General features: G+C 31.3%; 5 protein-coding genes across 56 annotated transcripts; 3 read left to right on the top strand and 2 right to left on the bottom strand.

Annotated features, from left to right (window-relative positions):
* Positions 1–376: 376 nt before the first annotated feature.
* On the bottom strand, positions 377–4,460 carry LOC143909935 (tetratricopeptide repeat protein 1-like). Its single transcript, XM_077428253.1, has 3 exons — positions 3,640–4,460; positions 2,606–3,219; positions 377–2,516 (listed from the first exon to the last, which is right to left on the bottom strand). The coding sequence occupies exons 2-3, from the start codon at positions 3,208–3,210 to the stop codon at positions 2,231–2,233; spliced, it is 891 nt and encodes a 296-aa protein (XP_077284379.1). The 5' UTR covers positions 3,211–3,219; positions 3,640–4,460; the 3' UTR covers positions 377–2,230.
* A 1,422-nt stretch (positions 4,461–5,882) lies between these two features.
* Positions 5,883–10,167, top strand: LOC143909926 (uncharacterized). 3 transcript variants are annotated; one of them, XM_077428205.1, is made up of 9 exons: positions 5,883–6,088; positions 6,170–6,512; positions 6,592–6,681; positions 7,236–7,425; positions 7,496–7,677; positions 7,805–7,881; positions 7,954–8,126; positions 8,206–8,314; positions 9,057–10,167. In XM_077428205.1, the coding sequence occupies exons 1-9, from the start codon at positions 5,945–5,947 to the stop codon at positions 9,249–9,251; spliced, it is 1,503 nt and encodes a 500-aa protein (XP_077284331.1). In that variant the 5' UTR covers positions 5,883–5,944; the 3' UTR covers positions 9,252–10,167. The 3 variants fall into 3 exon arrangements, with proteins under 3 accessions (XP_077284331.1, XP_077284333.1, XP_077284330.1); XM_077428207.1 differs by having other exon boundaries at positions 5,896–6,088; positions 7,242–7,425; positions 9,057–10,055; XM_077428204.1 differs by having other exon boundaries at positions 5,896–6,088; positions 7,493–7,677; positions 9,057–10,055.
* Positions 9,306–20,524, bottom strand: LOC143909914 (uncharacterized). Its single transcript, XM_077428181.1, has 4 exons — positions 20,201–20,524; positions 14,075–14,206; positions 13,065–13,998; positions 9,306–12,914 (listed from the first exon to the last, which is right to left on the bottom strand). The coding sequence occupies exons 1-4, from the start codon at positions 20,303–20,305 to the stop codon at positions 10,651–10,653; spliced, it is 3,435 nt and encodes a 1,144-aa protein (XP_077284307.1). The 5' UTR covers positions 20,306–20,524; the 3' UTR covers positions 9,306–10,650.
* Positions 20,525–25,090: 4,566 nt separating this feature from the next.
* Positions 25,091–31,794, top strand: Nct (Nicastrin). Its single transcript, XM_077428194.1, has 15 exons — positions 25,091–25,395; positions 26,017–26,115; positions 26,318–26,516; positions 26,593–26,802; positions 26,874–26,978; positions 27,893–28,007; positions 28,134–28,248; positions 28,412–28,516; positions 28,595–28,824; positions 28,906–29,167; positions 29,458–29,609; positions 29,727–29,969; positions 30,041–30,140; positions 30,215–30,437; positions 30,512–31,794. The coding sequence occupies exons 1-15, from the start codon at positions 25,272–25,274 to the stop codon at positions 30,528–30,530; spliced, it is 2,301 nt and encodes a 766-aa protein (XP_077284320.1). The 5' UTR covers positions 25,091–25,271; the 3' UTR covers positions 30,531–31,794.
* Positions 31,795–34,687: 2,893 nt separating this feature from the next.
* Positions 34,688–63,960, top strand: LOC143909928 (alaserpin-like). 50 transcript variants are annotated; one of them, XR_013260411.1, is made up of 12 exons: positions 34,688–35,894; positions 45,384–45,499; positions 45,641–45,784; positions 45,868–46,077; positions 46,153–46,251; positions 46,324–46,464; positions 46,573–46,782; positions 46,894–47,038; positions 57,812–57,951; positions 61,954–62,102; positions 62,292–62,425; positions 63,537–63,670. XR_013260411.1 is itself a non-coding variant. In XM_077428231.1 (10 exons), the coding sequence occupies exons 1-9, from the start codon at positions 35,870–35,872 to the stop codon at positions 56,472–56,474; spliced, it is 1,227 nt and encodes a 408-aa protein (XP_077284357.1). In that variant the 5' UTR covers positions 34,688–35,869; the 3' UTR covers positions 56,475–56,484; positions 63,537–63,960. The 50 variants fall into 50 exon arrangements, 30 of the variants coding, with proteins under 30 accessions (XP_077284357.1, XP_077284360.1, XP_077284353.1 ...); XR_013260408.1 differs by lacking the exons at positions 57,812–57,951; positions 61,954–62,102; positions 62,292–62,425 and adding exons at positions 51,051–51,174; positions 53,837–54,031; positions 54,974–55,122; XR_013260418.1 differs by lacking the exon at positions 34,688–35,894 and adding an exon at positions 41,712–41,772 and having other exon boundaries at positions 63,537–63,671.
* The last annotated feature ends 1,282 nt before the right edge of the window (positions 63,961–65,242 follow it).

The raw sequence follows: 65,242 nt of genomic DNA, 5'->3' as shown, positions 1-65,242 counted from the left end.
TACAACAAAATGTGTATACCCTTCAGGTATAAACACAATCTGCTTTAGGTCATCGACTTTAGAGAGTCTTTAATTAATATTATGTATTAGATGTATTATGAGCATTTATAAGAATTGTAAATAGGTTTTTGAGCAATTTTTCCTATTATGCTGTACATTAACATTAGAATAAAATAATACTATGAATACTAGCAAAATTAAATTAAAATTGTAAAATAGAAAATGATCAGTAGATCACTAGCTATTAAAATATATATAAGATGTATTGTGAACCTAATTTAGTAATGATAAAAAGCATTTAAAAATCAATAAAATTTTGTAACAATCGCGTTGCTCGTAGAGGCCAGTTGCATCTTTTTAGTAGCTGTGATTTTTTGGTCGCATGTTTTGGGTCACAGTGTCGACTGTTTTCCAATAGATATGAAGTGATATTAGCAAAAATGTATTCATATTTCTACATTTATACAATAAGAGTGGAACAATTGAAAGAATTGTGTTGATGCAAAGGTTCAATATAAACAAATGCTTAGTTACAGCAACACACGATGGCTAACACACGATAGCTTTAGAGAGGATTTTAAAACTATTTAAGTTATAAAAATCGTACATTTGAAACTAGAAAAATGTCCCATAATTCTGATTTTCTTTTTAATGAAATTTTAGCTGACGAATGGTTATTTTTTGTTCAAGACTAGCTTCAAAATTTCACCAATATATATTGAAAATTGAATCACAAGAAATGTCAATGCGTGAAGCATTCTTATATTTAAAATAATTGAAGCTTAAGTTGATTGAAAGAAAAAAATGAAGAGTTGTTTCCTATAAATATTAAAAAAGTAATTTTAGATTTAAAAAAAGCCAAAAATATTAAAAGATGCAATTTATAAATTTTATCAAACCTGAAATGTTTTGTTGAAATGAAAGTATTTGAATGGGTCTTATTACGAGAAACCTCTCTATGGACAAAGATCGAGGACAATTATGTAATTTTATTACTTTTAAAACACGAACCTGCATTATTAAATACATTCATTCTTTGTGAAAAATATCAAAATTAATTTTATTTAAATTTCAATGATGTGTAATTTATAAATGTTATAAAATTATACACCGTTTTTTAAGTTCTTTGATTCAAGTCCTTTATCTTATTCAAAAATATATGGTCACTACTTATAAGTGATATGTAAGTGGTTAATCGAGAATAATTTATTTTTATATAATATATAGTATGTGTTCATGTTTATATTTTCAGGTCACATATACAAAAGATCATAACTAATATGATTATTGGACCCAGAAGACGAGGCCAAGTAACTTTGCTCCTACCCCTTTAACTGATATGTATGTATATACGTAGTAAGGAAGTTTGTAATGTAAAACACAAGGCCAATTTATTTTAATTCTTCAATCAAATTTTTTTCTAAATGATAAGAGATACAAAATAATAAGTGGTGAAGAAAATTATGAAACAAGTTATGAATTTCTATATTTAGCACAAATTAAATATATTATACAACCAGTATAATCAAATTTAAATTAAAAATATGTGCTCAATAAACGAACACTTAATAGAATGACATAGTATAGAATTGAATGATTTCATTAATACAAAAATATTTGTGTCATTGATGTTTTCGGTCAGACATTGAGTAGCAGATTTATTGGGTTTATGAAATGCCAGTACATACATGTATTTTTTAAAGACCGCTGAGGAGGGTGCTGCTTAACGCAATATGAACAGGAATATTTCTTTAGCCAAAATATTAACATACATACATGAAAAAAGCTTCACAATCCATACATACATATACTGATATACATTTATATATATTCGACAATATAATATTTAAAAAATGCAAAAAAAATCGAATAGCTAGTACGACAAGCTGCTAATGTATAATACGTAAAATAATAAATAGAAAATTCAATATAGTAGAATGTGGGGTTGTATTTTGCACTTTAATTAAAATTTATGATTTTTTATTTGATAGATAATAATTTGTGTACTGATTTATAAAATTAAAATTTTTATATGAAAGAATTGAAACGAGAAATTTAGTTTATTTCACTCTATTGTTATGCGATGAGGGTTTTAAAATAAAAATTATACTCAGTTGAAATTGTTCCCTATAAAAACAATTCATTTCTTGCCAAAATTAAAAATACTTCATACAGCCGCAGCATATTTACAAAGTGAATTTAAAAACTAACAAGACTAGTATACAAATGATCATTTATTTTGTTGAAAGTTTATTGAATATCCCTTTGTCTCTGGATCCTGATTTAACTTGAAATTGTCTGTTGACAGACCGAATGGCCTAAGAACTAAATTGCCGAGATCTTTCAGCTTAGAGAGCATTTCTGTTTTCATACGTTCGTTTCTTTCTTCTATTAATGGCGGTAATCGTACAATGGCTTTTCTTGCTTCTAGATGCTGCGAATCAAGTTCTAGAATTTTCTTGTAGTCTGCCAAACATTCATCTAGCAAATCTGTTTGTTCATTACATTGTGCGCGCCTTAAAATATAAAATAATACAAAATTATTCACATATGAAGAATAAAAACAATTGATTATTAGTAATGTAAAGAAAACACTAATTTTAACCTGTAATAAGCTTTGATGTATGACTCATCATTTTCAATTGCTTTCGTGCAGTCCTGAATAGCTGCTTTGTTTTTGTTCAGTTTCATTTTTGAAGCTGCTCTATTTGAATAAAGAATCGCTCTATCTTTGTTATAAGCCAACGGGCAAATCTTCAACCCCATAGTATACAATTCAATGGACTCTTCAAAATTCGCAAGTTTGAATTTTTCATTACCTTCATTTTTAAAACGCTCAGCTTCAGATTTTCTATCCAATTTCTCTGACTCAGTAAGCGAAGTTTCCAAATCTTTTAAAGTAACTTCATAATCCTCTTCATCACTTTCATGACTGGATTTTTCTTCATTTTGATTTTCAAAATCGTCTAAATTTGATGACTTTGTATTTTTCAAATTAAAATCTGGATGTTGCGAATTATCCGGAGTGTTTCCCCTACCATCTGGATCGATGACAAAATTTTCACTCACATCTGATTTTGAAGAGGAAGATGACCTGTCAGCTGTATCCGAAGTCAACAAAGATGACTCGAGATCTTTTGTCAACTCGTTAATTATGTCTTCATTATTTGTAATCCCCTCAGATATTTTATTATTCGGCAAGTCAGCCATACTGGATGCCTGTAAATTAATATTAATGATGTTATAAACACCGAAGCCATGATCATACAAATATTTGTTCACATTTGAATGATATTCAATTTCTTTGTCAACAATAAAGTCCTACACGGCCCCTACACACAGGCGATATATCACTGCGATTTATCTGCCAATCTGGTTGATTTTGTCTGACCTACACAATTACCCTGGTTCACATATGACTAGTAGTCCGTTTACCTTCGATTCTATGTAATCAAATAAAATGGCTTGATCTGTCACTCGCGATTGACGATTTGTCTACACGTGTGTGACATTTCACGGATCGGCCAAATCACAGCGATTTGTCGCCTATGTGCTGGGGGCTTTAGCGATAAACTATATAAAATTTCAAGTTATAATAGTAGTTGAAATTATTAATCATAAACTTTGAAAATAAATTACCTCTCGAGATCGAAGAAGAATTGCTTTCTAAAAGCAGTAAACAGAAAACAGAACGCCCAAGAAATGTTCAGATTTTGACAGCTGTCAGATGTGTAATAACATCAATTTTGATGGCCATGACGTATTGCTAAAATAATTGGTAATTGGACTATTCGTCACATTGAGGTGGTCACAAAGACAATTTTTGCCATGAAAATCGCGAATACACAATATTTGGCACTCAAGTTCTCGTTACTATGATAGTTATCGTTAGTATGATGGACTTTTCGGCTGCCAGATGTTCCGTTATAGAGATTTGAGTGACTTTGTGACGAGTAATTTGTGACCAGTAATCACCGAACCAAATAATTATCAACCTATGTATGGGAACTAGTCTTATTGTGAAGGTCTTCTTCACCACCAGTCCGCCATGTATTGTAGACAGATTCGTCTGTGTTCGGTATTAATACAACTATATGCTTAATATGGTATTTATTTGGTAGTAACACGTATACACAAGTATGGTTAATTGTTGGTAAAAGTATGTCGTTCAGCGGTCTCTGGATATGGTAGAGTGTCGCTGGCTCGGCATTCAGCTATGTTCAGAAGGTCTCTGGATGCGGCAGTGTGTTGCTGGCTCGGTGTTCGGCTATGTTCGGAAGGTCTCTGGATACGGCAGTGTGTTGCTGGCTCGTCCGGCTGGTTGATCTTCCAAGTCCGCGTAGTGTAGTGGTGGCTGGTCAGGAGCTGTATGTCGACGCTTGCTGCCGTGGGTCGACTCTTGCTGCTGTGGGTCGACTGGTCTGTTGCTGTGTGTCGACGCTTGCTGCTGTGGGTCGACTGGCGTTGTTTGGGTTGTACCTCCTTTTATAGTGTTTCTGGAATCGCCTGACCGATGGTGGTGGTTTGTTGATGCGTAAGAAAGGAATGCACTGTTGTCGAGGCGTAGAATTTTCTGGAACGCTTGATGGAAGTGGTTATTGATGCGTGCGAGCATTTAGTTGTTGATGCGTACAAGAGGAATGCACTTTTGTCGAGGCGTAGTATTTTCTGGAATGCTTGATGGAAGTGGTTGTACGAGCATTTAGTTATTGATGCGTACAAGGGGAATTTGCTTTCGTCGAGGCGTAGTATTTTCTGGAATGCTTGATGCTGTTCCGCTCGATGTATTTTGTTGTTGCGGAATATTCTCGAAGGTTTCGATGACGATGACGACGACGAGATTCCTACATATGTATTTAGGGTTCGGTGATTACTAGTCAAATGTGAACCGGTCACAGGACAACCGGTCACAGGACAACCGGTCACACGTGATCACCCGTCACACAAAAACTGGTCACACCCTAAAACTGGTCACACCCGAAAATTGGTCACGAAAAAACTGGTCACACCCAAAAATTAAAAATTGGTCGAATTCATATAATTGGTATTAGTTTGTCACCGGACTGATACCAAAATATTCAATACCCTGTAATTCATTTCATTGCATTCTTTCAATACAAACATTTTCCTTGAACATCTGAATTATTGTTTTATTCTAAATCGGCTATTCAGTACATAAGTAAGTATATGAAATGAAAACATATATACATATGTATGTACTTAAATATTTCTTAAATCTGTCTGTAACGCGATAGATTTAATAATACGACAAGGATTTATTTAATACATACAAATGATCGGTATTAGTTTGTCTGTTTATGACTTTCCATCGCAAAGTCAACATTTAAATGAAACGTTATTCCGAATTAAAGCCAGTGACTCATATGGTTCGGTGATTACTAGTCAAATGTGAACCGGTCACAGGACAACCGGTCGCTCTAGATCGGTCACACGTGATCACCCGACACACTAAAACTGGTCACGAGAAAACTGGTCACACCCTAAAATCGGTCAATCAGTTTTCTCGTGATCGATTTTAGGGTGTGACCAGTTTTAGTGTGACAAGTGATCACGTGTGACCGATCTAGAGCGACCGGTTGTCCTGTGACTGGTTCACATATGACTAGTAGTCCGTTTACCTTCGATTCTATGTAATCAAATAAAATGGTAATTGGACTATTCGTCACATTTTCGTGGTCACAAAGACAATTTTTGCCATGAAAATCGCGAATACACAATATTTGGCACTCAAGTTCTCGTTAGTATGATGGACTTTTCGGCTGCCAGATGTTCCGTTATAGAGATTTTAGTGACTTTATGACGAGTACTTTGTGACCAGTAATCACCGAACCAAATAAAATACAGAAATAATTGATGTGCTTATGGTCGCTTGTTGAGACTTAAACTGTCAAACTGACATTTACCGCTTAACACGCATTGCAGAATGAATATATCAGAAAACGTTCTTGAAAATTGCAACATTTGTAGACTTTGTTTGAAAAATGGTGAACTCCAGTCTATTTTCAATGCCGAAGATAATTTTATTCAATATTCAGATAAATTAATGTCGTTATGCATTACTATTAAAGTTAGTACATAATTTTCGTAGAATATAATATGATATAAATAAATTAATAATCGCAATGGAGATGCACTAAAAATGTTTTAGATATCGCCATGTGATAATTTTCCACGATTTATATGTAATGAGTGTATCCATACTTTGAATTTGTCCTACGTATTTAAAAAACAGTGTGAAGAATCAGATTTTAAATTGAGAAGTTCAAATCTATCCGATTTATCTACCGACGAAAAATTTTCGGCGAAAGTCAATGATACAGAAAATGTGCGAGATATTATAGAAAATCAATTGCAGTCAGTACAGTGTGAAAATTGGACAAAAGTAAAAAATGGCTTTCGGAGCAAATCAGTTAAATGTGATTTAAAATCAGTAATTTCAACTGAAATTGACGATATCGAAGACGAACACAACGAGAGTGGTGATGGTGATGGTAATATGTTATTAATTCGATTTGGAATATTCTTTTTATATGCATCTGATATGTATGTATATATATACATTTTTTTTAGATCATATTACTGATAGTTCACAATTGCCAAATAATAAAAATGAAATTCCACCATCTAATATTGATTCAACAAAAATACCAAAACTTCAAAGTAAGTATTTCAAACATAAGAACTATTTATTTACTTCAAAAAACGTAAAATCACGGATGCGGTGCATCCGCTCTAAAATCGCCAGACAAATTGAACGACAGATTAACGGACGGCTGCTTTAAATGCAATTCTCGTCTTCTCGAATGATATATTGCACATCAAATGACGGGTAACCTTTCGATGTGCACAGATGCAATTATTAAAATTGAGTTGGATCTTTCTGGCGAGTTTAATAAGGCAAGATTCGGAACTTATCGAATCTTGCCTTATTAAACTCGCTTGAAAGATCCAACTCAATTTTAATAATTGCATCTGTGCACATCGAAAGGTTACTCGTCATCTGATGTGCAATCTATCATTCGAGAAAACGAGAATTACGTTTAAAGCTGCCGTTCTGTTAATCTATCGTTCGTTTATCTGACGATTTTAGAGCGGATGCATCAAACCCATTATCACATATTGACAGTTATTTTGTCAAAATACATTCTTCATACTATTTCTTTCAATTATTTTAGTTTTTTTTTCTTTATATGCATACCTGTTATCTTACGAAGTTGTAGATAAAAAAAATTATAATTGCGATATATGTGGAAGGAGATTTACAATCCGACCAAATTTGGAACGTCATATTTCTTTACATTCCGGAGGACGAGGTCTCTGCTGCCATATATGTGGTCAACGATTTTCTTTAGCCGGCGCTCTGAAGACTCATATGCGAGTTCATACTGGTGAAAAACCTTACAAGTGCGTTGGTTTTGTTTACAACTCGTACTTGTTTTGAATTTGAATGTTTATGATTGATTCTTAAAAGTAGATGCTCAGAATGTGATGCGAAATTTTCGCAACCTGGCTCATTGGTGACACATAAACGTCGCCACTCCGGTGAACAACCATTTGTGTGTGATACGTGCGGCAAAGCTTTTACTAGTCATGGTGGACTCGCACGACACAAGCGCACTCATACTGGAGAACGTCGTGCTCAGTGCACTGTATGTGGTAATTTTATTTTATTTTATCCCTCAAAGTTAATGTATGCTCAATTTTTATTAAACGCTTAGTATTTTGAGATTAAATATGTATTATATATTTTATAATGGGTATAAAGTTCTTTTTTAATTTTCAGGAAAAAAATTTGTTTCCGTAAGCTATCTTCCTGAACACATGAGATTACATACCGGAGAGAAGCCATTCAAATGCAAAGTAATTGCAGAGTGTCTTTATATTTCTTTTGATTTCTCCAAAATATGTTTAAGATATTAAATGAATTTGTAGGTGTGCGGTAAAGAGTTTGCATTGGCAGGAAACTTATCTGTGCACTCTCGTTCACATGCAATCAACGGAGTGCATTCTTGCAATCAGTGTGGTCGCTCATACACTGATCTGAGAGCACATCTACGCACACACTCAGATGAACGACCTTACAAATGCTCACATTGTTTGAAAACGTATTGAAATTATGATATGTAATTATAAATATAGTATTTGTCACTAAATAGATGATCTTAATAACTTTTGCACTTTTAGATTTAAACAACATAGTAACTTAAAATATCACCTCACCACTCATACTGGAGAAAGAAAATTTGTTTGTCTTGTTTGTAATAAAAAATTCAAAACTAACGAAATATTAAAGGTTTGTATAAAGTTAATTTTTACTTTAGCTATCAAACTGTATAAACATTTAAGCAAATAGTTCAGTAGAAAAACTGAGTTTAGTTGAATTTTAATGGTACATATACTATACTATAAAAATGTCACCTGTAATATGTTTAGGGAAAAGAAATGTTTACTGGCAGTCCAAATTTACCACCATCTAATTTGTAAATTTTAATTTAAACACCGGTTTCCTGGTAATTTATAATTTTAGAAAAAAGTAAAACAAAAATTGAAATTTTAATTTTTCTCTTGAGCTAGTTTCCAAACAAATAATAAAATAATTAGCCAGTATTAGTCAGTAACTTAAAATGTCTTTGGTCAATTTATATTTAAATTTAAAATAAAAAAAACATCTTAAGTTTTATAAATCGTCGCAGTTCAAATTACTCACTAATTTTCATTCAACCGATATGGCTTGAATCTGAAGTACGATCTCAAGCACTCGTATGTATCAGTTTTACCCAGATCTAAACAATTTTATGAAATTTGTATCTCTAGTTTACAAACTTTTTAGTTAACAGTTTTTTTTTTACAATCTGTTATTTGAAAACATTCAGTAAAATTTTTGATTTTTTCCTTTTTTGGTTTGATTTGGATCAATTACCCAGTGGCAATGTCCAATTTCGGTTTTTTTATTATTATTATTTTTTTTTATTTAGTTTGCAAACTGATGATATACTATTATTTTACATATGTGGTTAAATGTTTTATTTCTTTAGGAGCATACGAATATTCATACTGGAGATCGGCCCTATAAATGTGACAAATGTGAAAAATCTTTTAGAAGCACAAGTTCCCGTAGAAAACATTCGAAAAAATGTGATTCAATAGCTTCATCAAATGAAATGAAATCAGTTTGTGATAGTGGTAAAAAATGTGGCAAAGTGAGAAAAAGTGAAATAACTATAATTTAATGGAATATCAATAAATTGTAAAATCAAATTCAAATGAAATTATTTTATACACATACAAAAATTGTTTATTACTTGTAACTTATACAAACCGTAACACTTTTACTTAAAGAAAATAATAAAAAGGAGTCAGTCGGTTCATTTTTCATGACTCTGACTCCGATTCCACAGCCCTGGGGAAACAGTCACCGATGTCACATTAAGCTTGTTCCTCAGTTCAATAAATTTACTGATGTAATGTGACTTTTTACTCAGTTTATTTACAATTAAACATATTAATTCATATCAGGTTATGGTAGCACTAGGATGTGAATTTAAATACAATGATATTTACAAACATATAATATTTTTGTGTATTAACTCTTTGGCTGCTACAAGGATTTTCAAAATCCAAGCGAAAAATGCTAAATAAATGTAAATTTTTAGAAAAAAAAAATTATATATTATTTATTAACATAATTCATGGGCCGAAAGCACAGGACGATATTATACTTTATTGCCGATATAATTGCTTTCCTAGCACTCTCTCTTTCTTTTTTGCTTACAAGAAAGAAAGAGATCGAGAAGAGAACAAATGTGGAGTTCAAAAAATCTATTTTTAGACACCACACAAAGCAATATATTTGAGGCAGGTTGGTTTCTCCTTCTCTCTCTTTCTTTTATAGGCATAAATGCAAGCGTGAGAGTGAGATGATATATCGTTGTTGTAGCAGTCAAAGGTTACTAACAAAACAATTTTTTTTTTGAATTTTATTTCTTAAAAGTAATTCACATAGATGGTTGAAAAATAGTATATCATGGTTATAGAAATTAAAATGAAAAAAAAAAAACGCAAATAATTTTTTTACACAATTAACAAAATAAAGATTTTTGTTGTAGTACAATATTGTAATTACATACATATAACATACATATATACAAAAAATTACAATGTGTTTTTGTAATAATTCCATATTACTAAAATTATAAACTGTATACAACAAAAGTGATCACATTAGAATGCAACTTAATTAAAATCCAAATCACGTTATTATATATGTACGTATGTACACAGTATCAAAATAACGACTCCTAAATTGGTTTAAACTTAAAAATCAAAATCAAATTGAAATGAATTGTAAATATAATACAATTGGCATATAAATCATTAAAATGGGCGTAATAGTCCATCACATTAACACAATCATTAGTTATTTTATGTAACTTCTGAAGAAATGTTAAATATCATTTCTTCCCTATATTACTTGTGTGGATACTTACTAGTAATTATGTACATTCAGTTTATATTTTTTTCTCACATTTGAGTTAAAATATATTTATCACCAATGTGTGCATACGTACATATGTATATGAACGCGTAATGCTTTTGAAATATGCAGTCTAAGTCAAAATATACAACTTATCATTTACATGATGAAAAATCAAAGTCAGCTAATGTTTGAAGAAACTTTTGTGTTTTTCCTTCCATGTTAAATGGATTTGAAGAAGCCATTATTGATATAGTATTGAGTACAGTTTTTTGTTGAAAAGCTCTAATTAATTGGCTTTGGTATTGAGAAGACCATTCATTAACATTTTCAGGTAATAGTTCTGCATTAGTTACATTCAACAAAAAAGTACCATTTTGAAGTAAAGATAATTTCACGTGGAATGTTTTACTTAGGTTGCTATCTTTGTACATCTCGTTTATTAAAATTTTGAATCTTACTAAACTACGTACGCTTTTATCATCAGTATGGGTACAAAGAACGACACCTTTGTCTTTTATTGCTTTTACAAGTTGAAAAAAGGGTCCATTAATACCATCAGATTGTTCAATTAAGCGAGTTTTTAATTGAGATTCAGTTTCAAGTTGAGGTGTACTAATTTCAAGTTGAGGCGTACGAGTAACAGGCTGGACTAGTTGGGGAATGATTTGCGGTGGTTTAACCATAAATTGTGGTGATTTGCTGATAATTTGAGACGGTTTGATAATAATTGGGGATGCTTTTTGAACAGGTTGGGAAGGCTTCGTTTGTGGGAATGGTTGGGTGACAATATGTGATGATTGGATAACAGATTGAGATGGTTGAGTAACACTTTGGTATGGTTGATTAACAAGTTGGGATGGTTGGGTGACAAATTGGGATGGTTGAGTAACAAATTGGGATGGTTTAGTGACAAATTGGGATGGTTGAGAAATGAAAAAAGAGGATGGGTTAATGAATACAGGTGGTTGAGACATTTGCTGGGGTGATTCAGTAACATTTTGAGATTGCCGATTGTTTGGATTGAAAAGCTGATATTGATAAAGATTATTAAAATCATTAGAAACTGGCATTAAGTTTGGTAAGTGTTCATTTTCATTATTATGAGAAATTGTCATCATACCCGATCCAGATTTCAAACTTGATATGCATGATAAATTCATATTGTTAACTGGCATTGTCGAATTATTAGTAGATGAATTAGAAAACATATTTAGAGAGTTAGTTGATGAATTATCTGCTATGGAAGTTTCTGGCATTGATACAAATATAGCAGGCACTAATGACGAAGATAAATTGTTCTGGACCGGCTGAGAATCAATATTTTTAAATAATACAGGTGAAGAAATAACTTTTTCAAAATCTACTAAATTATCATTTTCAACAAAAGTTCTAGAATTTGGATTATTTGAATTGTTCGATGGTGGTTTTGAAATTTTAGAAAACATATCAATTCCAGAATTACGATTAATATCTAATAAAACAGTGGGCAGTCTATTTACATCTTCATTTACATTGAAAGGTTGATTCATTTCAGCAGAAGGTGTAGATTCAAAAATACTTTTTTCGGATTCTTTGTTGTCATATTTTTTAATTACTTTAAACCGTTTTGCACTACTTTCTGGGGTGTTATTTTGATTGTACTGATAGTTCAAAATAACATTCTTTTCATATTGGTCTTGAAAATTTTTAGTTAATGTAGATTTTTCGTTTGGTGGTTTAACAAAATTTGGGATACCAAGAAAACCATTAGAAGCTGCTGATTGATTAGAATTAGCCATTAGGAGTGCAGTTGGCTTACACTTAATCATTGGTTTATGTTGTATATTTTCATTGGGTATATTCGATCTTTTTTCTTCTCCGTTTGGTGTAAGTGAATATGTTGAAATAATTTTTGGCATCGTAACATTTGATTCAGTAATAGGCGAATTATAGGACTCGGGAGTTTGTTTACTTGTCATTGAAGAAGAGTTCATTGAAAATGGATCAATTGATTTACTTGAAATTATTGTTTGGGACGGTATTTGTGGTTCTTTTGTGTTCGGTTTCATCGTTGCTTTTTCTTCTTCTGACATTTTAAAATACCTCACATTTAACATCGTCTGAGATATTGGTACCTGATTTTGGATTTTATTGGTATATGGTTTAAGTCCAATCATAGTAGCACATAATCCATTATGTTTCAAAGTATGTTTCTGTAAGTCTGTACTCTTACTAAAATAAAGCTTAAATGGAGAACTTTCATTCATTAACCATAACACACCAATAGAACGTAATTTTATTCTATTTAGAAATTTTGTATTAAAATCTCCTTTTTTTACTGAGCATTCAGAAAAGCATTTAGCCACAGTTTTATAAATTTCATTAGGTTCTAATGCATACGTATTATCAGCTATATCATCACAATTGTTAGCTGGATCTGAAAATTAAAAAGAAAATTCTATCAAAATTACCAAAACAAAAAATAAATAAAAATGCAATCAAAACTACCACTCTCAGTTGGCAGATCTTTAATAAATTTACTGTATTACTTAAAAAGCTTAAATAAATAAATATATCTTTTGTTTACCTTTATTCGATGTAGAGATATTTAGCTGTTCATCCAATTTTACAATGTTTGCTTTTTCTATGTCCAATATGTCCTTTTGATTTAATATTGGTGATGATATACGGTCACTTTTAAATCCAGTTATTGTAGTCGACTCATTTTCATTATCAGTTTTCTTAAGAATCCTATTGTGAATTGCTACATTTTCAACAGTCAGGTCTATCACATTCTTAACACTTGATAAAGTATTTAAACTTTTATCTAATTCTTTTTCCACAGCACTATCCAAATTATTTGTAAGACATTTAGCTATCTCTTGACGAATTTTCGAAAGGTAGCAATGGTTTAATTTTAAATCCAACTTTTGTATCTTATTTTTACCCAGGTGAATCCATGAAGGTGATAATGAATAACCAGCTTTGTTAGGTAAATTAATAGGCAGTTTCTTTAGAGCGACAAGGCAAATTTTGGTACATAGCCGATCGCAAATATCGACAATGTTTTTATGCATGTTTTTTTTGTGGTTTCGAGATTGGTTTTTACTGACAAAACTTTCATTACAAATTGTACAATTGTACTTCACCCTCCAGACAGGGACTAATGTTGATTTATCAACATTATCATTTGAATTAAATGTATTTTGATTGCTTCTACTATTTAATATAGTATCCTCAATCTTATCACTGACATGAATGATTTGATTCCTTTCAATGTTTTGGTTTACTTTAGGTGCATCCTTTTCTTCGGGCAAATCTATTGTGTTTAAACCATCAAATGAAAGGCTATTTTCAATTAAATTTTCTGGACTAGAATTCGATACTTTCACGTCGTCAATTTCCATTGGTTCATCTACATTTTTGTCTACTACTTTATTTTCACTTGAAGGTATCAAATTTTCTGATGGCTCAAGCTTGATGTCTAAGTTTTCCGATGATTTAATCGCATCCTTACATGTCTGAAAAATAGTATCTCATATAATTTACATGTAAAGTTTTCATTTCTAAATTAAAAATAAAGTAAATATATCTCACCTCTTTATTTTTGAATTGATTAAAAAGCGATATTTGCTTGTTTTGATACTTGATCATAACAGAGTGAAATTCACTCACTATCACTTGACATTTGAAGCATAATGTTTGCGGCAATTCATCCGTCGTCTCAATCTGTAAATATGAAGCGAAATTGAAAATTTATTCATTTTAAAATTATGCCTTGTTGATGATATTTTTAAAAGCACATGTTTTTAAAAGCTTTTATCTTGTGTATTAAAATAAATTTCCCAACATCCGAAAAAACGAAAGTTTCATCTTTAATTTCAAATTAAAATCAAAAAACACGGTTGGTGTCTTAATATGTACATATCTCATTTTAAAAATTAAACTTTCTCTTTGACTTCAAAAATTTAGCCACATTTACTCAAAAATTTGTCATTTTATGTAATTTTGACCAATTTTAAAGTTTGTCACCTGTTGGAAATCGACACGGCGCTAGAGAGCCAAGTAAACAAAATTGTATACATACATATGTAAGAGACGAAACTTAAAATATTACAAATAGAATCTATTGATGTGGCGATTTTCAGTGACAAATTTTTAAACAAGTGAAACATCATATATATAAAGACGGTAATCTGTGTGTGTGTGTGTGTTCTAACTCTCGCCGAACATAATGAACGAATCGATAAAAATCGATTAATTCATTTTTCGACGAGACGACTTTGTCGCGACTCGAACCGATCACCCCAAATAGCCTGAATATGGATTTAATGAGCTAATGGTCTCGGGGACATCACGCCAAATCCAATTTTTCATTTCGCCTTTTTTTTTTAAACATTAATTGAAATATTCCTTCTCGCCATATGAAAATACGTAATTTTAATAATTTCATTTAGCGAGGTTTTGAACCATTTTTTTTCTTTTCATATAAAACAATTAAATATATATATTTTTAATTGAAATTATTGAAATTTGAAATTAATTTATATTTTAGCGATATTTGAAAAATAAAATCAATTCCAGGACGCCGACTCGAACCTACCCCCCTCGCGCCCAGATCAATATACGTTGACCACTACACCATGATACGGGTATAAAGACTGCTCTAAATAACGTTAATATTCAATAAATAATTAAAAAAAAAAAAAAAAATATATAAATAAAATCAATTTTTTTTGCCATCTAGGGCTCCGCCCTCGGCGCCCCCCTGAGCCTTTGCCCTCTAGGGCTTCGCCCTCGGTGCCCCCCTGAGCCTTTGCCTTCTAGGGCTTCGCCCTTCTGCGCCCCCCCTTAGCTATTGCCGTTTAGGGCTTCGCCCTTCTGCGCCCCCCTTAGCTAATGCCTTTTAGGGCTGCGCCCCCTTCGGGGCCCCATGCGGCTGAGCTCCATAAGGCTGCGCCCCATAAGGCTGCGCCCCCTGTGGCGCCCCTGGCGGGGCCCCATGAAACTACACCCCTTGCGCCCCCCCGGGTCTGAATCCATTGAATCGAAAAATATCAAATCGGCGCCTATGAATCGAAAAAAAAATAAATCGAATCATTTGTTCGATGACGGCTGCGCCCCATGAGGCTGCGCCCCCCTGGGACCCCTTCGGGGCTCCATGCCGCTGCGCCCCCTTCGGAACAGCAGTATATATGCATCCACCAATGTTTGCTTGCTGTTCTTGAAGGTCAAGAATTAAAACACAACAATCAATCTCCACCGCCGCATCAAATTCACCACAATCAAGCATTCGAAGGTAGTAGAATTTATACTTTGGTATTTTTAAAAACCTTAATGAAATCGGTTTTACGACTAACATCTTCTTAATCTTGTTTTGTATTTGAAAATGTTTTAGCGGATTTCAAATAAAATTTTTTAATTCACTTATTTTATTCACTTTCATCAAAATTTATAATAAATTAACTTGGAGTCAGTTTATAAATAAACCACTGCAAACATTTGCTCCCTACTTAATTTCTTTCTGTTATTTCCCTAAATGTGTTTTATTGGTTTAAATTTTATTAAATGATACACTATGTGTATTATCACAATTTAGGCAAATCTAGTAGTGGAGATTCGGTGGACACGAGTAGCACGAGTGTGGATTCTGGTCCAACAACCGGTGAAAAGGAGAGATGATGGCAAATGTTTGTGGACAAATCTGGCATTTCACAGCTTTGTTGCGATTGAATTGTCAGGTTTTGTTCGACCTGGCTTAGGTTCGGTATGTATAGGTATGTAGCCCCCTTATGTATAGGTATGTATATGTATAGGTATGTAGCCCCCTTAGTTAATGCCTTTTAGGGCTTCGCCCCTCCGCGCCCCCATGATTAAATGCCGTCTAAGGCTTCGCCCCCATGATAAGTTTCCTTTTAGGGCTTCGCCCCTCCGCGTCCCCATGATTAATTGCCGTCTAGGGCTTCGCCCCCCTTAGTTAATGCCTTTTAGGGCTTCGCCCCCCTTAGTTAATGCCTTTTAGGGCTTCGCCCCCATGATCAGTTGCCTTTTAGAGCTTCGCCCCTCCGCGCCCCCATGATTGAATGCCGTCTAGGGCTTCGCCCCCCTTAGTTAATGCCTTTTAGGGCTTCGCCCCCATGATCAATTGCCTTTTAGAGCTTCGCCCCTCCGCGACCCGATGATTAAATGCCGTCTAGGGCTTCGCCCCCATGATCAGTTGCCTTTTAGGGCTTCGCCCCTCCGCGTCCCCATGATTAATTGCCGTCTAGGGCTACGCCCCCCTTAGTTAATGCCTTTTAGAGCTTCGCCCCTCCGCGCTCCCATGATAAATTGCCGTCTAGGGCTTCGCCCCTTAGTTAATGCCTTTTAGGGCTTCGCCCCTCCGCGCCCCCATGATTAAATGCCGTCTAGGGCTTCGCCCCCATGATCAGTTGCCATTTAGGGCTTTGCCCCATAAGGCTGCGCCCCATGGGGCTTCGCCCCCATGATCAGTTGCCGTTTAGGGCCATTAATTAAGCTCCATAAGGCGACGCCCCATAAGGCAGCGCCCCATAAGGCTGCGCCCCATAAGGCAGCGCCCCATAAGGCAGCACCCCATAAGACTGCGCCCGATAAGTCTGCGCCCCATAAAGCTGCACCCCCTTTGGGGCCCCATGGGGCTGTGCCCCATGAGGCTGCGCCCCCTTCGGGGCCCCATGCGGCTGAGCTCCATAAGGCGGCGCCCCATATGGCTGCGCCCCATAAGGCTACGCCCCATAAGAGTGCGCCCCATAAGGCTGCGCCCCATAAAGCTGCGCCCCCTTTGGGGCCCCATGGGGCTGCGCCCCCTTCGAGGTCCCACGGGGCTGCGCTCCTTGTGGTGCCTCTGGTGGGGCCCCATGAAACTACTCGCCTTGCGCCCCCGCGGGGGTGAATCCATTGAATCGAAAAAAACAAATCGGCGCCTATGGATCGAAAAAAAAAAATCGAATCACGTGTTCGATGACGTCACCGATCTACGGACGACGACGACGAATAAGGATACATACATACATACATATATACAAAGTCTCTTTCCAAATTATATATTAGAAGAGAAGATGTATGTTTATAAAAAAATCAATGTTTGTCTGTCTGTCACGTATGCGTTTCTATACTATTCAACCGATTGCGATAAAACTTACATGAGTTATTGTGTGTATGTCCGCGATGGTTACTTTAAAAAAAACCGCCCAAAAACGTGAGCGGAAACGGGAATGAGTGGCATTGCAAGGCAATAATTTCAAATGTTTGCGCGTCGCCACCTGCGTTGTTAGGGTAAACTAAACAAATAATTGAATAATTTCAAATGTGTTTGCCGCCTGCGTTTTTCCGCTGTTTAACGCCGAATAAGTCAGATTACCACGATTTAATTAATTTAATTAGCTCGGGAACGGTAACTGTATGCATTATTGTGGCATTGCAACGCATGCCAGGTTCAGCTAGTATTGATATAAAATAAGGGTAAACGGATTATTCCACAAAAAACGATCTAGCGCAAGTCACTAAAATCTTGATCACGGAACATCTGGCACTCAAGTTCTCGTTAGTACAATATTTCGCGTGGGTAGCCTTCGATTGATGGAGTTTTTTGGTGCAAGATGTTGTGTGATTTTAGTGAATTGCACGAGATTGCTTTTTGAAGAATAATTACCGAGCCAAAATAAGTTCTATTTTTTTTCCTGCGTTGTATTCTAAATAACGTAGAAAATAATCCGATTTATGATCACAGTAATGAAAAAAGTCAAAATAATTAAAAAAAAATTTGCCTGCGGCTCTTTAAAATATTGAATAAAATTAAAATAAAAACTTTTTATGTACTGTATTTATTATTCTGGATGCGGCCGCGGATTTTTTTTCTCAGTGCGGCCCAGGTTACCTACGGTTGCACAGCCCTATGCTACATCAGATATTATTAATTTAAAAGGCGGATAGGAAGCGTGCTTTTTCCAGGAATCAGGGCGTTTTGGGTCTATTTAAAAAGCTAAGAGTGCAAAAAAGGTTCTTCATAAAATTGAACAAAGCACAGCGAACAATTAATAATGAACGGCACGCTTTCGGTCCTACCTCTAATTATTATTCGACTAGTGCTATACCCGATGACTAGTCTTCGGCGGTGGATCGTACTTTTTCCAGGAAAGAGGCCGTTTTGGGGCTATTTTCCAGGAAACAGGGCAAACTACAAAGCTAGATAGCAAAAAAAAAGGTTCACCATAAAAATGAACAATGGTGCGCAGGGTCGCGTCGGCCTATGCCGATGACATATCATCGCATGGGTATTGGCATATAAAGTTATTAAATAATAAAAAAATCAAAAGAAATGTATCGTCGGTCATGTGTTTGATCCCCACACGGTCGAAATTTTTTCAAATTCCTTTTAAATATATTTAATTTAATATCTATATTTAACTAGCTTTATTACCCGGCTTTGCCCGGGGTGTATAAAAAAAATAATTAAAAATAAATAATTTTTTTTTTTTTTAAATTAAAAAATAATATATATATATATATATATATATATATATATATATATATATATATATATATATATATATATTTATATATATATATATAAAAATATATTTATTTATTTTATTAGGAGCGGCGCCCCCGACAGGGGCCCCATGGAGGCTGCGCCCCCTTTGGTGGGGCCGCATGAGGGCTGCGCCCCCTTCGGCGGGGCCATGCCCCCATGGGGGCTATGCCCCCTGTGGCGTCCCCTGCGCAAAAAAAAAAATCGAACGTGTTTTTACCACCCAACCACGCACTGGCACATACATACATACATACACCAAACATTAGTGTTTTATATATATAGATTGCTCAATATAAAAAAGGTAAAAACTACCTACCTACCTACATATAAACAATAGAAAAATTAATTAATTAAATGAATTTTCAATAGATGGCGGTAAATTCTCTGCCAAGAGGAAACAGTGGTAGTAAATAGTATATATGTATATAGAAGTTTTTTTTATTGTATTTGTATATACGTTTTGGCAGTGGTTTAGCTGTGACGTACATATGTATGTCAAATCAAAATGACTATTTTAGTACGGCGAGCGTTATCTCAGACAGACACACAGGAAGAATAGCGATTTTATACATATATCTCGAGTCGAATTTACACATTTTGAAACATTTTTTAGTTTTTATACACAGTTTTTCTCAAACTTTGATAAGACTCTTGAATACCTGCAGGTATGTACGCTCAGTTCTGTAGCGGCGCGCATGCATACTATTTATAAAGCGCATTAAAGTTTGAAAAATACTCTACATACATATTCCTTTCCAAAACCATGCGTAGAAGTATCAACGGGCACAACACTGGCTTGACATACAATGTACAAGTGCCAACTCTATTTATCAAAATTTACAACTCGGAAGTTTCACTTTTACCGTGCGCGACATGACATTGAAATTTGAAAAGACGTTTGACGTCAGTCCGAGCACACTTAAAATATTCGCTTCACCCAATTTCCGAACCACAAAGGATCGAATACATGGTTGTATTTTGGCCCAGAGTGGCGCTAGCAAGCAGGTGTTGGCAACTGCGTGCGCACCGCGGTTGTGCGTTGTGCGCCTATTCGAGCGACATTCCCTTCTTTGTATGCACGTGGTGGTGGTGGTTGTGGTGGTGGTGGTGGTGGTGGTTTAGTGGTGATGGAGATGGAGACGCGGTGTGACAACTCTTTGTTTACTCACAGATATGCCGAAGCACTGGTTGATCTGTCTTCGCAAGAGCGCGGTCAGCGGCTCGGTCGCTTTGCCCGGTTCGCCGCACAGCCGACACAACTCGACGGAAGACATGTTTTCGCCCCGGTCTCCGCTCCCGTTCCCTGCTTCCCGGGCTAACTGCCACGAGCGGCTGCCGGCAGACTGACCGCGATAGCGTGTGGAACGACAGCGACAGCGATAGATAGCGACGCGAGCGCCCTCTCGTTGTCAAGCTGTCGCTCCATCTCTCTCTCGCTGCAGCTGCGTCCCGACATTCTCGCTCGCTCTTGCTACTTCGCTCGCGCGATTTTCGTTGCCGTCCGCTAACCATTAACCAATCCGCGCTTTCCACACGCTTACGTCACCGCCCATCACACCCTGCTCACGAAGTCACTCACAATATCGAAATATTATTAATTACCAGTGTTGTTCCCTATCACATATCATCGCATGGGTGTTGGCATATTAAATTATTAAATAAAAAAAAATCAAAAGAAACGTGTCTTCGGTCGTGTGTTCGATTCCCACGCGGTCGAATTTTTTTCAAATATTTTTTTAATTTATTTAATTTAATATTTAAATTTAATTGTTTAATATTTAAATTTAATTGTTTAATATGAAAAAAATGGTAAAAAATACCTACCTACCTACATGTAAAAAATATAAAACATCAATAGAAAAATTAATTAACTAACTAAATTTTCAATAGATGGCGGTAAATTCTCTGCCAAGCAGAAACATTGGTACGAAAGAGTATATATAAGTTTTTTTTCTTTTGTTAAAAAGAAAAAAAACCCACCCAGGGTTAAAAAAATTTGTCCCCCCCCCCCTATATAACAAAATTTTCTTCTTTCCATCACGCTAAAAATCAAGGGAAAATTTTTTTTTTCAAAAAATCTTTTTTATATCGGAATAAAAATGGAAAATATTCTTTGCATACACCTTATTGAGTAATAAAATATGAAAAAAATAAGCTTATTTTTGAAAAAATAATTATAAAAAAATATTATGTAAAAAATGAAAAAAGCTCCGCAGGCGAAAATTTTTTCCAAAAATCTTCATATGGTCAACAAAAATCGACCATCAAACTGAGTCACTAAAAAATTATCAATTAACTTAATTTCTACCGACTGTCTTTTCACTTTATCTATGTACATATGTACGTAATAACAATAGATAAAGTTTTGTGATCATGTGAAAATTCGAACTCAAAATCGATCACTGATCACGTTTACATAATATAGAAAAATGTGTGTGGCTCTGTGTGTTCGAGTGTGTGTAAAATTTCGTGAACACCCGTTAACCGAAAGTGACAGTTTACTCCTGTTGGCAGTTTACCGGATTTTTCTTCCACTATTTTAATCGACCCTTTAAATATGTCTGCTCTTCACGATTTTGTGTATAATTCCTTGTATCAATGTGATGAAAATATAATAAAAAAATCATTAAATTTAATTAACCAGAAGTGGGATTTTTTTCTCTTAAAGAAGTCAAAAAAAAATTTTACCACACCCCTTAACGTATCAAGCTGAAAATTTATATTTGTATTCTTTAAGTACCTATTGATGCGCTACTTCTCGATGTTTGCTCAGGTAATCGGAACCGGGCGTGGTTGGTGTTTGCATGAGTCATCAAATGTGCATTGCAAACAAAATAAACGTCAGCATTTGTAAAAACGTCATACTGCACTAAAGATTAGCTCGAAGTTATTTCAGATAAACAAACGATAGTAACGGAACATATGCATGTGTATATGTATGCACTGACAGTTTTATTAATAGATGAACCATGGATTTGTCACAAAGAAATACGCTTAACCTAACCTGCTGTTTACTTCAATCGTATTCTAACCTAATTGTTTTCGTGAAGGTGAGAAACCTTCATTATGCTGCGTACGGACCAAACCAACGACGATTTTGGTACAACGTTTTAACCAGCAGGATAAAACCAGTAGCGTACAAAATATCGAAATAAAAATTAAATTAAAAAATTGAAATTAAATATCAAAATTAAAAATATTATTATTATATTAAAATTAAATTCAAATATCAAAATAAAATTATAATCGATATATTAAAATTAAAATAAAATATTGAAAGTTAAAACAGAACATGCCCAATTTAAATAAATTTTCGAGATTGACCTAAAATTAGATCATCGACAATCACATACAGGTAATCTTCGACTTTTGTTTGTCGAAGATGTTTTGACTTACGAAGATACGCACTAAGATCGAAAAAAAAATCAAAGAATTATTATTTTTACTTCCCCGTAATGCGCAGTTACTGAGAATATATCATATGTTAGTATGGGTGACCGAGCGATGGTCCCAACCCGGAACGTTGTCGGTTTATCAAACGAAATTTTTTTAGTCTTCAATTGTTTCTCTCGTCGAAATAAATCAATTAATTAAATCATTTCAGAGGTAAATTTTATCGGATAATGTCTTCAATTGTTTCTCTCGTCGAAATAAATCAAATAATTAAATCCATCTCAGAGGTAAAATTTATCGGATAATGTGTGATTATTAATTTTATTTCGACGAAAGAAAAAAAACCCTTTGACAAATCACCGACATTTTTTTTGTTAAATATTTCATCAACGGCGAAACACAGTAGTATATCGTGACGACTTATAAGAAACAATAACAAGGTTTTTTTCGCTCGTAATTATAATATTTCTCTGGTTGTAATGCGTATCGTCGTAATTCAAAACATTGTTGTAATTCAAAACATCAACGATGATCTAATTTTAGCTCAATCTCGCTCGTTAGCTTAATTTTGATATTTAATTTCAATTTTTTAATTTAATTTTTATTTCGATATTTTGTACGCTACTGGTTTTAAAAGTTGGCCCAAAATCGTCGTTGGTTTGGTGCGTACGGACCATTAGACAATCCTCCAGAAAGAAAGTGTCGGATTTTTACCGATAACTCTCCCCCCCCCCCCCGCCCGCTCCGCTACATTTTTTGGAATCACTTTCGCACTACATACATACATATATACTTTTTGTTTACTAAACTGTTAACAGTTGTTTTTTCAATCCTGGTCCATTCTTGCTATCAGTTAGAATGGCTAGCCCCCCCCCCTCAACCATGACAAGGTTATGGACCCCAAAGGAGAATTATTGAATATTTAAATGTTTAGACAGAAGCCAGCATTCTCTACAAGAAGTCAGCCGTGTCTGCTCAGCTGTAAACTGGTTGTTCCAAGGTCGACTCTAGGCTTAAATTTTAACCCTCCATATACATATGATTCCTTACATACATAAATAAATAGGTATGCTCGCCAATAGCAGCTGACAAACGAAATGGACTTGGAGAATGTTATTGTTCATTTTTTAAACAAAAAGCAAGGCAAACAATATTTTAGGGAATTTAATATTATACACCGTGTAAAAATAATCTGCAGCGCATTTTTTTATTTGATGTCCAGAGTCCCGATTTTTAAAAGTCGAATGGAATAGATTTATTCGACTGTGCACGTTACGAAACTTTGTAATATTGAAGCATTGCACGAAAATAAATTGCAAATCAGAAGCTAGAAAGATATCTGTAGGAATCTCGTCATCGTCATCGTCATCGAAACATTCGAGAATATTCCGCAACAACAAACTACATCGAGCGGAACGAAACCCAGACGACATACACCTGCAGTCATTATATTAAACTCAGGCGGAACGGCGCCAAATCCAACTCAAGCGGAACGATGCCAAAATCCTTCGAGAATGATCCACCCTTCACACTCGAGCGGAACGAAACCCAGACGACACACAACTGCAGTCATTATATTAAACTCAAGCGGAACGCCCCTACCAGTCGAGTGGAACCAAAACGGTCGAAACACGCCGCCACCATTAAAATACATCGAGCGGAACGGCGCCAATCGTTCCAGAAAATTCTACGCCTCGGCAAAAGTGCATTCCTCTCTTACGCATCAACAAACCACCACCATCGATCAGGTGATTCCAGAAACACTATAAAAGGAGGTACAACCCAAACAACGCCAGTCGACCCACAGCAGCAAGCGTCGACATACAGCTCCTGACCAGCCACCACTACACTACGCGGACTTGGAAGATCAACCAGCCGGACGAGCCAGCAACACACTGCCGTATCCAGAGACCTTCCGAACATAGCCGAACAACGAGCCAGCAACACACTGCCGCATCCAGAGACCTTCTGAACATAGCTGAATGCCGAGCCAGCGACACTCTACCATATCCAGAGACCGCTGAACGACATACTTTTGCCCACAAATACCATACCTTTGTACAACCATAGGCAAACAATAAAACTTTATAAAACTAGCACAACAGTGTTTCGTTAGGCCGGGATACGGTCAACACATACCTACCCCGCCTACATATCCATGGTTTTCTCTCGTTGAGAATCATCGCACAAACCTAACATTTTTTTTATCAGTTTTCTGTATTTTTTCGGATCGCCTATTTACACGAGGAAAAAGACATTCCTCTAAGCCAAGCCAATATTGGTCTCGTGTAAATAGGCATTCCGAGACAATACACGAGATCAACGTTGGCTTGGCTTAGTGGAATGTCTCAACAATTAGCCTCGTGTAAATGTAGTATTATGCCCGTTTTTGACGTTGGCTGAGTAGCGACGTGCACTATCGTGACGAAACATGGCATCATGCTCTCACACACGCACCTTTTTGTGCACATAATGTAATCAACTTGAAGAGTAGGCATCAAATTTCCCCTAACAATAATTATGTAAAAATACACAATATAGGTCATTAGAACGAAACATATAATTGACATCAACTGATTACTTGAGTACGATTTAGGGACATTTTTTTTAAGATGAAAACTATATGAGCACGCTCAATGTAATGGTTAGATAAAAATTATGAAAAAGTGACAGCTAGTAGTGCAAATGTGACGTTTGCTCGTGCGGTTGTCATCATTGCAGATGTCGGCAGTAGCGACTGGCAACCCTCGATTCCTCGGTCTCTCGAGATTGACACCAGTATTGTTGGTTGACATTCAAGATCTCTGAATTTGAACTCATTAACTTGTAGAATCGTTGAGACTCGCCATGCGGCTTGGTGGGAGTGAGGAGGGTGGGGGTGGAAATGGATGTGGATGTGGATATGGAGTCGCACTCCTGAGGCTTCTGGGAACCGTCGCGATCCTTTTGCTGGTCACTCATCCTCCTGCCGGTCAGTTGACATTTCAAATCATCGCCTCTTGGTTCTCTAAATCGAACGTGCATTGTATTGCACACACTCTTTTTAAATTTTATTCCTAAAGTGGGCGTCACTATAGCTTATGACTCAACGCATGTATGTAATTCAGTAATATTTTATATCTTTGGTCTAACTAAAACTACATGTTTGATTTGCGGAGAGTTGCAGCGTGTGTAGGCTGACCATTTTCTTCGTGACACAAATGAGACACTGGGACTGTCAAAAACAGGAAAGAGGTTAAAAATGCAAAAAGAATAATTGTAAGGACAAAAAAGTTTTTGCCAAAAGAAATGCATCTAAACCTTCTCTATTCCGGTTAATATTTCATGAATAAATTATCGCATAGGTTCGCTGCAGCCCTGATTGTAACTTATATACTCGAGTCATTGCGCCAAATTTCCTTTAAGATTTGGATCTAAAGCTTGATATAAAGCAATACAAATTATTATTTATTGGTTTTGATTTTTCCCTGCTTGGGATTGAATATTCCAAAATAAAAAAAAGTCAATGTAGAATTATTGATATATCATTATATAATTTTTTCAGATTTACAAAAATATAGTCATATGTGTATATCTATACTTATGTTTACAGTTGACGGTCAAAGGCTTCGAGATATGATGTATGAGTCTTTATATAGTGGTGGAGCTTGTTATAGACGGTTAAATGGAACTCATCAAATTGGTTGTACTTGTAAGTGAATACGGTGTCACGACAAATATCCTTGGACAAAACGCCGAACACCACAACGTCCCCGACAAAATGATAACGCGACATATTGTCTATGGACAAAAAGATAAGTTCGCCGTTTTGTCCGGGGAGGTTTTGTTGTGAAACCATAAATGATTTTACTTTTACACTATTTACTTCATATTTCTCTTTAATTTTAATTTAGCCAAACGTGGTGGTTCTGTTGGTGTTGTACATGCTATATCTGGAATTGAAGATGTTGAATGGATAATTAAGAATGGCACAGCTGCTCCATACGCTGTTTTACTTCCAATGAAACTTTTTAATGAAGAAATTGTTAATCTACTCATAAGCCACTCAGATATTATAGCAGGAATTGTTGTTTATAATAATGGATCTGATACGTGTGTTTCTTTGCAATATATATTTTCGCATTATTATTGTGTTTATAGTTTTTATGTATACTTTATTTTTTTACAGAATCGAATCTTTCTCCCATGAGCAAAGATGTCCAAATATTCGTTCACAATGGACATCGTCAGAAAATGTTTGTCACAACTCTGCGAATGATTCAAATGTGTGGAATCCGTATGGTACTGGATTAATGTATAGGGACATCCCATTTTCCATATTTTATTTGCCACCGGATAAAAAAGATGATATTAATAAAATATATGATTGTTTTATCAAGTGGGTAATAGAAATAAAAATTATGTAAAATTTTTGTTGTCAATTGCTAAATCTCAATTTTTTTTCTGCAGATTTAATTCTTTTGATTTGAATACGCAATCTTCAAGATCATTGTGCGCTGTTGAAATGGATGCATTCATGTTTGCTGCCGTAAATAGTGAAGTGTGTATCCGAAGGTATAGTATATTTTATATTTACTTTTTAAATCAGGTTGACACGATACGAGTATACTCAGACCAAATAGCTCGGACGTTTCTTTTTAAAAACGAAACATCTGTGAAGGAATTGTCGGTTAGAAAATTATCTGTAGACGACATGTCTGTGAACGGTGGCCATCACTGCATCGAAAGTGACTTGAACGAAAGTCGAAAGATCGAAAAGATGGGCGGAATCAACGAATCCCCCCTCATACCCCCCAGGCGAGCGACTTACGAGTGTGAAGAGTCTCCTTCTAACGCACACATATTCGGATATACTCTTCACACTCGTATGTCGCTCGCCAGGGGGAGGGGTATGGGGGGGGGATTCGTTGACTCCACCATCTTTTCGATCTTTCGACTTTTGTTCAAGTCATTTTCGATGCAGCGACTCAGACCCGTCTGTACCAAACGGTCGTGAACAAAAAGCCGCGAGCAATTAGTCGTGAATGAAGCGTCAGTGAGCGAATTATCGGTGAACGAAGTATCTGTGAACGTACTGTCGGTAAATCAATGGCTGTGAGTGAGTTGTCGATGAACGGAATTTCTGTGAACGACTTGTCGTGTAATCACCCAATTTACCGAGCTTTTAAATCCATTTGCGGGTCCAGATTCATCTGTTCGCTAAAAAGGAGAGAGTTTTATGAATTTATAGCTCTTTATCATCATATCTGCGACAGCTCCTAAACCTTGTAGTACCAGATCCGACATTTTAAAATTTTCTGAGTGGCCATTACGTGCCAACCACGTTTACAAGTCACTCGGACATCCGAATTCTTCGTCGGAGTGACTTGGTATGGGTTTACTCGTATTGTATCTGATATTAGTATCACAAAATACAAAAATAATAAATTGATTAGGTAAATGTGATTAATCCTAATTCACTATTTTAGATCAAATATTGTGAGAAATTTAAGTCCAATCCGTTATTGTGATCCTTTATCAGACCGTTCAATATTCACTACATTATTTCCTAGAGGATCATATTCTGAGAAAGATAATTCACAGGTAATTTATTTGGTAATCTGTTATTTCCGTTTCAGTGAAATAATTTTAATCTATCTGTATTTAAAGTATGTATCTATAGATGAAATATTGTTTTGTGCTATAATTGAGATTAAATATAATTTTTAGCACAATTCTTCTGTTTTTGAAGATAAATTCATACTATTCAAACCAAATATAACAGAAACAAAGGGAACTGTCGCTCTTGTAACAGCAGGGATGGATGCTACTACTATGCTAGAAGGTAACATATTGCCATTTCAGTCTTTTGTGTAAAATTTTGAATTTAGTATCAAATTGTATGTATCTATGGTATATACATATATATATATATATATATATATATATATATATATATATATATATATATATATATTTTTTTTTTTTTAATATTTATGTATGTATAGGATTTGGTGGTGGTAGTGTAACAACAGTATCAGGCTTAGTCACACTTTTATCAACTGCCCATGTGCTGGGATTGATGATTCCGGCTGATCAGTATAAAAATTATAGTAAGTCAATTTTGCTACGCGAAATCGTATAGAAATTATACATGTACATGTAAATGATAAATAACATTTAATTTTTAGATAAAAATGTAATGTTTATGGCGCTTAATGGTGAAACTTACGATTATATTGGGTCTCAGAGAATGGCTTGGGATCTTTCTACAGACTCTTTCCCGTACACGGGTCCTGATCCTGCACCTCCTTTATTACCAATGTCTATTGGACCCCATTTACACATAGGCCAACTGCAAAATGGACAAGATATTCATGCATTTAGTCCCAATTACAACGATTCTGAAAGACGCAACGCAGTGAGTAGTATATGTATTTATAGTAATTTAATAAACGTTATATTTCAAATTTACTTTTGTGTAATTTTAATATTTTTACAGGTAAAATCTTTTATAGAATCAATTAAATTGATGGGTAGTAATGGAAATGTTTCAAATCCAATATTAGAAGTAGGAGACAATATTCCACCATCATCTGTACATTCCTTTCTTCGATTTTTGAATTCTTCAGTGACACAAATGGCATCCGTTGTTCTTGCAGATCATGGTCCTAATTTTAAAAACAAATACTACCAATCGGTTCTGGATAACAAGTTAAATTTGAATTATTTATATTCAAATTTATCAACAGATGTAAAGCGAGGTATTTCATTTGATTTCAACTAAAATAAATTTTTCTTTTAATTGATTAACCTTTTGATATTAGTATATTAAATTAAGATGGAACGAAAACAATTTTTTTTTCTGCCTTCTGAGAGGCAATTTAAAAATTTTATTATATAGATAAGCTAAAAGCTGCAATTTAGGTGTTGTTTGACATTACTTATGCTGTTATAAAAATCTAAAGCATTTTAAAAGTTTATAAATAAGAGAAAAATATAAAGTCTTTACACTTTAATGTATACATTAAGTAATATTTTAATTTATATACAGGATCTGATGGTGTAGAATTCCCAGATTCAAAATATCCAGCGGGAAGTGTTCAAGTACGACTAGCTGACATATCAACTGCAATAGCTTATGCTCTTTATGAACATGTCACCGATAAGCCTTATGATGGAAAAATTAGAGCTAGTCCATTCATTGTAGGTTAAATTAATTTCCTATTTGTTAAAATATGCTTACCTACATATGTATATGTACATAGATATACGATTGAGAAGTTTGTTCTTAGTATTATATTCGATATTTATCTTTTTCAGGTAGATGAACTTCTTCACTGTTATTTGGATACAATTGCGTGTCATTTACTCTCAGTAGCACAGTCTCCTTCTGCTTTACCACCATCAGTGCCTGTTGGAAACATACCACCAGCTTCACTTTACGTCGGAGTGTCTGTGTGGTACTCACCTATCGCCCACGCTACAGCTCAATTTGCAGCTTTTCTCTCGGGAGCAAATATATCAAGGAGTAAGGACGATTGCAAAAGCCTAGAAAACGAATCTGTATGTATACAATCATAAATGAAAAAAAATAATTGATTGAAAAATAACAAATCTATTTTTGTTTTTGTAAGGTGTATTATGAATGGGTAGCAGGATGGTTTGGTGATGGGATGTGTATTCGATCCATTATAAATTTCACCCAAGCAGGAAGCCCAGCATTTACCGAAACAGGTTTATTTGTTTTTCTATTAAAATTTCTCAAAAATTTAAATAAATTAAAACTTATTATGATTCTTTTAATTCAGACTATGATTTTACATCCGGTAAATTTTCTACATGGACTGAGTCAGTGTGGCGCTCTATGTCTCTAAGAATTTTAGTAAAACCTGCACCGTGGAGGGAAAGTTTAACTATAGGAATCGGTTGTACTGTTTTCGTGTTGTCGATTATTTTAATTATATTAGGGCGTCGACATGTGACATGGTTGATCGACACAGAAAATAGAATAGATACACCTAACCAAGCAGCGTACGTATTATTTTATTTATCGTCATTTATTAATGCACATGTAATATTTATATATTTTCTATTTTTATTTATAGATCACGTGTGGATTGCTGATTAACAATTTTAGTTAGCTGTGATCTCTCTATAGTGGTCAATATAATGTGATGCCTTTTATTAAAAAAAAAAAACTATACATCATTATGTATTTTATATTTGATTGCTGAACATTTAAATTTTAAAATCATTCCTTACCAGCTCAACGCCAATTGTGGAGAACAATTTTAGTGTAGCTGTTGTGAATTGATTTATTTTTTTAATAGTAAAAATTATTTATATTTTTCATGTGTGTAGTGACTAATACAAATTACAGGTGAACCTCTTTTAAATTACTTTCAAGAGAATTTAAAACATTCATATTCTGGCCAAGTTTCCTTTCACAGATTATTTTTCATATTAGTTTAACTGTTAACCCATTAAGTCTAACTGTTATAATTAACATTTGTATGTTTTGTATTTTTTAATAAAAATATACTACATTTGTATATGTATGTATGTACATACATATATTATTTTAATATGATAAAATTATGTTGAGATTCCTCAACAATGTCCCCTCATTTGGAAACAATTGTGTATGTATGTATTACTTACCCTTAATGCGAAATTGATTGAATTATTGTTTTTGCTGTACTTTTATTATTTATTAAATGTAACTTTTTCTTGAGATAGATGATTTTGTATTAAAATGTAATACATTTTTTTTGAGATTTATTATTTGTGATACATAAGGATTTAAATGATTTTTTAAATACACAAGTCATAAGAGTATTTCAAATGTATTCGATATCCTGTTTTTATTCTTTGTGATAAGAAGTGAACAATTGAACAAAAGCACAACTGTTATGCAATGTAATATGAGAAATATAGTCCTAAAATGGTAAACTCAATATTGTGATTTTTCTCAACTTTATTATTTATACTATTTCTTTCTTCGTTATTTTCTTTTGTGCTACAAATATATTGAACTATAAACGATCGATGCAAATTTATATTTGCTAAAATAGAGATGGAATTACAATTCGAATAATGGAGTTTGTCATATTTCATATTCTATCCATCAATGTGTATTCCAATATTCTTTTGTAAATTATATAAATTGTTTGAAACGATAATTTTGCTCTGTACAGCTTTTAAGAAAGGTGAGTTGTCTATAAAATTTTTGAATGTAGCAAATTAAAGGTAAAACTCGTCTCACCACATAAAATTGGAGAAATTTGGTTGCTTAAAAATCAGAAGTTTATTCAAAGCATATACAATACAATATTACTACTCAGTCATTGACAACATTGACCAATTAGCTAGGATGCCTCTGTTGATGAAAAAAATAACATATATTTATTTTTGTGTTTTATTAATTTGACTGTTCCTGAGTTGAATATTACATTATCTTTTTATGAATAAAAAAGTTAGTCCATTGTAGATGTTAATTTGTCATCAATTTGTAAATAAATCAATAGTTTTGTGAGCAATATTTAGAAAGCTTTACTGTAGGAATGAATAATGGTAAAACGATTCTATAGGTATATAACTGAAATAGACTATTTAATACTTAAATATTTACACAATAAACTTGCTATTCCATTAATTATGGTGCCTTTATGAAATACATACATTTTGTAATTAAATATATTGTTAACTAAAAAATTAGAATGAATGTATGTTTGCATTTATTTCATTATGAAATTTCAAAAATGTGTAGTACTCCCAAAGTTCTTTTTATTTATTTGTATATATATTGGTGTAAAAATAGTCTGAAATATTGGATGTAACTCTTTATATGTACTCTTGTATATATTGGATGTACTTTTTATAATATGAAAAAAACCATCTTAAATTAGAGCGTAATTTATTGTTTACATAATATATACATATATATGTATGTGTATTATGTCTATTCATTTTTTTGCCACGATAACCGAATTTATATATTTAATGTATTGCCTTAGTGAAAAATTTTAACGTGAATTTGAAAGTGAAACTTCACTTTTGTTGTAATTTTTTTAGATCCCCTATTTTTAATTTAAAATTTTCCCCTAAATCCATTCAGTATATGGGATGAATTGACACTTTGTATATGATAGGTACAGTAAAGCTCTCGACATTATCTGACTATCCAAAAAAAGAAAGCTTTAAAGCGTGCAGGTGAAATTTTAAAATGGTAAAAGTAGTGTTATAATTTAATCAGTATACTAATTTAGATAATCGAACTGGATGAAATGAACTGTAATTCAAATGAGCTACAAATCAGTCAGAATCTAATGGTTAATTTTGTCGTAAAACTTCATCTATTGATATTTTGTTTAAAGTATAGATAAAATGGTAAAAATGTTTACATAAAATTTTCGAATATTCCGGTAAATATGATGAATCATATTGAAATGGAAAAAACCATACAATTTCATCGAGATCGCAGTTTGGCCGGCATTGAATTGATTCATTGTCCTCGTTTTTCGTCAATCAATGTGTTGATATATGTAACATAATAAAATAATTTTATTGTGACTACAGATATTGAAAAAAAATCACAATTGGCATTGAATACTGTGACACCTCGCACTATGCAATGCCTGTTTGTAGATGTGTACATACGAATGTACATTTAATTAACTTAACATTGAATTTGGGATGACTTGTTAAATGTAGAGCTTAAAGTAGTTAAAAAAATATATAGATTTTGTTTTAGCTATATTAGCTACATATGTATGTACATTAATATGTAAAGTCACGTAATATTTTTATAGAATTATTACATAATGTTTTTTTTGTACATAATGTTTTCCTGGCCAATTAAAACATCAATCAACAATAATGTGTATACAGTATCATAGAGACAGGTAGCATTTTACCATATACTTGAATTTGCAAGATATAGTATATGATATATCAAAAGATATAGTTTTAGTGAGCAAATTCAACCTGAAGACTTTGACTTTTACTCAATCGATTACTGATCACGACCTATCTTACTGAAAATCTTGAAAGTGAGAAATCAGATATGTCAGGAAATTAATGTTATTTGATAAGAAGTTTTATGAAAATAAAGCTAATAATTATTATTTATAATAATAATAATTACTATATGTAATTTTGATTTCTTCATATAACCAACATGTATTTGAAAAGTTGCGTCCAATATTCCAGACTGTTTTTACACCCGTTATAAGGGTTACAGATAAGATCTCATTTTATACGTCACATAGTTTTAGAATACGAATAAGATTCTTTTTCATTTTCAAATTCATCCGAAATAATAATCATATCTGAATTAATCATTGTTTCAACACTGTATTTATTAATAAAAATATAAATCCTAAACTAATGTATACTTATGTATTATTTTTATCATCGATATATAAATATTCGGTATTATAGAGATTCAATTAATTATAAAAACTCAAAAAAAGTCTTTCAAAAGTAATTTTTAGAGTACATATGTTGGAAATTAGTATGTGAGACATTGGTAAAAATGGTGGTAATATTTGGTGCAATAATTGCATTTTTCTAATAGTACCTATAGCAATTAAGTAAAAATGTATTAGTATGGAAGTAAAAAAAACTGATTCTTTTATATTTTATGTTATTTTCCATAAAAATATTATTTTTATTACAATATTTTTTACGAATGAAATGAAGTGAAATTTTACCTCAAAATTAAGATTGTACTTATTATGATTTATTATTTTTCAACACCGTTGAATGGGATCTTTTCTAAAAAGGCTATTTGCAATGAAATTTATACAAAATATGTGAACAATTTTTTTATGAATTTGTTGTGTAAACGTGCACATGTATTTGTTAGTTGTCTTGCGCGATAATTATATTATATAATTAATATTATAATATGATAAATAGCTTTAAAAGTTGTGGTCATCGATGGCCATGTACATATATGTATGTAGATAACCTTTGGAAAGGTGACTTTGATAATTTTTATACATAAAATATTAAATAATAGATGTTGATTATCATATTTAAGGTAATATTTTACTTAAATTTGAATTTTGAATTGTATGTAAATGATCAGTAATTTTTTAAAAGTAATTTCTGGCATCAGAATTGATGTAAATTAAAACAAATTATAGATAAAAAATTAGGGAAATTGATGCATACATATATATGTGAAATATATAATCTTTTTAAAAATAGGAGTATAGAAAAGATATTGTTTCTTGTCTTTAGACCATTTTTCTCACAGTTCTTGTCACATCTGAATTATTGATATTTAAATATTTTTAATTAACAATAATTTCAGTTTCAACGATTATCAGGGCTGTAGTGTGGGCTAGATGACCCCGAGCGCAAAATTATCTGAAATTTTACAATTAAGGTTTATTTAAAATGCAAACGTGCGTTACAAGAAGGGGTGCCATTCGCCCTACCTATTTACGTAAATGACAATATTCTCCTTTTAATTTATTTGCTGCCCATATTAAATGAGGAAACGTAATGTTGATATTTGACTTAATGGACGTATTCGAAAATTGTAAATAAAATATACATAGACAAAGATTAGGGGGGGATAGACAAAGATTAGGGGCGCTAGTAGAATAATTGCCCCCCCCCACCCCTTGGGCTTAAACTATCCTAGCTACACTCTGACGATTATAAAGAGATAAATTCATTTTAATATCTTATTGTATTGGTTTTAAAACCCATAATCGGTTTACTATTCAACATTATGATTTATATAATGAGCTTAGAATATAAAAAGTTATTAATTATTAACAAATTATACTTCCTTTTACTTACACATATACATACATAAATATGTACGCATAAGTATATATTATATATGCAATATATTTTACATGTAACGCTACATAAATTTACTAATTTATATTAATTTGAATATTATTTACATTCCAACAACCCAAAATGTAACAGAATTGTTTTTATTAGTAATCTTTTGAATATATCATACAATTTTTTTTTAATAAAATTCAATTCAAAATATATGTATAGTTTAAATTATAGCAATATAGAGGTCATTTTCAGCTATGGTAGACAAATTATATATTTATCTTTCTCCATTGTATTTATATAAGTTAACATACATGTATACCACATACATACATATGTATGTCGATGAGAGACTGAACTGTTTTCATGTGCCTTGTTGATGAGCAGATGAGATTTATATTTTACTTACATAGTGTATATATGTATGTATATGTAAAACTTCAGGTTTGAACATCATTGTTTTATTTTCAGTTATCCAGTACCTCGTATATATGTACGTATAATATTTAATGTACAGATATATACTGTAAGTAGGTATACCATAATAATTATCATCGTAAAATTGTTGATGTATGTATATACATATGTACATCCTGGTTTACACGTTGGAAATCAGTCTTGTTCTGCCAGCCGATCGGTGAAGATCCATCATCATGGCTGCTCTTAAATTGCTTTTAGGTAATTAAAGTTTTTTATTAAATCGATGAAGTTGCAACTCCATACATTTTATGGTTATTTAAAATACCTATATTATTAATTTCATTCATCATTTCTTTTCTTTTACTTGATAAATACTTCAAATGAAAAAAAATGTATTTGCGTATTGAAAATTATTTTTTTATTAACAGCTATGTATTGATACAACTGTTATTTGAATACGTATTTTTGTTTTTCGAATAAATCTTTCAATTTCTCATATTTTAGTGATACTTTTATGTTTTATTTGCTGAAAAATGTAACTAACAAAACTATGGAATTGCTATACTTCATATTCATGCGATGATTTTAATGTGTATGTATTATGTAATATGGCTTTCACACATACATAATTGCATATGCAATGCAGTTTCGTGGTGGCATATATATACAGGAATGGCGTTTAAGAAATCGTTAAATTCAATAATAAAATTTCATTGATTATTGACGAATCAATAACCATAATCAAAATATTATCCTCATTGTGCACTGTATCAATGGTGCAGCTTTAATAAAGGTAAAAGTATTAATAAATATCTTTACAAGTTGCGAGTTCAGGCACTTTTTATTTTAGGAAAATCGCTCTACATACTATTTTCCGGTCTCCGTGACTAGCTCGAATGTGAAACGCCGGAAAACGCAAATATCGGAAGGCAAAGATCGAAAATCGAAAGATAAATAAAAGGGTGCATGGTAAACGGTACATACTCACTTAATTTGCGCGAGCAGGATACAACAGGAACAAGAGGAACAGGCTTTTCCTCCCGTATTAATGTGCGCGCGCAGAATACGGGAGGAAAAGCCTGTTCCTCTTGTTCCTGTTGTATCCTGCTCGCGCAAATTAAGTGAGTATGTACCGTTTACCATGCACCCTTTTTTATCTTTCGATTTTCGATCTTTGCCTTCCGATATTTGCGTTTTCCGGCGTTTCACATTCGGGCCCGTGAGGTAAACCCACTATTTTCATATCACAAATGCTTATTTGTATTTACTGTATTAGTAATCAATAATTAATTGAATTTAAATATCTTATATTTTATGGGGATAAAATGAATATAATATAAAATATACGTTCATGAGACAAAACAGTGTACATTTGTCATTTTGCTATGAATTCAGGAGGGTGCATAATGAAGTGTTTTATGAAAACATGTATATAAATCTCAGATATATATACATACATGCTTTTTTTTCTTTTTATATGTATATTTACCATGGTGTCATTATATGTAGGCTGCCCTAAAGCAACACTTATGGTCAGACTTGTTCACATGTACACATGTACTACATGCATTATAAGTTTGAAATTATATTCAATAGTGGTGACAAATAGACGGTAGGTGGCCGATTTGGTGAGGAACCGTTTCAACAATGCGAATAAATGGGCAAACTTTGATAGGAAACGATTCACTCAGAGTCACAAACAATCAAGTCTGACCAGCAGCATTGCAGAAATACTTCGAATCATACAGCGTACGATTCTTTTCAATAGAGGTCGAACCTGAGACCTCTCAGTCGTTTGCATTATACGTTTACCACTAAGCTATTATGCTGGCTAATTAATAAATGAAGAAATATGTAGATAAAAAATAATATTGTGTAATAACATTTTAAGTTTCATGGTTTTAAATATTTAATTTTTCAACACGACATATTCAAATACAATAAATAGTGCAATTACTGAATGTTGTTTAATTGATAAGGTAACCAAGTAAACAGTTGATGCTTTCCAACATACATATGTAGCTTATATCAATTTTTACTAACAATTGAAAGACTTTAAAATAATTTTAGGGGGGAGCGTTCAACTAAAATGTTCATATAAAATTTAGGTGTCATTGGAAATATTTGTGTTTCCATAATTTAAAATAAATTGATTTGGTGTAGGTGGGTCAAAAATCGATTGCAAGAATCTGTGCCCACATATGGCAACGTACATATTATGTGTTTAAATAAATCTATCTAAAATTACAAATAATTTAATTTGAGATCACAGTTTGAGAGGTATTGAATTACTTCAGGGTCATGTTTTTTCATCCATCAATGTAATGAGTGATGACGTAATAAGATAATTATACTTATACCAATATAAATAGATGCAGAAAAAAAGTCAATAACTAATATGCAAAGCATTAACATTTTTTTTATTATTTATTAATATTGGGAGAAACTTATTGAATATTATTTTTAAAGTAGCTTGATCTTAACAATTGTACTTCAACAAATGACGACTTGTTTTTTGGTTCAGACACGAGATATGACTTTTCTTATAGATCTATGCCTAGTGAACACGAATCTGGTAATAAAAAATGTCGATTGGCTCGAGATTCGGAGATATATGTATGTGTTTTTTAAATTGCACGATTTTTCTATATCTTGGTGTTGTTCGGTCGATGTCTCTGAAAATCTGTCAATTTCTTGTTCAAAATGAATATTGGAATCTATAGTCGGGTATTTTATCTTTAATTTGTAGTACTTTTCAGCTTTCAATTCTCTCTAAGTAGTCGTCCAGTTCAAATCCAAAGTCAAAAGTACGTATTTTAACTTGAGATTTTTTCCCACTGTTAATACTATTTTATATTGAAACATGTTTATTGGAATACTGTACTGGCCACACTTTTTTTTTGTTTTCGTTTAAAAGGAAATATGCTGAATTTTAAATCGGTAAAATTGCGAGCTAAAAACTCGTACTAGTGGAGCACCGTGCTCCACTAGTACCAAGATACAAAAATGATCAAAATTGATAAACCACAAGTGTGATTTATTTTCCTTATAAGAAAATCAAAAAATATGGGGCTTGGCACGCTCGTTTTTTTTCATCCATTTAAATATTTGTTTTTTTCTCTTATTAATTTGATTGTAGTGCCGTTTGAACTTGAAGCTTGAACTTGGGGTCAGATCTCTTATCACTTATAAATTAGTATTTTTTTTAAGTCAATAAATTTGATATTCACTTGATTCTAATTATTCCATCTTGTAAACTAATACAGGATCATTCAATATTTTTATAGCAAAGTGACAAAGTACATAAAATAAATATTATGGGTATGTAGAAAAACCTTTTTACATGCTTTGTGATTCCCATGAATTACTTTTGGTTGGTTTCTATGCCAAATAAGTAAAATACACAATTAGTTATAGTATTATTACATAGATGTCTCACATTTATAAAATATTTTTTATATTACATTAAGTATTTTTTTAAAATACATATTACATTAATATAACTGTAATATGTGTATAGTAACATTGCTAAAACTAAAATACAAATATTTAATGAATAAATTACTGTTTATAATAATCGAAAAGTTGTTTAAATTAGTAAAAGAATATTGGAACATTTGAATTTACGTATGTATGCTTTTCATTCTATTATACTTTCGTATCGATTGAGTCTTTGGTCTGCATGGCGCCATAACATATTAACCCTACATTTAGACCAAGGGCTTTTATCCAGTACAGTCGATGTATAATTTGGGGGTCTTTACACTTCTAAAATAGTGAAGTGATGAAAAACTGCGCACAGATTTTCTCATTTTCTCATAGCATACTGATTGATAGGATTCGTGTTTCGATGGATATTTTTGTACATTGCAAGCGAATTCGCTATTCGCAATCTTTGAGTCAGAAAATATTCCATATTGTAAACCATGACTAATAGTGTTTGTTATCATTGGACCACATGATCATGACTGTTTTTTCAATCTGAAGTCTAAATTGATAGTACATATTTTGAAATCGTTATTAACCTTTATTTGAAAAAAATGACATTGACTGTAATTATTACGGGATACGGCACAAACTTTGAGTTGATGAAGACTCGAAAAATTAACTCGAAAAAAAAATGAACTGGTACCAAAGCATTAAGATTAGGAGTGGCCGCAGGGACATCATTTGGGGGGGGGGGGGGCATGAGAGGGTAGTTACCCCCCCTAAATTTTAATGAAGTCGGTTATTTCACAGAAATAGTTACTATTATAACAGAAATAGAATCGCTGCAATAAAGCTATGTAAAAAAAAGGTTTTATGATTTCGAAGGAAGTACGAGTACATATATTTTGTTTTGATAAATGATATTCCTTGGGTAAAATTCATAGAATTTGTTCGACCTGTGGAGCGAATTGTTAGAAAGGTCCACCTTATTTTATTTACAACTGAAACGGTCGTGATATAGGTATTGTGCATACATTTGTATGTATGTATTTATGGTTAATATAAGGCATTTATAAGAAACTAGTGCTGTACCCGATGAAATGTCATCATTAGACTACGGATATAGAGCGTGCTTTTTCCAGGAATCGGGGCGGTTTGGCTCTATTTACAAAGCTAGAGTGCAAAAAAAAGGTTTGGAGAACCTTTAACAAAGCATTTACAACAATGGACGGCGCGCTCTGGGTCCGCTCTTTAGTCATCACATAGGTGTTGGCATATTAAGTTATTAAATACAAGAAAAAATAAAAGAAATGTGTCGGTCCTGTGTTCGATCCGTACGCGGTATTATTTTCATATTAAACAATTAAATAATATTTATATTTAATTGTTTAATATGAAAAAAATGGTAAAAACTACCTACCTACCTACATATGTATGTATAAGCAATATAAAACACCAATAGAAAAATAGGTTTGGCTGTTACTCACATATGTACATATGTGAGTAACAGCCAACAACATATATCGAATCGAAACTATGTACGGCGAGCGTTATTTCAGACAGACAGAATAGTGATATAATATAACTACTTAGATATTTTATTTAATTCTTTAACTCGTAAATTTCATGTATAGCTTAGATAACAAAAGCCAGTTGATTAATTTGTATAATCATTTAGATAAAGTATCATTTTCAGATAAAATACTATTTTCTTGAGAAACTTGAAATTCGAAATTTGACTGATATGCATCCAACTTTATTATCTGATTACGTATTTATGGTATTCAGAGAATATCGGTCTCCGTGACGAGCCAGAATGTTAAATTACAGAAAACGCAAATATCGGAAGGCAAAGATCGAAAATCGAAAGATCTTAAGTCGAAATATAAAAAAAAGGGTGCATGGTAAACGGTACATAATCACTTAATTTGCGCGAGCAGGATACAACAGGAACAAGAGGAACAGGCTTTTCCTCCCTATGTAGCTATTGTTTGTTCGTAGCAAAACAAATGAATATTCAAATAAATTTAAATAAAATAAAACTATTCAAATAAATTTAATAAAATGTTTACTATTAGATTGGGCATGGTTAAGCGTTTTATCTTAAAAATATCGAGCGAAGCCGGGTAAAAACACTAGTGTTTTAATAAATAAGTAAATTAGCGAGTAATCGAATGAAAAACAACAGTAATTTGATTGAGGCTGCAGTTTGAGAGGCGTTGAATATTCACGGTCATATTTTTTTCGCCCATCAATGCGATGACGTAATAAATAATGTAGCTAACGTGACTATGTATAGAATCTAGGCATTGAAAATAATTAACACCCCAATATGCATGCCATATTTATGTACCTGTTGAATGTTGAGGTGACTTATGAAATGATAAAATTTGAAAAACAACAAATTTACGGGAATTCGATCGAGCATAAAATTCTAATCTCCGTTTTGGCTCAGTAACAATATCGATACGAAGTATGCTGTATGCCAAATCATGTTTGGATTTTAATAGAACATGCATAGAACATTTTTAAATGGAATATAACATAAATACATTTCTGAAAAATGTAGTTTACCTATATATCATCATATACTATATACATACATGTATTTTTATCCTATGGTATATACCAGTTATCGCTTTTCGTGATTCAGTTGGACTAGTGTCGGCGAGCCGTTTGCACGTCGTTCGCCGCTAAGTAAAAATTGGCAAGTTGTTGTTATATTTTTCTTCATTGAATGCTTGCTAGTACCGATTAATATTATGAGATTTGTTGTTAACTTAAATATAATGGTATATTTATACATATTTATATGTACATACATATATGTTTTTACCGGTTCGGTGATTATTCCGAGCAAAGGATCCACACACGTCACTAAAATGTCGATTTCGGATCATCTGGCGACCGAAAATTCCATCCATTGAGAATTACATACGCGAACTATCATACTAAAGAGAACTTGAGTGCCAGATATTTCTGTATGCGCGATAATAATTATCGTTTGTGCGATTACAGTGTGCGGAATAGTCCGTTTTCTGTTTTTACCGTATACATTATGTTTTTCACTCGAGGATGTCAAAATATACATATCTATGTCAAAAACACTAAATACATCCATAGTAGATACATACATATAAGTTTATATATGTTACGTTCATAATAGGGGTTAACATGTATGTTCAATTAAATTGATCGATAGGTCACTGCATAATCTGTTTATTCATTTTTTTTTATCTCCTAAGCCGCTGAATACATTGAGCTGAAACGTTTATACATGTGACAATCTTAGTAAAAAAGAAAATGATTTTATTAAATATTTTTTCTGTTGGAAGTAGTACTTATATTCTTCAATTTTGAGGTTTTTCTGTGAAATCATTTAGTACATGGAACTGAAATTTGATATCTATAAGTTTAAATAAAATAGACCGACCTAATCTATCATTTGATATAATAATAAATTGGCATGATAACTTAATACTCCAAGATTAGATACGTGTAATTGAAATTTACTAGATAAACGATTGATTTTTTCATGCAGTAAAAAAAACTGTCTGCTCTGTTTCCAAGTGGGCGTTTTTTATATCCATGGTTTTAAAATAGGCTAGACAGATGTTAAATGTTAATGCATCCATGAAATTTGTTATTTATATAAATGCATACTGATACTAAAACTAAATAAAATTTATAAAGTTTATATTCATATGAAAAAAGTTTTTTTTTCTCTCCGGGTGGGTTTCGACCTCGTGAGCTCCCTACAGACAACTCTATAGATTTGAAATATCACAACGATGTGCTAACTATGGATTTGAAAATCATCTTTAAATTAAATATGTACCTATCTTATAGTGTGCATGCATTGGGATATAGCATACCATCGCAACTTGCGTGCCCCGGCCCTTATTGTACCGTGGGCACCACTTTGATCTAACGCGTGCGAGCGATATCGCGTGTGAGGGAGAAAACCGATGTTAGTTAGCGCTTTGTCACCTATGTATGTATGGACTAGCTAGCGACTACTGATAAAGTTCATATGTATGTACGTAGCTGACAAACCACGAGTCGTAAACAATGTGTACCGCGAATATCAAGAGGTTGCGTGCCTCTGGGATAGAGGTCAGGGAAGCTAGCCTTCTGTATACATATATTTTATACGAAAATACTGGTTATATGCCTTTTAAACCGAAAAGCTAAATTAGGAAACAATACGATCCATAAAATTTAATTTTCATTAGATGAAAAAATGTCTCCTTTCGTGATATAAAGTATTCGCCGAAGATTTAATGAATGGTCGAAAAATTTACTATAAATATTTCGCAAAAGTATCAGGATATCTTACTGCACATACTCGTAATACATCTATACATATTTACGTTAATTGCCTCTAAAATATTCATTCGATGTACTAGAACATAATATGCATATTATGCAGGTAATAGTTCTTTCAACAATTTTCATAAAAATATATTTTGTAAATTCATTATTTATAAAGCCAATAAAACTAATTTGTTCTTGAATTTTTGAAAAAAAAATCGTATTTCTATCGATTCTATAGTTTTGGGAGCAGCCACGTTTCCTAGGTGTGCCACTAATCATGGCACTCGTGAAATCAATATTAGAATTAGAATACATATACATATACATATTTATATTTTAGACTGACAGAGTGGTGCGTTCTACTTTCTGTTAATTTTTCAGGAATCGATAAAATACCTTTCACATGTACATTTTTTTATTTTCACGCGTGTTATATAATGATAGATAATTGCTATGAAACGGAATATAGATAATCATTTAATCATGCATGCATTTATGAACATTGTATATATTATACATATATCAGAAGAGATATAATACGACATACAAAATTTCATACATTTTTCACATAAAACGAGTATAAACATTGATACTGCAGACCGACTGAAAATCACCAGGCCAATTTATTATTATTGTTACAAAGCATCATTCTTGTTTGCTAGTTTTTCACCGCTACCGCTAATATTTATTTTGGCGAATAGATGTAATTTGTGTGTATGTAGTCCAGTGGGGTGCGGTGAAGTTCTCTCTCTTTTTGTCATACAGCTTTACATAATGTGCGCGAGCAGGATACAAGAGGAAAATGCTGTTCCCCTTGTATCCTGCTCGCGCACATTAAGTAAGGTTGTACTACAAAAAGAGAGATAATTTCATTGCACGCCACTACAATATGTAGATACGTCAATAGATGACGGTTACTAAAAAGTTAATACTGCTATCAATTATTTTTAAACAGGAGCACCGTAGAAGGCGTAAAATGTTGTCATTAATGTCACATGGTGTAGAAAATGGTTGCACAACAAAACGTCTACGGACAAAACGTTGAACGGCACAATGTCTACGACAAATTGATTTACTCGTATTCTTATTTACATAATAACGTTGATTACATATGTATTTCGAAATCTTTGTGTTACTTTTAATACTAAAAAAACTAAGTCTTGTATGATTTAAGCCTACATTAGACATATTCTAATATGATGTACGTAATTATGTTGATTTTCAAAAACATTTACAATTGACACTTAAAAATGGTTATAGCGACTAAAACTTTTAATTTAGTAGGTATACCTACTCAAAAGAATAAAAAAACTTACGCCCACTAAAGGTTTGTTATATCGCGTGATTATTTCGTCCGTAGATATTATGTCGCGTTGTCATTTTGTCGTAGACGATGTGTCGGTCGACGTTTTGCCGTAGACGTTTTGTCGCAAAACCGTAGAAAATAGATGATCTCAAACATTTTTAATATGTTCGATATTTAATATGTTGTGGCCAAATATAAAAAGTTTTATTTGACATGTGTCATTTTGTGATGTTCGTGGGTTTGTGACGATGTCATATTTGAATTGAGACTATAGATGTTGCTTGCGTCACACTTGTTGGATTTACCGAGTCGTCATTTATTTGATGCGTCATTAAGTATATACATTTTTTTATTTTCTTATTAAAAAGAAAAGCTATCACCCAAATTTCGCTACATGTTTTGGTCTTTACGAATACTAGTTCAAAACATATATACTAAAGGTTATACGTTTATTTTATTATGCCTACACAATTGACCAAATAAGTTATTTGAATTCTCTGAAGTGATAGTTATCATAAATTGAAATGAAATATATTTAGATTTTAGACGTTAATCATGACAGTAGATTCAATTCAAAATCATAGTAATAGTAGTCGTAGTTTATAAGCGTTTAATTTATTTATGTTGTATATTTTCATAATTTTACTTACGTTTTAATTTATTTTTAATATGAAATTTTTAACTATTATTTACAGCATTTTTCTTTGTATCGCTACTGACATTAGTAAATTCAGCAGCTACAACAATGGATCAAACTCAAGAAGAAACTCTCACCACTTCCATCAACCAATTTTCCACCCAATTCTATAAGGTATGTTACAAATTATTAGTAACATTTATCTATAAAACTTTTTATAAGATTTAACATGTAACATTTATCTATAAAATTTACTTTGTGTATATTTTTATTTATATTTTACTTGAGCTTACAATTTTTATTTATATTTTAAAGGAAACTGCTGCATTGAAACCTGGGGAAAATTTGATTATGTCTCCCCTGTCTGCGGAAATTGTATTAGCACTTCTTTCTTTGGGAGCAGGTGGTAATACTTTGACGGAACTCAACACTGCACTTTATTTACCTAATTCAGAATTTGTATGTAGTGAAGTGTAAACTTTGGAATTCTCACACTAAGTGATTTTATTGTATTAAAATATGTATGTTTCCATTTATTCTAGACAAAATCTGCTTTTAAACCAGCGATTGCCAAATTGAATAGTGTTGAAGGCGTAACTTTGAACATCGCGAACAAAGTTTTCGTTAAAGACGGTGAAATGTTTGCATTAGCACCTGAGTTTAAAAAAAACGCTATTGATATATTTTCATCCGATATTCAAAATGTTGATTTCTCAGCTTCAAAGCAAGCTGCTGCTACTATCAATACATGGGTTTGTGGATTATCATAATATTGTTTTACGTAAATTTGGTTGTAAATGAATTGTTAAAAATGTATTGTTAAATAGGTTGAAAAGAAGACAAACGATAAAATCAAGGACTTAATTTCTGCCGATTCACTTGATGGTATGACACGATTGGTTCTTGTAAATGCTATTTATTTCAAGGTATTGAGAATTTGAGGTATTATCAAATTGAATCAGTTATGAATATTAACTATTATGAGTTATACTTTTCAGGGTAATTGGGAAAAAAAATTCAAAAAAGATGTGACACGCAAGCAAGATTTCTTTTTGAATTCCAATGATAAAGTTCAAGTTGATATGATGTATCAATCCAGCAAATTCCCATATGCTGATCTACCAGAGTGGAATGCTCAAGTACTAAGCTTAAATTAATTTACTACCTACTTTTCACATATCTTTGTTGCATTTTTACAAGGATTTTTTTAGTTTCACTTGTTTTGTTATTAAAATATTAAATTTCAGGCGTTGGAAATGAAATATGAAAAGAGTGACATGTCAATGATCATCATTTTGCCTAACGAAGTTGAAGGACTCAAAAGTCTCGAAGAAAAATTGGCAACAGCAAATTTGAAACAAGACGTTTTTGATAAGTTGCATACGGTTGAAGTTCAAGTCAGCCTTCCTAAATTTAAAATTGAAACTGAAATCAATTTAACGAAAGTCTTACCCAAGGTTTGAAATTCACTCTAATGTGTTACACCATTATTTTATTGCTGATTTATAATTTCAAATTTACGATTTGAACGATCGTTTTTAAAGTTTTTGATACATTTTTAATTTTAGCTCGGCATGAAATTGATATTTGATCAGGCAAACGCTAATTTGAAAGGTCTTTTACAAAATGATGAACAATTGTATGTGTCTGAAGCTATTCAGAAGGCTTTCATTGAAGTCAATGAAGAAGGAGCAGAAGCTGCTGCCGCAACTGGTGAGTTTATTTTGTTTCGATTTTACATACAAACATATATTGTATTGCCTCAATTGCAATACATTAACTTGATTCATAGTAGTAATTTAACAAGTTTAAAATCAGTATTATAATATAAAATAAACCTATCACAAATTGTACTAAAAGAATCTCTTAAACAGCAGTACCATCTTGAAAATCGTAACATGTTTGTATTTAGTTATTTTAATATAATTAATAACACAAAATTTTAAGTTTAAATAATCATAAGTGATTTGAGTAGGTACCACTTAATATGTACATACACACATAGAACATATCTCGAAAGTTTGATGTAATAATATAAGGTAATTTAAAAAAAATGTAATATACACGTGTAATTGAAGCAATTAATGATTTTTTTTCGTTATTTGTTGTGTATATAAGTGCATAAACGTTATAAGATATTTTAAATTTTCTATTTTACAAGTGATATTTTGGGAAACACTGAATTTTTAATTTACATTTGCTATCTAATTTTTATCCACACACTAATAGTCTTTCGAATGCTCAGGACATATGTAGATCGAAGCTTTTTTTCTCACGTACAGTGTATGTATGAGAGAAATCAACTGAGAGAATAATACAAATCGTTCGGAAAACCGTTAGTATGTGGACATGAAAGCTTTTATGGTGTGTTGTCAGTTTTGTGTCCGTCATTCATATTCATGCTTCTTAGTAATGTATCTACATATTTTATAATATCACTTAAATTGAGTAAAAGCTTTTAATATCACATAAAATGAAAAAAAATTACATATGTTGATTGTATTTGATTTTGGATAGTTGGCGTTGTGCGATTGAAAAGATGTGCACCCCAGCGTGAAACCTTCATATGCGATCATCCATTTATTTACGTACTACGGAGTAAAAATATAACAGGAGATAATGAATCAAACACGTTGTTTATCGGTCGCTTTGCATTTCCCAAAAACAGCCATGTCAAAGATGACGAAGTTCAAACTGTCATGCATGATGAATTTTGAATCATTATATTATTTTTCTCTTTAACTTAGTGCAATAAGACAGATATATTTTCAATGCATACATATTTCATAGTGTTTTCCGTCCATATTATGTTTTCCGTGTATATTATGAGTTGAACCTTGCTAATTAAGTTTATTCATTAAGAAGTTCCATATAACAGTTTTTAATTAATTTTTAGTTCTGAAAATATTTTTTTTTGCCATAAACATTAAAATTATTTAAGGCAATTTTATTCAGTTGTTAACACTGAAATATAATTATTTGAATTTGAATTGAGAAATAAATGAAAACTATTAATGGTTCATATCAGCATAGTTCAAACCCATAGAAACCTTAAATGAGGCCATATTTTGCACTTTTCGTTTTGTGTATTTTTGAAAATACAGTAATAATGAATGTGACTTTGTTGTCTGTCAGGAATGATGCTAATGTGTCGCGGTATGCCAATGAGTAAGAATTTCTGTGGAGACCGTCCTTTCTACTATGCAATTGTGGCAGCTCACAAGCCATTATTTGTTGGCAAAGTTATTAAACCACCAACAAGTCAACAATAGTTTTTCAGATTCATGCTTTTTTTCAAAGTTAACACAATTTCATTCAGTTTTAATAGTATTGTATTTATATATATATATATATATATATATATATATATATATATATATATATATATATATATATATATAATATTTTTCAGTATTGATATTTAACAGTATTTAATTTTTACCTTTTTTCTCAACTGTGTATTAAAATTAACAAGGTACAAACTACATAATGCATTAAAATATTATATACAAATGTCTTTCTATATATGTATGATAAAAAAAATGATATGTATAATATATATTACGAAAAATTGCCATATTTGATTTTTTATATCGAACAAGACTCTATGACAGTTTTTCATAATATAATATAAATCATAGCTATTTTCTTGACTTTCATTGTAAAACTTTAAGCATGTATTATTCATATACATATTTTATAAATGAATAAATTTTTCATAATGAAACTTTTGCATTTTGCTCTAAATTCAGTGTTACCCAAATATATTACAGAATACTATTTACTTTAAGGTATATAAATATATATTCATATACATACATACATATATATATATATATATATATATATATATATATATATATATATATATACACATATATATATATATATATATATATATATATATATATATATATATTTTTTTTTTTTTTTTTTTTGATTATATCATGAGTAGCATGTTACTTGCAAATATACATATATTTACTTCCTAATTTACAGATGAACTTCAATGTGTTGTTTCAACACATTGAAGATGACTATTACTTTTTTCTTTGCTTTTAAATACCATACCACAATTTTTGAACTCTATTAGTCGAGTTACGTGGATTTAATTCTTATACATACATATCATACATTTTTGATCTTCAACTTATATGAAATTTCTCCAATCAGAAATATTAATTTTGTTGATAGTATATTTTTATATTTCACCTTTCATACAGTTCTTTTAGTGCTATGTGCAACGGTGAAAGTTATCACATTATTATTATACATATATAATACAATGTATTTGTCTAGATATTTATAGCCAAATAGCACATGTCATTGTAACTTGTTCATATATTGTATCTGGATGCAAAAAATCTTTCGAATTAATGGCAATTGGGCTTATTTTACCACACTATTATATTTTCTGTTGAAAGTATGTATGATACTTAATTACTTGGGTGTACTTTTTGGGACTTTTGAAGTACAGATGTGCATATATATATAATATATAAAGTGAGTTAATAGACTATTTTTTATTAATGAGGTTCAAAATACGCGTTACTTGTCAAATTTATCAAGTTTTTAAAATGTAAGCGTTTTATATTTGTTGACTGTCTCCACTTAATACTCGTTGAAAATTTAAAACTTATAAAAAGTATAATCAGGAACTTTGTTTATTAGGAATGGTGATGATGGCATTTTGCATGCCAATTCAAATGAATTTCTGTGCAGATCATCCTTTCTACTTTGTAATCGTTGCAGACCACAAGCCATTGTTCGTTGGCAAATTAGCCGAGATAAAATAAATTATAATAATATACATATGTATGTATCTACTGAAAACACAGGAGGTAATAATTTATTGTCAGTATTAAAATTTGTAATTAATCAATCACATTAATGATAAATATTATTCAAAATAATTTTGTATTCATTATTAATTATATTATGTAATATAAAATATATATAAATATTAATAAAACATGTTTTGAAAAAGATCTAATAGAATTCAATCAATTGCACCGTTACCCAGTTATTAGTTTTTGGAGAGGAGAATATTTTAATTTATATACACACATGTATTTATTTTTTAATGAAATGTCACTTTTTTTCTTTATATAAAGATTTACCATTTATTTTATTTCTGATTGGAAAATTTTCATGGCAAATATCAAATAATTCAAATACATAAACATACATACCATTTTCATCAGAATCACTAACATAAGTTTAATTATCTATAACGATGTGTACAGACAGAACAATTCATACATACATACAAACTTGCTTCTGATATTTGATTCACAGCTACATAAGATATTATATAAAAAAATGTTTTATTTTAACACTCGACTATTTATTTTACAATTTAAATAATAGAATAACACTGTTCAAAAGTGATTCTTCAACTCCTCTGCTAAAACCTAAAAATCTAAACTAATTCACACCCGTTGACCATGAATATGATGAGAATTTTAAAATTATAATACACGTATGAAAATTAAAAGAAAAAACAATTCTATATTGACTAAAATATTAATTTTAAACACTCACAACATTAAATATTGAGAAAATTATAACTTGCTCATATCTTGAAAACCTGATCGTATAAAAAATTTCAATATCATATTTGTGATCAGTCGGTTCATATTGGTTAGTATTTTTGAGTTTTTTCAACCAGGGAGTATAGAAAGTGTGTTGTTCAAAGTATTTATTAATTGAGGGTTTATCGCAGGACTTTTTATTACTCTTGATGCAATTCGACCAAGTAGAACGTTCAATGCAAATCATTCATTTGTATTTCTTTTGAAGAACAGCAATAACGGTGATATAATATTTATGGGAAAACTTCAAACATGGTAATAATAAAAAAAATGTGTACCTAAATTTACATATATATCTGTGTATCCCTTTTTAAAAATACATAAATATAAAATAAAATTTTCAAAACTGATTGTATCATTAGTGTATGTGCAATATAGCAAATTGACCACTTTTATAATGGTTCAATATGGAAGTAAAACTTTTAATAGCATTCAATTTTTCTACAAAAAATATTTTGTTTGTCATACCACAATGATTCTTTCGCAATATTTTGCTCAGATTTATAATCAATTCAAAAATTTGATTAGCATGGCATTAAGTATGGCATTTGCACTATTGATACACCATACATAAACAACACTGCATATGCCATATGACTTAAAAACTCAATTTGAAACTACAGCGGTATCTAATCGCCTTAGAACCTCCAACTTTCGTTCTTGATTAACGAAAACACTTTTAATTAATGGGTTCATTATTTAATATTTCATTTATTATTTTTGTACATGATGTGTGGCATATGAAGTATTGCTATGTATTTACATATCATGAATAGTTGTGCTTTTATTGGTGAACGGATAGAACCAGCCACGAACATTGGTGACACGAACGAACCGGTCGCCGAAAATTGCGAAAATGGAAAATTGCGCACACGAAATTCAAAATATTATGACTTCCTGCGTTTAAAAATGTTCTAATGAAATAGTAGATTTTTCGTTTACCGGTTTTTTCGTGGCTGCAATTTTCAAGTTCGTGACTGGATTTTATTATAGAATCGCTTTTATTGTATTAATTCACTAAATCATCATTATTTTGCTCTAATTTTATTTTTGGTGCATTTGCTTTCGTTGTGGTATAATTAGTCATGATTTTGAAACTATTTTTCATCACTCAATCGAATGTTTCAAAAATATTGATAGAATATTTTTGTTATGTTTAGCATTTTTTTAAATTATCTACTTAGTTTTTTGAAAAGCGATTTAATTTATTTGTAAATCAAGTACATACAGATATGGTTTGAGCAAATTCACAAATGTTACGTTGTTGTTATGTTATCATGTTTACTACTATCGCTTTTCAAAGAACTCCAAATTTTTTTTTTCAAATCAAATTTTGTCATTATATTCTAATTCATAGGTGTGGGATTTGAGGGATCTTCTAGATCATTTAGATTAGTCCAACCAACGTTATTTATTATGGACCATCCTTTCGCATTTTATCTCAAAACCAATGATGACATTGTTGTGTTTTCTGGACAAATTAAACGGTTTTGAAAATTTTATTGTAATATTTAAAATTGAAGCAAGAACTTAGGTGCTTATGGCAATGCTGTGACTGTTTTATGGCACTTTAAAAATTATTTATGTAAATATAATTCTTATTGTCTTCACAAATTAAAAAGAAAACTATGCTTTTTTAGTGAATGAAATTCTAATCCTGAATCTCTTAACCTTTACCGTATGTTATACCCAATTTGTGAAATTCCTCATTACATGAGCTTGTTAAGAATAATACTTATTTCATGAATGGTGGAAGCCTATTGCCGTTTTCATGAATTGGTCGTTGCATTCTTTGAGTATAAAAATACTATTAATTGTCGTTTTGGTATTTTGACTTAACTTAACTCAACCATAACTTATATTTACACTAATGAAAATGTAACTGTATTAGCAAATACACATACATCACACACAATATGATTTTTTAAAGATTTCGAATGGTAAAATTATTGTACAAATATTTAAATATGTAGAATATACAATACATATGTACATATGTACAATATTATAATTTTGTTATTTACATAATTTTTGTAGCTATTCAAGTCGTGGAATATTCATTGAGTACTTATATTAGACGCCCAATCCAATTTACTGCAAACCATCCATTTATATATATTTTAAAAACCAAGGAAAATAAATCTTTATTTATTGGAAATTTTAAATTATTTTAAAATCTCTTATAGGTAATTTACAAAATTATTTGCATGTTTGTTTAATTAACGGACTATTTCGCACATTGCGATCACGCATAAGATAATCGTTGCCACAAAAATTGCGAATACGGAATATCTGGCACTCGAATTCTCGTTAGAGTATTTGTTCACGTGGGTAACTCTCGATGGATGGAATTTTTGCGTGCCAGATATTCCGTGATCGAGATTCTAGTGACGTGTGCGAAATAATCACCGAACCCTCATATACATGCATATATATGTAGTATAATGGGAGCAGGTATTAATGGTCCTATTAGTCCATTTAGTTGTTTTTATTTTCGATGTCATGTTTCTAGCATGTGTATGTATGTAAAATAAAACTGTTGTGTTTTTATTAACAATTAAAATTTTCATGATTTTTTGAACAACCATTATTTAAATAATATATTAATTTAACTAATGAAAAACCCAAAAATTGCCAGCCGCCAATGTTATCATACAATATTTTTGCCTAATTTTATTAATACTGCATGAAGATAATCGCACCTTTCATATACAACTACTTACATTGAAAATCTTTCAGTAGTTTTTATAACTTTCTTCTTCTCTTTTTATACTTTTTGAATTGTTATAATTTTATCAACTATCAAAATTACATTAAGCATATAGTTTGGGCACATTCACCAATCTCACCGTGTTCATTAATATGACGCCAAATTTTTTCAAATAATCAAATTTGATCATTATATTCCAATTCATAGGTATGGGATCTGGGGGATCTTCAAGATCATTTAAAATCGTCCAACCAAAGTTGTTTATTATGGATCATCCTTTTACATTTTATCTCAAAAGCAATGATGACTTTGTTGTGTTTTCTGGACAAATGAAACGGTTTTGAAATTTTAGTGCAATATTTAAATTGAAGCAAGAGTTTACATAGGTGATAGTGGACTACGGTAATGCTGTGACTATTTATGTACTTTTTTATGACTAAAAATTATCGATATGAATACAATTCTTGTTGTCTTCACAAATCTATAAGTTTCTGCTTTTTTATTTAATGAATAAAATTTTAATTACATAACAGAATCTCTTTACCTTTAACGTAATTATGAATTGATGCAATAATAAGTTTTGTAATAATTATCGAGAATATTATAGAACGTATTTTAATAGCAATATGTTTAAATTATCTACTGACGACTAATGAAGTGAATACAAATATACATTCGTGAGAATCTTAATGTCTGCTTCTTACATTGGTTGAATAGCTGCATAAATAACTCTGCCAGATATAATATATTTAAATTAGTGAAAATATCACTTTATTAGCAAATACAGATTCACTGTACAGAGTATAATATTTACTAACTTACGCACACACAAATACACACAAAATATTATTTTTAAAGATTTCGAACGGTAAAAAATATTCTATATAAGTATACGTATATAAGTTCGGTCTCCGTGACGGGCCGGAATGTGAAATTACCGAAAACGCAAATATCGGAAGGCAAAGATCGAAAATCGAAAGATCATAACTCGAAAGATCAAAAAAAAAAGGGTGCATGGTAAACGGTACATACTCACTTAATTTGCGCGAGCAGGATACAACAGGAACAAGAGGAACAGGCTTTTCCTCCCGTATTCTGCGTGCGCACATTAATACGGGAGGAAAAGCCTGTTCCTCTTGTTCCTGTTGTATCCTGCTCGCGCAAATTAAGTGAGTATGTACCGTTTACCATGCACCCTTTTTTTTGATCTTTCGATTTTCGATCTTTGCCTTCCGATATTTGCGTTTTCGGTAATTTCACATTCCGGCCCGAGAGGTAGACCCATATAAGTTGTATTGTATTTTTTTTTATTCATAATATTTGTTACTTTCAAAATTTTTGCAGCTATTGGAGTCATAGGATTTACAATGTTTACTAATGTTAGACCCCCAATCCAGTTTACTGTTAACCATCCATTTATATATATTTTAAAAACTCAGGAAAATAAATCTTTGTTTATTGGAAATGTTAAATTATTTTAAAATCACTTATAGGTAATTTACAAAAATATGTGCATGTTTGGTTATTTGGTATACATTTTCATGTATTTATTTGTATATACATATACATATCTATAATATAATGGCAGCAGGTAAAATTGTCCAAGCGTTAATCCATTTCATAAATTGATGTCATGTTTTAAACATACGTAAAATAAAACTTTTGTGTTTTTATTAATATTTTATCATATTATTACATTATAATTTTCTTGATTTTTTGAGCATCCACTATTGAAATAATTTATTAATGTAATTAATGGAAAACCCAACAATTGCCAGCCGCCAATATTATTATAATATATTTTTATGGATATATTTAATTATTGCCTAATTTAATTAACACTGCATGAAGACAATCGCAACTTTCATATAGAACTACTTAGATTGAAAATCTTTCAGTAATTTTTATAATTTCTGGTTACAAATGATGTAGTTGTTTTTGTTTTGTTTTATTTTTTTACTATAATTTTTGGATTGTTATAATTTTACCAGCTATCAAAGTTCTTGCACACACGGTGGTTGTTAGATTTAGACATCAAATTAAATTTACTACACGTATATATGTACATATGATGTACATATTTTAAACAGAAAAATATATATTTTTTTAATTAAAAATCTTAAATTACTCGTAGGTAATTTATGTAATAAAATAGCTTTAGATACTAACAATCCCAAAGTATTTTTTTAAAATTGTTGACAGGATAAAATAAAAAAAATGTTTTATTAATCATATGTACAAAATATTATACTGCATATTTTAATAAATGTTCATGATTTTTTGCTGATGATGCCCCAATATTTAAAGGGGATGCAAAAAATCCAATATTTTTTTATGCCAAGTTTTACATGATTTTTACATCATAAGATGTGATCTTCTTATCGCATTTTTTTAAAGAAGATTTCAAGAGATTCAAAAAATACGATTATCTTATATAGTGGAGTCAATACAATAATATTTTGGGGCTACATACGTATTGTGATAAAAATGATTTACTAAACTAAAATACCGGTGCATAGTGGTAATCTTGAATTTATAACTATGTAGCAAGTAAAATTTACTAAATTCATGATTATGTGATATTTGCCAAATAATCTTTTAAAAGAACAACTCTCGAGTTTTGAATAATATTGTGATTTTTTTTATGATTGATTTCTGTAGTATTTACAAAATTAGTGGTTAATTTGTATCATTTTGGATTTTCCTAGGATTTATGATTGCATGTTGTGCTGCTCCAATGATTCCATTCAAAAATATAATCTTCGAAATGAATCGACCATTTTATTACATGCTTCATCAAGAAAATAACATTGCATTCGTGGGAAAATTCTTGGGAAATAAATAGTTTTTATGCTGTACATACTATTTTCATTGAAGAATAAAACATGTTTATTTAATTCTGTTTTTATTGCTTATTTCCTGTTCATCAACATTTAAAAATATTAACACAAACTCATTGGTATTTACTAATTTACATCTACTGACATGGTTTTGTGTGTGGTGATTGGTTTTTAATGTATATTATCTGAATGATATATAAATTAAAAAATTCATAGATGAATCAGAAGGAATAGTTTTATTCATTTAGTAATTTTATTTGATATAATTCAATAAGCGCCATGTTTAAGAGACAATTTGTAAGTTATGCTTTAGTATTTGTTAATATAAGACGTAGACGTATTTATATTTATTAATTATCAAATATGTATATCAATTTATGAAGTGTATATTTGTCCGTATGAAAATTTTTAATATTGAAAATATTTCTAAAACTAACTACAGGCATTGAGATCGATTTCTTTTCGGCTCCCCCTATTTTTGAGGCAAATCATCCATTTATCTTCATGATAAAAAATTCGGAAGAAAGAATTATGTTTACAGGACTGATGTTGAATAATAGACGAGAGAGATATAATCAAAAATCATATATTAAAAAAATCATATATAATATTTTTAAATGGTTTTTTTAACTTTATTTTAAAATATGAAGGTTATTAAATATATATTTTATTTTATATAACAGGATGGGGAGTTTTTCTACTAAGGTGTTTGGATTGATTTTTTTTTATCATATTTTAAAGTTATAGTTACATAACTCTTTGTTTCAAAATAACCCAAAAGAAATTTTTCGTTGACTGAATATTTCATTTTAACACAGTCAAGTAAATTAAATTGTTAGTTCAATTAGCTCTAAACATATGCATATGTACATACATATGTATGTTATGGTTGTCATATTTTACCCTATGCTATCACACAAGATATTCTTGAAATATTTGTTAATTTGAACTTGAAAACGAACTGGCGGGTTTTGCTCAAATTGGATGAATTCGTTTAATTTATGAATTTTAAAGTGATTTAAGTCTCGTCTTTTTTTATATTTCTCTTAATTTTTTTCATTAAATATGGTTTTATTCATATATACTTTTGGGAAAGGCAGCATATTCGATGAACATCTATCATGTATTTTATCTAATTCTTTTATGACATGAACCGTTTCTGCCGACCCCTGGTTTATGTTTATGTTAGAACTATACATACATTTAGAATATCTTACGTATCCTTATTTTTTTTATACCATTGAAATATAAAAAAAAACACTGTGTTTTCCTTAATTAAACTAAACACTTGATTTTTCGGATTATCATTAATGCCTTTTTTAAATATATTTTGTCTTTACAGCTTTCCAAATTAATGCACTAGGTGGTACGCGGTATGGCAAACGGTCTTTTCGAGCTGATCATCCATTTTATTTCATTCTCGCATATAAAAAAGACTGTAGAGTTATATTTGTAGGAGCTTGGAGAGGATTTGTTGAATAGGTATTACCAGTATGAACTAAAATATGTTATACTAGTGGTTTCACCCTGCTTCGCTCGGTATTTGTAATATAAACAACTTAAACATGGCAAAACAATCTAACAATAAACATTAATTTGGTTGAATCGAAAAAAAAAATATTAAACGATATCGATATCGTCGTCATAGAAACTTTGATTTGTTTTCGATGCACCCACACAAACCTTTAAACCTTACGTATAAAGTCTCTTTCAAAATTATATACTAGATATGTTTCAAAAGAACAAGAAAATATTTCTAACATTTATTCACAGTAATATTTTATTTTGATATATTAATTTTTTTGTATATTATTTTTCTGGCATTTTAAATTATTAAATTATAATTACATTATTATTTAAATTGCCTTTTGTATGCATTATAGGTAGAATTGCATTAACTTATTATTACATCAACTATTACTTAGGGTTTTAGGATTATAGAAAATTAGGTAAAAATAAAAGTGTTCAGATTATTATTTCAAATTTTATTTAGTTTACTATGTCGTCTGTTTTTAAAAGATACATTTATTTTTATTTTTCCTATGAAGTGAAAATTTCTATACATCAAATATTTTTCATGAACTTTGAAATATTGAAATATTTAACGAACTATAAAACATTCGGATGCAATGAAAATTACATTCATTTTCGATATATGTATACATAATGTACCCATCATCACTGATCTACGAGAAAATTAAATTATTTCATGAAGGTACAGAATGTTCGAAATGATCGTTTTCCAGTCATTGTTTGTCAAGCAATGAAAATTCTTTTTAATTTGCACATTAATTATTTATCCGAAATCACCTGTTGAATGACAATGTGTAAAAAACAATGATAAAAATTCTAATAATAATAAAAACAGGACGTCAGGATTCCAATAGCCTGAGTTTCGAGTTCTAAGGGAATTTGCAAAAACTAGCTGAACTCATAATTTTTATTTAAAAACATGGGCTAATTATTATTTATTAACCTTCTTTCTTTTACTATTCAATTTTTGATCTATGATCATATTATATATATATTACTGAATGCGGTGTGTTTATATATAATTGCAGGTTTTGTTGTCATAGCTAAGAGGTTCCGTATGGTTACTATAAAGAGAGTTAATGCAGACCATCCTTTCTTTTTCATTTTAAAGTCAAAAACTAATTCAATTTTATTCATAGGATCTTTTCATGGAAAATAATTGCATAGGCATTTTCTGTACAGGTGTGTACATGAACTGGAGTAAAAATTATTGGTATAATTTAGTGCATTGCTTTTTCTATTTTAAATTGATCAAGATATTAAAGTTATATTATAAAACCATAATCATTTTACAAATTCATTATTAGGCGGTTTTGTGGTGAAGTCTGGTGCTATGAAGTTTGGTTTATTTTCATTGCTTAAATCGAAATCTGTGACTATAGTTTATAACATTTAATTTTTATTTACTTATAATTCCCCAGTTTTAATTACTAATGTCGATTGAAACACTTTGTATGAATACTAGATTTTTCTAAGAACCAACTAAATCTTCTTATACAAACGAGGTCCTCTACTTATCTGACGATATAAATAAAATTCAAACCAATTTATTTTAATATTAATTAATTTAACAGTAATACTTTATTTAATTGATCATTTTCATTTTATAATTATTTTATTTCAGTATCATAACTCTTTATTTTTTCCGCAAACAAATGAGTTGGAATTATATGTAAAAAATTACAATAATACCCTATCAAAATAATTATTATAATTCTAAATTTCCTTCACAATATATGGTAACAGATTTAGAGTTCGCAAAAAGGCAAAAATAGTATATATGTATGTATGTACCAGTGGCATGTCGTGGAAATCTCCCCGTTTTCATCGCACAACCTCACTTACGTGTGCGCGAGCAGGATGCATGTATCTGACAATGAAGCAGCTCTTTAAAAATTTTTTTCAGTAGAATTTTCAATTGGTTCTACGCCAATAATTGTTTTTGTTGTACATATTATATTTATTTTTAGCAAGGATATTAATATTTTTATCAATTATATTAATAATTTTTATCTTGAAAGTCAATATTAATAAAATGAATGAGCCCACTTAAAAATGGTTAGATTTTAATTAAAAACCTGTTTATTACTTGATAAATAATTTAACACATCTGGTATTTTTTTATTTAAAAAATGATAAAAAAAATTGACCAGCACCATCTGGAAAAATGGATTAAAAAAAAATTTTGGTTAAATTTATTTGAAAATTGATTTTGTTTACAAATATCTAACATTTGTTACCAAGAGTGAATTTACACAAAGGTATACACAATTAGTAAAAAAATAGAGACCACCAAAGCCTTAAATGAAACTATTCAATATATATGTACATATGTACATAGGTACTCATTCCAAAATGATTTCACTGTCAATAATCTATATATGTACATATATATAAAAATGAATGTCTATATGTCTGTCGGTCTTTCTGTGTGTCTCGAACAGGCTCCTAAACCACCGAACCGATTACGATGGAACTTTCAGGATTTGTTGTATGCATATCCGGGACGATTACTGTGAAAAAAAAACGGGAATGAGTCATTGCAACGCAATAATTTCAAATGTGTTCGCTGCCTGCGTTTTTCCGACAAATGGGAACGGGAATTGCATACGCTATTGTGGTATTGCAACGCATGCCGGGTTCAGCTAGTTGTTATATAAATTTTATTTTCAGGCGGGTTAAGTTTAATTTATGGAATAGGTCTCACAGACCTAAATTCTTTATTACTTGTATTTGTAAATGCAACTGGAGGTGAACTAAAAACCATATAAGATTAGTTTTCTTCGTTGACATTTAGCGGGTGGTTAAGAAAAATATTTGGTACTTGCTTTTAAAAATTCAAATTCATGAAATTAAAATTAGTGAATTTTGAAACTTCCAACGTTTTTGGATCTTCAGTACCTTTCGAAAATATTTTTAACTTTTTTCTCAAAAATTCATTCATTCATAAAATTTTACTTTTTATTTCTATGCATTATTAAATGGTTTCTTCGAATCTCGTAATTTTAAATTTATCCGAGAAATTATTTTTTTAATTTCTCACTGCATATGTATCAAGACGATATACATATGTAACTATTGTCTTTCAGGAATATATAGATAAATAGACCAACAGACAGGGGTGTCACCCCAATTTTGGAACAACGGGTTTCCAATTTTTTTACGTAATAGTGACTTGGATTAAATTTCTTCTTACATATAACTTGAATTTATAATATTTCAAATGATTATTTGTATAAATCCAGTAGCTGTTAAATTTGAATTGATTAGTGTAAGTTGATATTTTTACGTTTCTAATTCAAATTTTTGACACTCTTCAAGTTCGCAGTGTTCGCATTCTTCCTTAAAAGAGCTTGAAATTTTAAAATCTCAAAAAGTTAAATGAAAAAAATGAATTAAATAAAAACATACCATATATAATAAAAAATAACCTTTAGAAGCATAAAAATATACAAATATACTTCTATAAAATACTCAAAAATATTAATATTTGAAATAAATTAATGAATTGATTAATTTCAAATATTTAGATAATATATAATTTATCAATTATATTAATTACTATTTGGTGTAAATCTGGATCTATTTTTTACCAAGCTTCTCTTTGACTATTACTAGGAAGGATAGTTCCGAGTGTAGACTGCAGACAATTTAAACAGTTACTTTTGCTTGTGCATAACGGAAAAAAAGATAGTTTCTCTTTACCTGCTATGTAATATACTACGACCTTTTTGAAGTAGTAACCATCAAAAACAATTTTCAAGATTTGTATAATTTTTGGCAAAAATTATATGAATTTTTAGATTTCTAAGAACGGATTTCCAAAAACCCATGGAAACCATTAGGGTGACACCACTGCCAACAGACAGCTTTTATATGTATGTAGTATGATGCGCAATACATGTGGGTACAGTGGCTAAAATATGTGTTTTTTTTTCAACATTTTTACAGTAATGCAAATCAGGGGAAGAAGTGGACGTCTGCTTAAAATAATATTGACAGCTGATCATCCATTTTATTTTTTGCTAAGATCAAATAACGATATGGTATTGTTCATGGGATCGATTAATCAAATCAATTGATAATATTTTTCTGTTCAGGTATTTTATTATAGAATCCTTATATACATTTTTAAATTTTACTTTGCATGCATTATGAATATAATTGCATTCTTTTAACGGCAACTATAACTAATAAGGTATTAATTTTAAGTATTACTTATACATTTCTAGCGTGCATTTAAAACAAATTATTTCGATGTAATACGAATCGTCTATTTTTGTTTACAGAAGTAATTGTTGTAGCTGAATCATTTAATATAATGCCTGAATTTTATGCAAGTCATCCATTTACATATATTATAAAGTCTAATAATGGATGTATTATATTTAATGGCGGTTTTACGGGATATTCTAAGCAATAGGTATTATGAAAAATGTTAAGACGTTTTATATATTGTTTTCTTTGTTATTGTTTGAGTATGAAATATTTAGTCAAATTTCAATATTATACATACATACATCCCTTATTGGAATACATTATATTTGTTTGGTTTAAACTTAATTTTCAATTTAAATATAGTAAAAACTTTCACTGATTTTACATTATTAATTCTTAATAGCTAATATTTATTATTTCAATAATCAGACTGAACCCCAAAAATACTTTTACATAATATCTTCATACACTTGAAATTTTCGTTGTAGAGTTTAGAATTTTTTTTATTGTATTGTTTTTTGATTTGCTTGCATTTATTTTTTTAAAGCTTTTTTTAATGCTTTGGTTATTTGGCGTTTTTTGTCTATTGGCTAGTGAAGAAGTGGAATCAAATGTTCACAATTCATAAACGATATGATGTGATAATGTTCATATGAGTTTGTATGTAAAAGAGATTATACTTCAAATAGATTTTTAATAAAAATTCTACGTAATTCAAATTTATAGCCACAGGTCCTTATTTTAAATTAATTTATTATTTCAATTTATTTGGGGTTTCTGGCATAAATAAAAATAGAAGTGCTTGATTCTAAAAACATTTATTTTACATTTTATATTTTGTAGTAATTTTCTGGAAATTTTAGTATATGTATTTAAATTTAAATATATTTGAATGTATGTGTGAATGAAAATATTGTCAAAATTTGAATGCACATTTGTCTTACTATGCGAATAAAAAATTCTTTTGACTGTTATTTTAATGGTACAACATTTCATACAAGTTATTTACTATTTATTAGCTTCACTTCCAATACTTAAATTCATTTATTAAAAAAAACTTAAACGAAAAAAAACATTTTTAATTAACGAAACTTTTGTAATTAACGAAATGGGCTCTGCATTTTGTAGCTGAAAATGAAAAAAAAATGATTCATAAATCAATAAAATTTTGAGTGCTTTGTTTTGACTCCTTGCATGTATTTTGCTTGCTTGCTCCAGTGTACGTGTTTTGCTTTACCATAAATATCTTATTATTATATATATACATATATATAAACATGAACTGTTTCGTTTTTAATACTATTTTTATTTTTTAGGTAACCACATGTCGATCTTCTTTAAATTGAAGTTGCACTCGCTTAATACAAAGATTTATCAAGTCTTTTAAACTCTTTAACTATTGCTGCTTTTTAATAACTAATGTAAGTTTAATAAATACATATTTCAATATAACCAGATTTTTTATTGTATTTTATCAAATATATAAAACATTTATTTTTAAATTTCCACTTATTTCACAAAAGCCATCAATATTTTACATTTATTTACGTGAATATTTAAATCAGATATGATCATAGAAGTAGAATGCATAGAATCGCTCTCAGCCTCCAAAAATGATACAAAAACTCTGCACAGCAGAGTTTGTCAGTTGTTTGCTTGTTTTTTTCTCACTCTTTTGTCTCTCTTCTGACTTTTCGTCTCGTGAATTAAAATTAATCACCCAATAAAAAACTCGACTTTTTCTATACATTTTATTTATTAAATTTATATTTTCACCCTGGTGCCTTAACAGGCGGCCCTAAAGTGACACATGCTACATTGGTTGTCAAATTAGTGACAAACCGTTTCAACAGTGAAATCAGATAAATTGGCAAACTCTAATAATGTTTGCACCCGGCTAGGGGACCAAATGTTGTCATTTAGTTCGGAAACCAGATGGGTAATTTATCGTTTTTGCGTCCTTTATGGTAATACTAGTTTAAGTTGGCAGCATGTCTGCATTTCTCACACAATTATACTCATTCCGGTAAACGGACTACTTATCATATGTGAACCAGTCACAGGACGACCGGTCGCACTAGATCGGTCACACGTGATCACCCGTCACACTAAAACTGGTCACTCTCGAAAATTAGTCACGAAAAAACTGGTCACACCCAAAAATTCGACCAATTATTAATTTTTGGGTGTGACCAATTTTCGGGTGTGACCAGTTTTAGTGTGACGGGTGATCACGTGTGACCGATCCAGAGCGACCGGTTCACATTTGACTAGTAATCACCAAACCACTCATTCCTAGTTGTGAATGAGTATGTGTGCGTGAGGAACACAGCATGCAGTGCTGCCAACTTAAATTGGTCTAACCATAAAGGACGCTAAAACGACAAATTACCATCAGATGATCAGCTGAGCGTAGAGCTGCGGTGCGGTAGCTTCCTCGTGGGAACTCCGTATCGGGGCGTCTTCCCAGGTTTCGGTTGCAGAGATTGTGCATGGGGACTGTAGCTTCGCTATACAGGAAAAGTTAAACACAATGAAAACAGTCTGTAAGGATGTTATATATGTTTAGTGTGGTTGAGGTTATGAACCAGTCAACGCTATCTGGCCTTCCTACTATCTTTTCCAAGTTCATTCGAAGCCGCATCAGGCGAGAGCATATGAGCTGAAATGGGAACGAGGATAACGTCAAGCGTGAAGTTTACCCACGGTGGCTGTTTAAATCGGACTGTCTGGTCGTTTTCCAACGCGATCAATAATATGCTCAGACAATTGAAAGACGGGATTTTGCGAGCGTGGTCTCAACCCCTTAAAAGGTGGGCTTTTGCAAGCGTGGTCTCATGCTGCGTACGGACCAAACCAACGACGATTTTGGTCCAACGTTTTAACCAGCAGGATAAAAAAAGTAGCGTACAAAATATCGAAATAAAAATTAAATTTAAAAATTGAAATTAAATATCAAAATTAAAACTATTATTATTATATTAAAATTCAATTCAAATATCAAAATAAAATTATAATCAAT

The sequence above is a fragment of the Arctopsyche grandis genome, chromosome 3, assembly GCF_051622035.1.
Source record: "Arctopsyche grandis isolate Sample6627 chromosome 3, ASM5162203v2, whole genome shotgun sequence".
NCBI lineage: Eukaryota > Metazoa > Arthropoda > Insecta > Trichoptera > Hydropsychidae > Arctopsyche > Arctopsyche grandis.
The sequence above is the reverse complement of the archived record's forward strand: the minus strand, read 5'-3'. Positions and strand labels throughout refer to the sequence as shown.

What these genes read in the sequence shown, in the direction of transcription:
- LOC143909935 (XM_077428253.1), bottom strand. Translation starts at nt 3,210, where the DNA reads ATGGCTGACTTGCCGAATAATAAAATATCTGAGGGGATTACAAATAAT. An exon ending in TACATCAAAGCTTATTACAG is followed by an intron (nt 2,517 to 2,605) that starts GTTAAAATTAGT and finishes TTATATTTTAAG; the next exon opens with GCGCGCACAATGTAATGAAC.
- Nct (XM_077428194.1), top strand. Translation starts at nt 25,272, where the DNA reads ATGCGGCTTGGTGGGAGTGAGGAGGGTGGGGGTGGAAATGGATGTGGA. An exon ending in AGTGAAGTGTGTATCCGAAG is followed by an intron (nt 26,979 to 27,892) that starts GTATAGTATATT and finishes TCACTATTTTAG; the next exon opens with ATCAAATATTGTGAGAAATT. An exon ending in AAAGCCTAGAAAACGAATCT is followed by an intron (nt 29,970 to 30,040) that starts GTATGTATACAA and finishes TGTTTTTGTAAG; the next exon opens with GTGTATTATGAATGGGTAGC.
- LOC143909914 (XM_077428181.1), bottom strand. Translation starts at nt 20,305, where the DNA reads ATGTCTTCCGTCGAGTTGTGTCGGCTGTGCGGCGAACCGGGCAAAGCG. An exon ending in ACCAGTGCTTCGGCATATCT is followed by an intron (nt 14,207 to 20,200) that starts GTGAGTAAACAA and finishes TCATATTTACAG; the next exon opens with ATTGAGACGACGGATGAATT. An exon ending in TATCTCTACATCGAATAAAG is followed by an intron (nt 12,915 to 13,064) that starts GTAAACAAAAGA and finishes TTTAATTTTCAG; the next exon opens with ATCCAGCTAACAATTGTGAT.
- LOC143909926 (XM_077428204.1), top strand. Translation starts at nt 5,945, where the DNA reads ATGAATATATCAGAAAACGTTCTTGAAAATTGCAACATTTGTAGACTT. An exon ending in TGCTCAGTGCACTGTATGTG is followed by an intron (nt 7,678 to 7,804) that starts GTAATTTTATTT and finishes TTTAATTTTCAG; the next exon opens with GAAAAAAATTTGTTTCCGTA. An exon ending in TGCTCACATTGTTTGAAAAC is followed by an intron (nt 8,127 to 8,205) that starts GTATTGAAATTA and finishes TTGCACTTTTAG; the next exon opens with ATTTAAACAACATAGTAACT.
- LOC143909928 (XM_077428209.1), top strand. Translation starts at nt 44,963, where the DNA reads ATGTTGCTTGCGTCACACTTGTTGGATTTACCGAGTCGTCATTTATTT. An exon ending in CTGCTACTATCAATACATGG is followed by an intron (nt 46,078 to 46,152) that starts GTTTGTGGATTA and finishes ATTGTTAAATAG; the next exon opens with GTTGAAAAGAAGACAAACGA. An exon ending in AGAAGCTGCTGCCGCAACTG is followed by an intron (nt 47,039 to 47,842) that starts GTGAGTTTATTT and finishes GATTTTGGATAG; the next exon opens with TTGGCGTTGTGCGATTGAAA.